Source organism: Ostrea edulis, chromosome 10, assembly GCF_947568905.1.
Source record: "Ostrea edulis chromosome 10, xbOstEdul1.1, whole genome shotgun sequence".
Classification (NCBI taxonomy): domain Eukaryota; kingdom Metazoa; phylum Mollusca; class Bivalvia; order Ostreida; family Ostreidae; genus Ostrea; species Ostrea edulis.
In genome coordinates, this window is record NC_079173.1 from 25,402,978 (window position 1) to 25,475,066 (window position 72,089).

At 36.6% G+C, this 72,089-nt stretch overlaps 2 protein-coding genes and 2 long non-coding RNA genes across 5 annotated transcripts; 1 reads left to right on the top strand and 3 right to left on the bottom strand.

Annotated features, from left to right (window-relative positions):
* Positions 1-1,895: 1,895 nt before the first annotated feature.
* Positions 1,896-5,266, bottom strand: LOC125665310 (uncharacterized). The gene is made up of 2 exons (XM_048897960.2): positions 5,169-5,266; positions 1,896-3,898 (listed from the first exon to the last, which is right to left on the bottom strand). Exon 2 carries the CDS (start codon positions 3,881-3,883, stop codon positions 2,855-2,857), a length of 1,029 nt encoding a protein of 342 aa, XP_048753917.2. The 5' UTR covers positions 3,884-3,898; positions 5,169-5,266; the 3' UTR covers positions 1,896-2,854.
* A 20,605-nt stretch (positions 5,267-25,871) lies between these two features.
* LOC130051060 (uncharacterized) lies at positions 25,872-26,448 on the top strand. The gene is made up of 2 exons (XR_008799467.1): positions 25,872-26,035; positions 26,145-26,448. It is a non-coding gene; the product is annotated as an uncharacterized LOC130051060 (long non-coding RNA).
* A 3,437-nt stretch (positions 26,449-29,885) lies between these two features.
* LOC130051061 (uncharacterized) lies at positions 29,886-35,901 on the bottom strand. Of its 2 annotated transcripts, none has more exons than XR_008799469.1 (3): positions 35,646-35,901; positions 30,296-30,462; positions 29,886-30,186 (listed from the first exon to the last, which is right to left on the bottom strand). It is a non-coding gene; the product is annotated as an uncharacterized LOC130051061 (long non-coding RNA). The 2 variants fall into 2 exon arrangements; XR_008799468.1 differs by lacking the exon at positions 35,646-35,901 and adding an exon at positions 33,070-34,710.
* A 10,157-nt stretch (positions 35,902-46,058) lies between these two features.
* LOC125665311 (macrophage mannose receptor 1-like) lies at positions 46,059-50,184 on the bottom strand. The gene is made up of 3 exons (XM_048897962.2): positions 50,103-50,184; positions 49,822-49,995; positions 46,059-46,297 (listed from the first exon to the last, which is right to left on the bottom strand). The coding sequence occupies exons 1-3, from the start codon at positions 50,182-50,184 to the stop codon at positions 46,059-46,061; spliced, it is 495 nt and encodes a 164-aa protein (XP_048753919.2).
* Between the last annotated feature and the right edge of the window lie 21,905 nt (positions 50,185-72,089).

A 72,089-nucleotide genomic window follows, 5' to 3' on the forward strand; every position in this document is an offset into this window, starting at 1 on the left:
CCCGCATTTGCACCATTACGGAGATCCTAAGGAGTTGTAGCCCTCTCCCTAAAAAAAAAAAAAAAAAAAAAAAAAAAAAAATCAGAGAGGGCTACATTATTGCAGCTAAGATCCACCCAGTGTGATTAAAAGCAAATTTCGCACTTTGCTCGATATACGGACAGCGACTGTCCGTATATCGAGCGAAGTGAGAGGTTTGATTTTAAATCAGACTGAGATCCGCCACAAGGTAAATTAGATCGGGCTCAACATTTTGAGAATTGTCACACAATTGCAGATGATCTCAAAGAAAACGATAATCTGAATAAATACAATTAATTTGTGTATTACTAACCAGCTTATATCCATCTAGAGAGTTTGTAAGGTCTTTACGCAAGAAATTATCGATAAAAATGACAAGTCGCCATTTGCTTTGTTTATTCTTAAAGTTACGATCAGCTTACGTGTACTAGTGTAGCACACGTAGAGTTACGCTTATTTCTGACGTAAATCTACGTCTACGACTGTTCGTGAATACCGTCCCACACGTAAACGTACCCTACGTCTAGATTTACGCTACGTTTACGTCTACGAACTTTAGTAAATATGGGTCCAGGTGCCTAGAAGGAGTAAGCATCCCCTGCTGACCGGTGACACCCGCCTGTGAACCCTATATCTTGAACAGTGTTATCCGTAGTCAAAATCGGTGTGCCAATAGCGGCCTAACAATCGATATGAAACACGTCAAACAGCATTTGACCCAATGGTAGGTTGTATTGGCGAACTAGATCGTTAAAACGACCATAACATTTACGAAATGATGATTTTACATGAGACTGGTGAAACCCCTGCACCATGAACTTGTTTGTCAGTAGCATGCCTCGATTTAAAACTGATCATACGCAGCACAAGCTTCTGCATATCGAATCAGTTGAAACATATACCCACCATATGCAGGTGATAATGGAATATTGCTACATAAATATGGGTAGTTGACGATGGAAAAACTGATAAGCCGATATAAGTGGAAATAGATAGTAGTAGTGGAAGAATACCTTAGATATGTATGATATCTTGGATGCATTTAAAGCTTGCGTTTCATTATGTAACGTACGATTGTGACGTCATAATTACATTTGTGTGTACATAGCAACTGACTCTGATTGTATAGATCTACATACGAGGTTCATTTGCGGTTACGGAAATAGCCGGGTTGTTATGATTGATCCTTTGTTTGTCAGATGAGTTTTGGGGATTTATTCTTGCTCTTGGAAAGTGGTAAGAGTAACGCAGATGCAGTGAAATCGGTGACACGCCTTTGAAAGTACCTAAAAAACATGTTGATTACCAAACAAAACAAATATGTACATTTAATTTCTCCAAATACCTTTGTCGCTTCATCGCTAGCTTTTGTTAGTCCATCTTTAGCCATCTTTCATTTGTCCTGGGGAAGGGGCAGGTCGTCCCGAAAATTTGACAATCCAATGGTTTCGTTGATTATTTTATCCGTGTATTTTGACCCTGTATATCCACATTGTGGATCCTACATGTACAGGCTTAATTGACCCTTTTTGGTACAGGGTCTGGTACCGTTTAACTTGGGAATTTTACGTTATTTTGGAAAAAAGTACTTTGACAAAAAATAATGCATTGTAGGTGGAAAAACAATAAGCAGTCATTTATATATCGTGATTAAAAGTACACATGCTCCAATTTCTATGTTGGATATATGAAAGGTGAAGATAACGAACAGTGATCAATCTCATAACTCCTATAAGCAATACAAAATAGATAGTTGGGCAAACACGGACCCCTGGACACACCAGAGGTGGGATTAGGTGCCTAGGAGGTGTAATCATCCCCTGTATATGCTACAGTAACTTTATTCTGTAAATAATATGCAACAAAAACTATAATAATGTGTTCATATTTTATTTAGATAAGCGAACTTATACAGCGTATTAGACAGTTAATTCCCAAACTGTTGCAGATTTCATGTAACAACACATGCAGATACCACATTTACTACGCCTGTGAGCTGATAATTTGAAGAAAAAAATTAATCAGAATTTGGGAAAAAACAATGGGTCCTTATACAGGACCCGCATGTAAGAATCTTAACCCCTGTTGTCTTGAATGAATCAACAATAGTTACGAATTGACTTTTGATGCCAAGTCACCGTTACATGTACATGTAAATGATTAACGCTTTCAGTCACAAGCGACTCCTCAGGCAGTTTAAAAAAATATCTTTGTTATGAAGCAAACCTTATGTAAATAAATATAGTTATTTTCAGTATTACATATTCCATATGACAAGCAAGATAACTTAAATAGTGCAAATTCATTGAATACGTTTTACATGTAGATACATGCAATATAAATGCACAATTACTTAAAAACGCCACTCAAAACAAAACAGATGATTTTCAGAGCATTACATTTACAATACAGATGTTTCTTCAATATGAATCCGTTCAAGATATGTGAAATAGTTCACATACTAGTGTATGGATGTGTGCATATTAGATATACGCAAAACATTGATGTGATATACAGGGATATTTCACCCTTGTTCTGTTTAAGCTATTTCGCCCTTGTCCTATATGGACGAAATTAAAAGTGGGTGAATATTCATATAGGACAATACAGTAGTCCAGGAGGATGTCTGGGTGAAAATAAAACACGGCGAAAATTTCCCTTTGTACTGTATCACGTGTTATAGTATACAAAACAAATAATATTGTGTAACATCTCTGGATTTCAGTTTCAAAGAGGTTCATAGTACAACCTGCAATACCAATGTGTTGGCTACAGAACTAATGTACTGTGCAACAGCGATAATGTGCAGTCTTGTAGTAAAATACGATACAAATTACAGGAAGTTGCGCAGCAGTAGGCGTGGCAGGGGACGGTCTAAACCTCCTTGCAACAACTGATGGATTTTGTCAACGAATACATATGGCGGTGGGATTACTGGTGGATTCCTTGGAATTATATTAGGGAATGGCATCGGTATGCGGGGAGGCGCATCAACTACAGTTTGTGGTGGGGCAAAAGGCATAAATGGCGAATTTGCAAAAGGCATAAATGGCGAATTTTCTGTCAAGACTGGTCCAGCACCCTTATTCATTTGCCATGGAAATGGACGGTAAGTGGGGTGCCTTGGTAGCATTCGGAATTGTGGTGGTGGAGGGGGAAGAATGATATTATTGAGTTGGAACGGTATTCTTGGAGAACTCTCGGCGAAATCATTGCTTAGAGATGGAGGACCTGCCCATGGTGGAGGAATTGGAAACAGCATTGGTCGTGGAATGTAACCTCGAGGTCCTGGGGTAGGAAAGATCGGCATCGGGCCCCGTGTCAAAAGTGGCCACCTCTCTCCTCTCGGGGTTGGTACTGGCGGGAATTTCAAAGTCATGCGACGAGGAATGAAATCCATATAGGGCGGTGGTGGGAAAGGCAAGGGGATGTAATCTCTAACGATATTTGGTGGAGGACCAAAGGGCATCGGTAAACGCACTTGATGGGTCTGACGCCATCTGAAATTCGGTGGCGGAGGAGAAAATCGTAGAGGTGCTTGTGGAGGTTGGAGATAGTTCTTCCTTAATGTGCCTAACAATGATGGCAGCGGTACAAATGGTTTCCTCGGCACCATGTTTTCATTTAGTGGTGGTAAAGGTAAATTTGTATGTTGAGGCATGCGGATTCTAATCTTCATCGGTGGCGATGGAAAATCCCGAGTTGCTTGTAGAGATGGGCTCCGAAAAGGAGCGAATTCATCGTTTAATCTTTGGTTTGAAGGAATATTCCGATTGCTTGATCTTGGAATATGGTATGACAGCAATGATGATGGGAGTTGGAGGATTGTCAATGCAAACAATGACAGTGACGCCAACGACATGGTTCTTTTTTTTTTCTAAAAATGTAAACATCATTTATACACATTGAGAAAAAAAAAGGAATATGATTAGGCGTATTTATTATTGAATGCTATGGATTATTTAGTGTTATCAGGTGTAACACGACGCACTTCCAGTGTTTCTTATATGCATTGCGTCAGCGCAATTATGACCGCATTAAAGGTGCCAAAGTATAAATAGTAGTACAAACGCGCTAACATTAATTTTGACTGTGAATTAAACAGTTCCAAAGTTTTGGTAAATATGATAATACCGATGGCAGTAATAGTGTCAAAGATAGTACTGATAGCACACCCGAGCCAGGGGGGATTCGTGGGGTTCGTACGAACCCCCCCCCCCCCCCCTGAAAACTACTAAGCACTATTAAAGTCGGCATTTTGTTTGAATTGTGACTATTAAAGTCGGGATATTTTATGAAAACCATGAAAATTCATAGTAAAAAAGGCATGATTCCAAAATTCAAATTAAGTGCCAGGAAATTGCTACATTGCAGGATTTTGCACCAAATACCCCAGACCCCCTGCCGTAGTGGCACCTTGCGGTGCGAGGTGATAGACTCGCGTTGCGAGTCTATGTAACCCCCCCTTGAAAAATCCTGCCAACGGGCCTGGATAGTATGAAGAACGCCAAAAGTAACAGCACTAGTAATACAGATAATAATACTACACTAAATAGGAAAGTTGAAGATAACCAACAGTGATCATCTCATAACTCCTATAAGGAATATAATTTCACCCAATGATAGGTTGTATTGGCAAACTAGATCATTATAACGATAATATAGTATTATACCACTATTATTAGTATCGTTAATAACACAGACTGTCGCATACTGATGAATAAGTGAAGATAACGAACAGAGATCGATCTCATATAAATCCCATAAAGATTTAAAGATACCTATGGAATCTACTTTAAAGTCATAAAGGAAGCTGTAATCGTTTATAGGCCTACTTCAGAGATACGAATTGGAGAATGCCTTTATAATAATGTCTGTAGATTTGATTTAATTGATGTTGTAAATTTTAGAGCCGCAATTGAAATTTGATATTAGCGCATTTTACCGGCAGCGAGTTGTCAATGATGTTGTAAAATCATTAAAAAGTTCATAGCTTTTTCTTTAAAAATATTTAACTATTAAAATGTGAAAAAATAAACATATCTTGTTTTATATGTAAAAGTTATACTTGAGGATAATAAGGAAATAAATATATACACGAGTAATTAAATAGATGATAGGAATTAACGTTTCAAGTAAAATCTTACCTATTAGCAATCGAAATCTACAAGAATTCCAATGCTGCTTGACAATGCAGAGGTTCTTTTATATGAAAGAATCGAATACATTTGCATAATTCTGCATCACTTGATTATGCTTCTAAATTACTATTATACATTTGTCAGATGTTAATTAGATTCATTTCGTTGACGGATAACGCATGATAGTGTCAAGGTGACCAAATGTCTCATTATCATTTGGATATGTCCTTTTAAACAAGAATATGCCTGTTATTTTTTATTTTGTTTTTCCGATTTATTATAATTATTCACCACTATTATATCAAATCAAAGTGTATTATGTGAAAATAGGAATTATCTCCGTCTTTGTGATTAATGCATTAAAAGGTATTAAAAATTCAATGCCTGCAGTTCGTTTAAAGAGGAATGCTACACCAGAGATATTTGATAGCGATGAAAAGTGGAGGACATGTACAGTATTTTGAAATTGAAAAAGTTCAAATTGACTTTATTTAGTCATAAAATGTAGTAGTAGTAGTGTGTGTGAGTGTGATCGCATGCGTGTGTGACTTATTATTGGCCGTCAAGAAACGGGCCATTACATAATTAGTATGGTTTTTGAAATTGAAAGACGACCGTAATTTACTGCGGAATTACATTATAAAATATTAAACCTAAGCTAATTATATACATCCTAAGCCATCGTTATCATTTGATTATTTTTTAAAAATGAAATAGGATACTTTTTTAAACGTTATGATTTCATTTCATGCTTTACATAAATTTCAATAGTTAACAAGGAATGCTTAATCTTAGCACTTAATCCCATCTTTGATATTTGACTACGGATAACTCCGTTTGCTTGATCAAGATATAGGGCTCACGGCGGGTGTGACCGGTCGACAGGGGATGCTTACTCCTCCTAGGCACCTGATCCCACCTCTAGTGTGTACAGGGGTCCGTGTTTGCCCAACCCTCTATTTTGTATTGCTTATAGGAGTTATGAGATTGATTACTGTTCGTTATCTTCACCTTTCATTTCTAAGATTTTTAGTTTGCCCTAATCTCAATTTCGTATTCTTTATAGGATCTATGGGATTGACCACTGTTCGTTATCATCATATCTTCACTTTACATAGTTTTGATGGTTATCAGGTAGGTGCAGTCCAGATCAAAATACCTGCAAAGCTAAATAACAGTCAGATTTAAAAGCAGGATAGGGCAATGCCTGCGACCATAATAAACTCTAGATGATTTAAGCAATATTAGTTCCACTGATTCTGTTTTTAGAACATTTTTTCCCCTGCGGAACAGATGTATTCGGATTTTTCGTAGCACAACTAGCATGCAGTCTGATTGTGACGCCTGCATGGACTGAGCCCAGTTTGAAATAAAGTTATTTCAATTATCAGTGATGGAGATTCGTAGATTAGATTTCATACAAGGAACATACGAGCTATTTATTAATGAGCGCTGTCGCAAACATATTTTTTATAAGCATTCCTATGGTTTCGGTTTTTACTTTAGCGCCATTTAACGGGAAACGTTTTGTTTTACTATAGAAAGCGCCCGGATGTTGGTAGAGAGTTTACACAAACGTCGGGATGATCGAGATTATCTATCAAATTGCCAAAAAGGATGAAACAATTATAAAACTTTTTCTACATTTTGAGTAGTTGTGCTAAACAGAGATCGTGTAAATTAAGGTCATGTTCATGAATAGCGCCATAGTTCAATAAACAAGTAAGCTGCGTATAATGAACTCTCTATTTCATAAAATGTTACTGTACTCTAAAAAAAAATAAATCGATATATCAATTAATTATAAAATCAGTTTAACAACAGTCAAAGGTGCGTATGTACTAAAAATTAAGATTGTTTTCTCCCAGTTTATGAGGGCGTTATATAAACGGGTAGATTTCAACTTCTCCATCGTCAAATTCCCATATTTATGTAGCAATATTCCATTATCACCTGTTTATACCTCTATCAACCGATTTGATACGCAAACAATTTGCGAAATGCTGACTTCAATCGAGACTGTTGAAAACCCTGCACCATCAACTTGTTTATCAGTGGTGCCTCGATTTAAAAACTGATCATATTCTGCGTATGATCAGTTTTTAAATCGAGACACTACTGACAAAACAAGTTGATGGTGCAAGGGTTTCAACAGTCTCGATTGAAGTCAGCATTTCGCAAATTCTATGGTCGTTAAAACGATCTAGTTTGCCAATACAACCTATCATTGGGTCAAATGCTGTCTGACTTATTTCATGTCGATTTGTTAGGCCGTTCTTGAAACACTGATTTTGACTACAGATACCTCCGTTTACCTAATCAAGATATAAGACTCACGGCGGGTGTGACCGGTCGACAGGGGACGCTTACTCCTCCTAGACACCTGATCCCACCTCTGGTATATCATGGGGCCCGTTTTTCCCAACTCTATTTTGTATTGCTTATAGGAGTTATGAGATTGATCACTGTTCGTTGTCTTCACCTGTCATAATAAATTAAGCAACATAGACTTCTTAATCTCATTCCAGACGAAAGGAGTAGGTAAAAAAATAGTTAACTATCTCTCGGACATCTCCGGTCAGCATTATTTGTGTTATCATAATGTATGCATTGCGCGCGTCTATTTTACACGTAGTCAGAAAAACCGATGATTTCAATCATTTTTTACATCGAGTTCAGATTCCGTTCAGAATTAAAGATCTATCGGATTAAATTCATCGGGATGGGTCATGCAGGTATAAAACACTATGTGTACAAATCCAAGAAAATAGCACGTGAAATACTAAAAAGACAGTCACGTGGTCAACACTTAGCTCATTAAGGAAAGAAACATCTCGTAACTGGAAACTCATTTGATTTAAATTTCTACAACCGTATATTTTATGTGTATATTTTTAAAATAGAGATTTTCATTTCAGTTTATTAATGAAAATAAAGTGAAGACAACAAACAGCGATCAATTTCATAAATTCTAAAACGAACACCAAATAGAAAGTTGGGCAAACACAGACTCAGTATACACCAGATGTGGGACCAGGTGCACAGGAGGGGTAAGCATTACCTGTTGATCGGTCGTGAGCCCTATATTCCGATCAGGCAAACCGAGCAATCCGTAGTCAAATTAGTATGTAAAGAACAACCTCACAATTTATTTAAAACACGTCAGGCAGTATTTGACTCATTGACAGGTTGTATTTCCAAATTATATCTTATTATAAACGACCATAGAACTTGTGAAACGCTAAACACAACTGATATTGCAACATCGCCTGTAACCCTAACCCATCTGCCAGGAGCCCGCCTCAATTCAGAAACCAATCATACGTAGAACATGCTCCCACGTACAGAACCAGCCGAGAGACACAAACACCACATGTAGGCGACAATGGAAATACAAAAGAATTGTAGTATTTATATCTCCATTAAAATATAACTTGAATATTGAGCATGTGTACCTTGAAGAAGTGATGGCCATCGTGGATGTTTCGTTGCCCGCGAGGTTGAGAAAATTTGTTGGAAGATCAAAATCGAGTCCACAAAACACGGTTCTTATTTTCCGACAAATTTTAGAGAACAAGGGGGCTATTCTCAAACTCTTCCGACAACGCAGTCTTTATGTCTATTCTGCTACAGAGTGCACAAAAGCACGGATCCTCTTTTGTAGCATACAGCCATTGCACAGGACGTCAAAGTATAAAATCTCAGGCACCCTTTGAAGTAGCACGTAACGTTTTGACGCCAGGGTTTATTGACAGTTTTGACACAGGCTGACCGAGATGGAATAGAGTGCATGTACACGTCATCGACCAGAAAGATTGACTTACGCTGTGCATTTGTTATGTCTAAAGAAATCTCTTATGAAGGAGATACACTAGTGCATATGGACTATTCGAATCTTTCCTAATTTTTCTCTTGATTTGGACATAACCTAAGAAAAGCCATACGGTCGATTTGATTAAATGTCATGGTAATTTTGAGGAATTATTGTGATAGATGATTTTGGTCATTATTTGCTAATTTGGGGTCTCTAACCCCCTTTGTGGGGTACATATTTGTGTCTCACCCCCCTTTTCTCTGATTGATTGATTCTGTATTGTTTAACGTCCCTCTTGAGAATTTTTCACTCATATGGAGGCATCACCATTGCCGGTGAAGGGCTGCAAAATTTAGGGCTATGCTCGGCGCTTACGGCCTTTGAACAAGGAAGGAATCTTTATCGTGTCACACCTGCTATGACACGAGGTTAGCTTTTTGTGGTTTCATCCGAAGGACCGCCCCATTTAGTCGCCTCTTACGACAACAAAGGGGGTATTGGGGACCTATTCTAACCCGGATCTCCCATCTTTGAAAATTTCCTGGATCAGGCCTGGTATATATCTATCTACATTTGTATCCATCTATCTATCTATCTATCTATCTATCTATCCATTCATCTATCTATATATACCACTATAAATCTTTTGTATGAAAGGTGAAGATAATAAACAATGACCAATCTCATAACTCGTAATAAGCAATACAAAATAGAGAGTTGGGCAAACACGGACCCCTGGACACATCAGAGGTGGGATCAGACAGACATGGACCCCTGGACACACCAGAGGTGGGATCAGACAAACACGGACCCCTGGACACACCAGAGGTGGGATCAGACAGACACGGACCCCTGGACACACCAGAGGTGGGATCAGACAAACACGGACCCCTGGACACACCAGAGGTGGGATCAGACAGACACGGACCCCTGGACACACCAGAGGTGGGATCAGACAAACACGGACCCCTGGACACACCAGAGGTGGGATCAGACAAACACGGACCCCTGGACACACCAGAAGTGGGATCAGACAAACACAGATCCCTGGACACACCAGAGGTGGGATCAGGTGCCTTAGTATATAATGTTGTTTTACTACTGGCACATATTAGAAATAAAATATTGTGATGATAGGCAAAGATCAATGTGAACTGTGTTTCGTACCATCCCACGTGATTTCTCACTTGTACATATAATAAATCATACTTGTGTCCTTATATGTGAGTTTTTTAAATCTCAGAATTGAGAGTATTTTTACTTTTCATGAACCGCAATATATGATTAATGAATGGTATTCATAAATGTTATAAAATGCTACTACTAAATTATTAAGAACATTAGGCTCTGCGTATCATATTCATGATAATAAAAAAAAAATAATTATACTCTTCGGCTGAATGATAAGTTGGATATACTAAATGAAACAAGAAAAACTTGACGTTTATGTCTTACCACTGATCTATATGAAAATGTTTATTGGTGTTTGAATACGAATTAATTCCCTTTGACATTTAAAAAAAAATCCATCAAAATAACCGCGCAAAGAAGGAATACATTAACGAACTGCGTTGGTTATTTTTTTTTTTTTTACCTCCCTTTGAGAATCTTTCGGTCACATGTGCCACAATTTGTGATCAATCCTGGATACAAAGGATCATTTGGTATTGAGGTTTCTTGACGTGTCAATGCCTACCTACCTGTATTTTCAACTTGTAAAGCTGAGTTCTTAACTACACTGGTAGGAAAAAATATGATTGTTTGATTTTATATTGTTTAACGCCCCTCTCGAGAATTTTTCACTCATACGGAGACGTCACCATTGCCGATGAAGGGCTGCAAAATTTAGACCTATGCTCGGCGCTCGTATACGGCCTTGGAACATGGAGGGTTCTTTATCGTGCCACATCTGCTGTGACACAGGGCCTCGTGTTTTTGCAGTCTCATTCGAAGAACCGCCCCCATTTAGTCGCCTCATATGACAAGCAATGGGTACGAAGGACCTATTGTAACCCGAGTCCCCACGGGACGGAATATGAGGTAAATATACCGCAAACATTAATTATTTAGTGAAATGCACGTGGAAATGGAGTCCGTATGCAATTATTCCCAATTGAGTATAACAAAAACATTAAACGCACAGGGCAAATGTTATGAACCACCCAATAACGAGGTACCTGTAAAGTGCGAAACGAAACGAAATCTACCGTAACGAAACGAAACAGATTGTATGACCGAACTCGGTAGATTTCGTTTCATTTCGGTAGATTTCGTTTCGCACTTTACAGGTACCCCCCAATAACGGCACTCTTATGTAGAGGAATTGCATCGCCGTGCTCAATATTAATTAAATCAATTTGAAGTTCGATTTTAGGTTGTTCAAAGCCAGTGCTCATTAATTCCGTTTACTGAAATTAACCAAGGTATATGTGTATTTACACATGTAATTCAGTTAGAGCACAGAGGCAATGGATTAAGGATCCTCAATGATACTCATGTGTTTATTGTCTCTTTTCATTTAGTTCTTATCTGTATGTAAATAAACTATGATATTTCCATGTTTTGTGATATATGTTCTCGATCTGTATATACACATGTATGTTATAGACAGGACCACGATGTAAACTAGTTTATATAACTAATTGTGCAATCCTGTATAAATAAAGGATATTATTATTATTATATAGACTGATATAGATACAGGTATGTTATGTGCACGTGACTGAATTTCCCAAAGATCGTGTCATTCAGAGATGACAGATTAATCTGTATATTTTAAGCATGGAGATGCACAGATTTTATCTAATGCTTTCACATCATCAATTCAGCGAAAAGCACATTTTTGAGTTTTTATAAATCTGTCCTCAAACTCTTACGTATTTGTTTTTCATAATGCTTCACATTCTAGGATATTGTAAAATTCATACGCTACTTGTGTTTTGGTTGTTATTTGTCGCACAGATCCGTCGTTAAATGGAGTATATATGTCTGTCCGCCTTCTTACTTCGGCTGAAAGACGGAAATTTGCAGTTTTCAATTTTATCAAAAATATTCAAAATTTGGATAGCAAAGTACTAAACTAATTTTCACATTCATAATTTGAAATCTTGAAGTGTATGCACATGATCTAGCTACATGTATCTATATCAAAACACAGTTTCTGTAGAACTTATTGCTTCTTTTCATTCCATTAGAGTCCGTGAGGATCCAGGTTAGAATAAGTCCTCAGTACCTTGCTTGTCGTATGAGGCGATTAAATGGGGCGGTCCTTCGGATGAGACCGCAAAAACCGAGGCCCCGTGTCATAGCAGGTGTGGCACCGTAAAGATCCCTCCTGGCTCAAAGGCAGTAAGCGCCGAGCATAGGCCTAAATTTTGCAGCCCTTCACCGACATTGCTGACGTCTCCCTATGAGTGAAAAAATATCGAGAGGGACGTTAAACAATATAAAATCAATCAATCGATCATTCCATTCGCTTACATATTCCATAAGAGTGACTGTCCAAACCACGTATTGCTAAATTCTCAGGTGACAAAACAGAACTCGTATTAGAATATGAATATTGTGAGGGAAATTGTTGGAGGCCATATCTAAAGCTATCAGCATCAGAATACAAACTAATTGGTACGAGATCTGACCTTTGTTGATACTGTCCATCATGTCAGAAGAAAGCAATGAAAAGTTCAAAAACAGAAAAAGAAAAATTAAGAAAAATGTAGGAGTATTTTGAGAAATTTGATTTTTTAAAAACAAAACTTGAGGAACAGGTATTCGAAAAACCGAGCAATGAGGGAGATTGAACTATGATTTAACAAAATTGTAACCCTGAGATACCCCTGAAATGCAACCACCTCGTAGAGACCTGACAAGATAAGTTGAAATTATGATTGATTGATTGTATTTTATTTAACGTCCCGAGAATTTTTCACTCATGAGGAGACGTCATCAATACCGGTGAGGGGCTTCAAATTTCGGCCTATGCTCGGCACTTACCGCCATTGAACAGTGTGGATTCTTTAGCCTAAATTTTGCAGCTCTTCACCGACTCCATACGAGTGAACAATTCCTCAATGGTTTGGTTTTGCTCGTGGTGTGCGTCCGTCATCGTGCCTCATTCGTCGTCCGTTAACAATTGAACAATCTTAACTTCTGCCAATTCTTAGATATTTGAATTTGAAAATTCTTTTTCTGGATTAGGGATAGTGAAAATAAGATGATCTAGTTTAGGTCTAAAGATATTAATTGATGATTTGATAATTATTATTCTACCTTACAAGTAGGTTTTCTATACATGTATTTCCATTGAGTTTTCAATCTTATCTTTTTTCATTTTCGTGGATAATTCAAATTAATTATTTCAATTAGTAGATTAATTGAAAACGTAACTCCCAATAGAATGAACAATTTTGTAATTCCAATCTAGTTTACATTCCTTGTAATGAAAATTTCTTTACATAATTTATTACTTCCTACATGTATCCTCTTAGGTCTTGAAAGAAATTATTGCTAAGACCAGAAATCTGCAAAACTCTCTAAGAATCCCATGTACGGTGTATTTATTTAAGCGATCCATCACGTGGAAGAGAGGTGTCGTCTGCTTCTCTTTTTATTTACATCAACAATGTCCCGTTAATCTACGAGTATACTTGGAAGAACGTATTTATTTTTCATGATACGTAATAAAGTTAATTGACAATTAAAGGTTTTTAAATGTTATGAAATGGTAATAGTTAATTGATATTACTCAATATGTTAAAGAACATATTTATATGAATTATGAATTGGACATTGTAAATAAAACATTGGATTTGACATTTTCGTTTTTTGTTTTTCTTAGGAATGTTTTGCTGAAAATGTTTGGTGACATTTGAATGCGGATTAATTTCGGTATAATTACGAGCACTTATCAAATTAACGGCATAATTAGGATAGGATTGATGAGTTGTAAACGTTTATGGTTACACTGAGAATCTTGCACACATTTAGTCGACCAATGCTAGACGATCAGGTCGAATAAACCGTGACTTTCACGATAGGGAAAGTTTTACAAAGCACACACAAGAAATAGAAAATAATTGCTGTAAAATTGTCGTTCCGAATACAATGTATATTGAAACCTGAATAATATCTTAGGTTTAAGCACGTAGTAATTGATTTAAAAGAAGGCTTGATAAAAACAAAAAAACCCTCTTAAAGACTTGAAACACCCTCGTTTATTTTATGAATACCTATGCCCAATGAATCGCTATTCTGACACATGAATTACACTACAGTGTACTTGAATTCCACTGTATACAATCAGATCGATTTATCTGATTTGGAAAAAAATTGTACAGGGTATATACGATGTAGCAGCGGACACGCTTCGATATATAATTAACAAACGGATTTCAATTAAATTGATTGAGGAGAACATGCAACTCCAATACTGTATTGTTTAACAAAAAGACAAAAGTTGATTTTTTTTCTAATTTCTTTTCTACTGTGTGAATACACACTACTGCAGATATTCCAGTTTCAACAGTATTCGTCTTTAAAATGATAGTATCACTTCCCGCTTCCTCCGACTGTAAGTTTGTGTGTATGTAAATAAGAGTATCAACGCACAAAATCTGGGATTATGGGAAGGATCTCCGGTTTGTGGGAACATCGTGTCCTACAAGCCCGGATGTAGATTTCCTGCTCTTCAATTGAAGTCTGTGAATTCATCTGTCTAGATGTGATTTATGACCTAAATTGTCATAAGAAAACAATCAATCAGCAAAATTTAATGAGGTTAATAACAATATTGCTAGCTGGCCAAAACAATTGAATGTTTTTACGCCTGAGACATCGAGCATGTTTTTTGCCATTGATTTATCATATCGGCTGAATTATTCAGGAATCTATTTGATATGATTAATGTACTCTCTCTCTCTCTCTCTCTCTCTCTCTCTCTCTCTCTCTCTCTCAGTATATTGTTTGATAATGGTTAATTCATTCCAACAGTAACGATGTGTGAGTGTTTCAGATTCATAAAGTTATACTACTGCTGTCAAACCAATACGACTCGTGAAAATATAGAACGTAGACCGTGTGTCAAGTATTATGCAAATGATTAAATAGATCTAGCGAAATTCATGGATATTATACAAGGGCGGATCCGGAAAAAAAAATTAAAGGTGGGAGGATGTGACTCACGTTTACACCACTTCCGTCCAGTGGGGGTTGCAGGGTTAAAAAAACTCCCCTCTGGATCCGCCACTTATATAATATTATGAGATATACACATGTACATGTATTGACGCAAATTTTGAACAGCGCATAATCATATACCATAATGTCTTCTTTAGTTCGTAAAAATAATGCATGACGTGGGCATTTAATCCTGTGGCCCGGTGTGTGTATGTGTGTTAGTGTTATGGTATCTATGGGAGTTTCTGATTCTAGGATACACGATGAGCAAAAAATCGAAATTTCACAACAGTTTGTGTACTCTGAACATGGTATGGCTTCCGACAAAAGTAGAGTCAGTTTGTGATACACACACACACACACACACACACACACACACACACTTATACACACACACACATACTTGTGCACGTACGCACATTCACACAGGCCCCATGTTTCATGAAGCAATGTTAACTGAGAATTTCGAAGCACGATTGATAATTTTCTATCATTTTTTTTTTATCATTTGTCATAAAACATATCTAATGAGTGGGTTTTCGTCTCCGTATCATGCATCATCGGTATCTCGTTAATAGGCTGAATCAACCATGATCATTATTCAAAAGTTGTTTGTTGTTTCTTTTCAATGTATACAGAAACTACTCTAAAAAAGTAATTAAAAAACACGTGGTTACACCTTTGATCTCGATGTCGTATTCCAATACGAAAACAAAGGAGATTGATGGATTACGAATACTGATAAAACTGTTCTAAAACAGAATACCTGGTATACACTATACATGTATATATAGATTAGTAACTGCCTAATGTCTCCCATTAGTGGACTTGCACACCTATTAATTACAAAAAAATATAATATACTGCGCTCTTGGACATCTTTATCGCGATACACCCTCTCCATTCTTCTATGTATATTATATATTATGTGCATTAAAATTCAAGATAGATTCCTCATACATGTGCTTTAATCGCCCAGAAGATAGATTAATAATTAGCCCCTTTCCCAATCTTATTTGTTTATTAGTAAAATAAATTTTAGTCACAGTTTCATTTAGATTCATAAATATTCAAAATCCAGAGATCAATCAATCTTGCATTGCAGACGACAATGAGGAATCAGATCAGTCTGATTTAGCAAGCGTATAATAACAATGTACTTTTGTGTGGCAAGATCCATCACTTCCTATTTATATATTTTAAATCAGCAGTTATTACCGGTAAAGCACGCAATCTTCAAAAAAATTTTTTTTCGAAGAAATCTAATTGATGAATGTGCTGAGATCATAACTTATCTGTAAAGTGCAAATGAATTTCCGAAAATAAGAAATATATCGATTAAGGGGGAATAATTCATCGTCATAATGGCTGACTTCCTGTCAGATTTTTCTGGTGTGTTATTCCTCCCCAAGGTCATAGGATATCCAAGATTTTAGACACATCAAATGAAGTAGGAGTTTGCTGTGCTTACATGGCATTTTCTATTATTTGATTAAACAACAATGTAAATCGGTCATTGATATATGAAATGCAACAATAAAGACATTTCAATTTTTCCATAAAGGTATACATGTGAATAATACCAATAAGGTGATTTCAAAGCCGAGCTATGTGGTAAATATGTGTAAACCATACACTAAGAAATGTATGAATTAGTAATATACATTGTATACATTATGTATATATCCCCCACCCACCCCCAGGTCGCGGTAGCTCAGTGGTAGGGTGTTCGCTTTGTAACCGGGAAGTCGTGAGTTTGAGTCTCGTTCGCGCTAAAGCCGCGTCAAACTATAGACGTTAAAATAGGTAGTCATTGCCCCTTCGCCAAACGCTCGGTATTTAGAAAGGTGAAGATAATGAATAGTGATTAATTTCATAACTCTCCTACAAGCAATACAAAATAGATAGTTGAGCAAACACGGACCCCTGGACACACCAGAGGTGGGATCAGGTGCCTATGGGGAGTAAGCACCCCCTGTCGACCGGTCACATCCGTCGTGAGCCCTATATCAGGTAAACGGAGTTATATTGATGTCTGTCATGCAAAGAGTTTACAAGATATTGAACGAACAATATTTTCTGATGTCCAGAGTAGTTTGACTCTTGACCTGACCTTTTAAACCTAACACCCCATTAGAGTCCTCTACTCCTTAGGATGTACCAGTGTACCAAGTTTAATATCTTTCAAACGAATACTTCTCAAGATAATGAGCAAACAATATATTCCTATGTCCAGAGTAGTTTGACCCTTTATCATAGAGTCAAAAAGATCCTTTACTTTAATGGATGTACAACTTTACGAAGTTTTATGTTATTCAAACATAGGTTAGGGTTCCCAAGATGTTGAGCTATCTTCCGATATTCATAGTAGATTAACTCATGACCTTATGACCTCAAAATCAACACGGGCCATCTACTCTTTAGGGGAAACCAGTAAAACAAGTTTGATGTCTGTCAAGCAAAATATTATTTACTTATTAAGATATTGAGCGGACATCAACCCAGTGGAGGATTATGGGGGGGGGGGGGCAAATTTAAGGTAAATCGTGGTATCTTGCTTAGAAAAATGTATTAAACGATATAAGAAGCAACAATTTCTTCCACTCCCGGAGAAATAAATGACAAATTCTTTTAATTTCTTGAATTACTTTGATGGGATAACTTAATTTTTTTCCAAAAAACCTTAACATTTGCGTCATTTGATTAATTTCACCTTATAAAAAATGATAAAAAATAGTACAAATGACTAAATAGTAGACATATTTCAAGCCCTATAAAATCTGTAAAATCCAGGAGCTTCGCCCCCTGGGCCCACATCAGGACTTCGCGCTGGATCCACTGGGGGCCTATAGGCGGGCCCCAGCCTCATAAAGTGGCGCCCCCGTAACCGCAATTCCTGGATCCGCTCCTGCAACCCATCAACAGGTGCAAACCAATATGTCCTCTTTTTTCAAGAGGGACATAAAAATACTTGGGAAACTGTCTCACCCATGTATGTAAAGACATTCTATAGATTTCTATTTTTGAAAATGTAGAACACTTCTATCAAATGTGTTTGAAAATACTTAGACCCTCGATGTCAGATTTTTCTTTTCCTAAACATCAATATCTCAAATTCATAATCTTTTTCGAATGGTATGTACCACATTTTGTACCAGTTATCTATTTTGAACCCCCTTACAATAGATTTAGTTGCACTCTGGTGTCAGTTTTCTAGTTACATTTTCCGTTCAAGTGATGACTTCTAAAGCGCAATATTTCATCTCCCGAAAGTGAAGAGTTCCTATAGTTGTTTATCAAATTAGCGATATACAAACACGTATGTGGAAATACAATGTATCAGTAACTAGATAAAACACACTATAGGAACTCTTTCAATTTCATGAGATAAAATATTGTGTCATGGAAGTTATCATTTGAACAGAATATCTAGTGACTTTTCAATTTGGGATTTTCACACCTAGACTGTAATTAATGCAAAATTAACAGTGATAAGAGATATGTGTAACAGTTAAATCACTTATTTGAAGCGCATAGCAGTGTCACCGAAATGCATATTAATTGCTAGAACCGACCGAAGCTGAAAGTAAATTTCCAGACATGAATTATGAAGGATTGCTCAGAGATTCGGCGGCCTTCGGCCTTCGTCAGTCCAAATATCCAGCTAGCCAAACCGAATCTTAGGCGAGATTATCAAAGCCTCATAAAATTGTTGATATCAAGGACAGAAAATCCACACCCCTCTACACAGAGTGTACCTTCCACGATAAAGAATGATGTGAAATTTCTAACTGCAATGCATTGGACAAACATTTAGAACATAGCATATCTCACATGAAAGGTGAAGATAACGAACAGTGATCAATCTCATAACTCCTATAAGCAATACAAAATAGATAGTTGGGCAAACACGGACCTCTGGACACACCAGAAGTTGGATCAGGTGCCTAGGAGGAGTAAGCATCCCCTGTCGGCCGGTCACACCCGCCGTGAGCCGTATATCCTGATCAGGTAAACGGAGTTTTCCGTAGTCAAAATCAATGTGCCAAGAACTGCCTAACAATCGGTATGAAACACGTCAGGCAGCATATGACCCAATGATAGGTTGTATTGACGAACTAGATCGTTATACCTACCATATAATTTGCGAAATGCTGATGCTGACTTCAATCGAGATTGTTGAAACCCCTGTACCATCAACTTGTGTGTCAGTAGCTTGCCTCGATTTAAAAACTGACTATACGAAGAACAAGCTCTTGCGTATTGAATCAGTTGAGAGATATAAACACCATATGCAGGTGATAATGGAATATCTTACAAATTCGCGATGCTAGATGAGTAGTATAACGCGTCCCGATAGGGAGGTCAACTGAGTGCACTTTTTATGCAAATGAGGTCAAGTAAGGGCGTTTTTGATTGGTCAAGCGGTGTCGGGGTCAACGGAGTGCACTAGGACGGGGTCAACCCCAGCAGGGGTTGTAGGCCGGGTGTCGGGTGAATAGGCTGGCCTATGGCCGCTGGTCTATGATGCGGTACTTTCACTTTGAGTTCCTGGAAAAGGAACCTGGAGGTATTTTTCTGAAAATCGGTATAAAATCCTGTGAAATCCTGTGTATTTCTATGTATTCCTGTGTATTAAATCTAAAGAATAACACAAGGTTTTAAGTTGACATGTTTATTAAATAAACAATTTAATTAATTTAGAGTGTTATTGACGTTGTAGAAAAACCTGCTTTTCTATGACGTCACAATAAGTATATAAACGCAATACACAATTCGCGTTTTCACTTTCATCACCATGTCTGAGCGAATACCTAACGACTTACGGAATAGCAGAAATGGGCTCCCACTAAAGAAGAACAGTGGTTGAAAGTTTACACATTTATTAAATGAACACACATTTATCAAATCAACAATTTATAAAGTCCCTAGAAACACAGCACTTTCGTTTTCATTTCTCGGAAACGCGGCTATTTTCTGAAAATCGCTTTGACTTTGTTTTGTAAACAATGAGCTCAGCAATTCGGTAGTTCTATATAACATGCAAAGAGTTTATGCATATGTTCACTAAATTGTGTGGTTTGAGTCAGATCTTTCTGCATTAGGCCTTTATTTTGTATTGAATCTTATGTGATTGATTGATTTTTTATTGTTGAACTGGAGAATGTTTCACTCATAAGGAGACGTCATTACTGCCCGTGAAGGACTTCAAAATTTAGGCCTATGCTCGGCGCTTACGGCCTTTGAGCAGGGAGGGATCTCTATCGTGTCACACCTGCTGTGACACGGGACCTCGGTTTTTGCGATCTCAACCGAAAGACCGCCCCATTTAGTCGCCTCTTACGACAAGCAAGGGGAAGTGGGGACTTATTCGAACCCGGATCCCATATAGTTTTACGCTAAATATTTAAATATAATTCATTTTTACTCTAGAAGTACTTTGGACCTAAACTCTATTATGGATATAGCAGAACAGTTTTATAGTTATGAAAACAACTATCTGTGCACTTCGCACCCTATGAGATTACAACGAAAAAGTACGTCACGACGTACATCTTACAATTCATGTCTATATGTTGTCGTTATATTGACAGGTGTTATCAAGTGATAAGCCGTATACGTGAAAAAAAAATTCTTGTCAAATAATATATTATTTCAATTTCGTATCAAATCGCTCAACATTTTTATATTTGCGCGAAGGTCATAATTCATATTGTGACCTTGAAATCGCCCCTCTATTTTCTCCCGATCATCACTACGTTATGTAAGGAAATCTAATTTACATAATTATTGCGAGCAGTGTGTAAAGGGGTAACGATATACGGTGTATGGTGGTGTATAAAGTGTATATATTTATATTCCTGTTACCAAAGGAAGGGTTAGGCCAAACTTCTGACACCTAAAGAAACCCCCCTTTCCCCATCTGATTATGTCTAACATACTCTTGAAAATGAAAAAGAGTATCCTGCATTAGATGCATTTTAAACTTCCATTTATCGGAGCACTTGCTCTCTCTATAGATCTGGGTTTTTACTATATCAATTATCTTCTTCTTTTTTTAAATATAGGAAGTCTCATAATTATTCATGAAAAAGTGAAGATAATGAACAATCTTATAATGATTACACAATTGAGAGTAGGGTAAACACGGATCCTTGTTAAAGTAAATATGAGTGGTGGCAACTGCGGTGCCAGTAGTCGTGTTCATGAGAATGTGAGGGGTGGTATGTGGTACATAATTGGTGGTATATGATGTTAACGAAAATTTGAGTGGTGTTATGGTGGTGAAACATGCAAACTAATAACGCTAAATCAATCTCTAATTAATATTATGGAAAGAAATGCAAAATTAAGGACCTACATAGGTGATAGTGTGAGTAGTGTTAAAGAAACCCTAAGTCATGGGAACTGGTGTGGCAATAGTGAGGAGTAGGTGTTATTTACCGTATAAGTGGTAGTGTGTGGTGTACAAGTGGTGGTATGTGGTGTTAATAAAATGTGGGTGTTAGTATGGTGGTGACACACGCAAACTAATAACGGTAGATCGATCTCTTTCATCAATATTGTTATGCAAAGAAATGCATAACTTTGGACCTATATGGGTAGTGATGTGAGTTATGTTAAAGAAGATGTAAGTGATGGTATCTGGTGTGCCAGTAGTGGTGTACAGTTGGTGGTATGGGGTGTATAGGTGGTGTGTAAGTGGTGAATAGGTGGTGGTATGTGGTGTATAGGTGGTGGTATGTGGTGTTAATGGAAATGTGAGTGATAGTATGGTGGTGATATATGCAAACTAAAAACGGTAGATCAATCTGTCATGCTAAGAAATGCAAAACTATATAGGTAGTGTTGTGAGTAATGTTAAAGAAGATGTAAGTGATGGCATCTGGTGTGGCAGTAGTGGTGTACAGGTGGTGGTATGGGGTGTATAGGTGGTGTTTGAGTGGTGTATGGGTGGTGATATGTGGTGTTAATGGAAATGTGAGTGGTAGTATGGTGGTGTTAATGGAAATGTACGTGGTAGTATGATGGTAATACATGCAAACTAACAACGGTATATCTATCTCTTTCGTTGATATTGATATGTAAAACTATCAATTCTCAGACCTGTATAGGTAGTGATGTGAGTAATGTTAAAGAAGATGTAAGTGATGACATCTGATGTGTCAGTAGTGGTGTACAAGTGGTGGTAAGTGGTGGTATGTGGTGTATGAGTGGTGTTAATGGAAATGTGAGTGGTAGTATGGTGGTATTAATGGAAATGTGCGTGGTAGTATGATGGTGATACAATGTACATGCAAACTAATAACGGTAGATCTACCTCTTTCGTTGATATTGATATGTAAAACTATCAATTCTCTGACCTGTATAGGTAGTGGTGTGATTGGTGTAAAAACAAAAACAAAAACAAAAAACCGGTGTTAAAACACATGTGTTAGCATCCGATGTGCCATTAGCTGTGTGTAAATGGTGTTTATGGAAATGTGAATGGTGGTACGTGGTGTATAAATGGTGGTATGTGGTGTTAATGAAAATAAGGGTTGTGGTATGTGGTGTTAACGAACGTGTAGGTAGAGTGTGTGCGATGTTAACGAAAGTATGAATGGTAGTAGTTGGCTGGTTATTTCACAATTTTCACCCTTATTATACACCACTTGTGGATGAAGTACTATGATTAATGGTTATTACCCCCTAGTAGCGAGGGCTCTTTAGCGTGCAAACGCCTACCGCCATAGGGCCTTCCGAAAGACCCGTAAATGCAGTGCATTTGGAGGGCCAATCACTACCAATGTTTACGTCTTAGGTTGGCGATGGCATGAGGAGGATTCGAATTCATGAGCTTCCGGTTAGGAAGCAAACGCTCTACCATTGAGCAATGCGACCGGTAATTGCGTGGTGGTGGTGGTGGTGGAAGTATATAAAGAACCTAAAAGCCAGGAATTATTCGTTTACTTGCATGACAATCTGAGCAGTGTTTATATACTTCCACCTGAAGTGTGTCATAGTCTGTATAATGGAATGATAACGTGTTGTAAAGTTCTAACGAGATACAAATGGAGTTTATCATTTTGGTTCGTGGATTTATCAGAATAAAGAGAATCTTATATTTTCGGTAAGTGCACATCTCCGATACCTGCTGAGTAGACGTCCGTATTTGACACGTTTGTTTTTTTGGTTTTTTTTGGCGAATATGCCATGTGCATTACATATTATGCATATGCACTGGTCGAGTTCACCTAGAAAAATCACTCAGGTGTGACAATCACATTTGGGGTATACACGGGTAGAGTAAATTAGGCTACCTGAGAGAAATATGGCGGATAAGATGAGAAAGGTATACGTATTTATTAGTTCATGTCAACAGAATGAGAGAGTGGCGTAAAGACACGGCCCCTTGGACATACCAGAGGTGGTATCATGTGTCTAAGAGGAGCAAGCATTCCCTGTTGACCCGTTACACCCATCTTCGGCCCTGTAATTTTGATCAGGTAAACAGAGTAATTTGTATTTAAAACCAAATAGCAATTTTAGACAAAGGACTAATACGGAAGTTCCGAGTTCCCCAAGAGTTATTTCCCTTTGTCGAACTCTTCCGTAAATTATGACGTAAAATATGATGACAGTGGGTACATTTGCTAATTACTATCGTTGTATTATTTCTTAAAAGATGTTATCCAGAGTTTCTGAGACCATCCTATCTCAGGGAAAAGGCAACTTTAGTGAGTTTATGAGTATTGGATAACAAAATGGCTCAAACAAATATTGTTAATTGCCATCTTTCTTTGATAAAAGCGTCACTCATGTAGAAGAGGAAACGAATAATGATTTAATAGCCAATTTGATGATCTTATTCAAACAAATTATGCTTGATATGGCCAGAATATGCATACCAGTGATTGATATAAACAAAAGTTACGCTTTTATTACATTAATCGTACGTAATCGTTATGTACAATGCCAGTCTACGATATAATGTATACATTGTGTACCCACCATACGTCATCAAATGCGAAAGAGTTCGCCAAAGGGAAATAACTTTTGGGTAACTCGGAACTTGCGTATTGGTATGAAGCATCTCACTTACTGACCTATGTATGGCTAAGGCTGGTAATGCCTTCCCGGATGCGGATGTTTTGTTCTTAAAAGTTTACCAGAATAACCTTTTACTTTATGAAGGAACAATTATCTCCCGTCTTGAATGCCTTAAAGCTGACATGAATTCTGAAATATATACACATTTGTCATCTTACCCACCATCTTTCGTTCAGATAGCCTATTTTATTCTACCCGTATTTACCCAAATGTGATTGTCACACCTGAGTGATTTTGTAGTTAGACTCGACGAGCAGCAATCGCAATTCAACAAACTGGGCGACACTGACACAGGAGGAGAATACCCTGCAGCATTCCAAAAAAAAAAAAAAAAAAAAAAAAATCACGAAAAAGCAGAACTCGTTTGTTAAATACTTGTAGATCAGAATAGTAGTAGTTCAGTTCCCTTGCAAAGCCGGAAAGTTTAATAAAATTCAGATCAAGCGTTGTTTCTCCTTTGTGTCAACACATCGTTGATGGTCACATGGCTAAAATAAGCAACACTGATTTGTTCCAGACCGAATCTTAGAATAATTTAGAAGTAGTACTTAGAGAACAACATATATAATTGTCGCTGTAAAATAAATTACATGTAGCCATATAGGAATAATTGATCGAAGGAAAATGTATTGTTTCTGTAAAATGAGTAACATACAATTGTACAGAAAACAATCCACAGAAAATATGGCCCTCTAAGTAAAAGAAATCCTATAATATATCATATACTTTGTAACACAAAGGTTACTATTTGTATATAATACGTACATTTACATCTAATATAGGGAAATCTTTAAAACATTTCTTCTCAAAGACAATAGTCAGAAAAGTTCAATCTTACATGAAAGCTTCCTGACTTAGTGCAGATTCAGTTTGTTAGTGGAAACGCGCATCTGGTGCATCAAAATTGGTACCGTATAAGTTTTACATTAAATAGATAGGGATTATGAGATTGATCACTGTTCCTTGCATTAACCGGAACTAGTTATGAATTGTAGTTGTCTTATATTAACCGGAACTCGAAATGAATTGTAGATTCCTTACATTAAACGGAACTAGCAATGCTTTGTAATTTCCTTACATTCGCTGGAACTAGAAATTATTTGAAGTTTCTTTACATACCTTTGCGAATCTTGTTTAGTGCACAACACTATGAAAGGTGAAGATAACGAACAGTGATCAATCTCATAACTCCTACAAGCAATACAAAATAGAGAGTTGGGCAAACACGGACCCCTGGACACACCGGAGGTGGGGTCAGGTGCCTAGGAGAAGTAAGCGTTTGAAATATCAAGGAAATTATTTGACCTCACATTGAAAGCAGCGGGTTAAGTCGAATACTATTTGACCTTTGTCTATGTCACGACAAACGACCTTTTTTTAAACCAAAATGCTTGATTATAAATTGAGAAAAAAAATTAAAAACATTCTATGCATGTTTGAATTATTGAACTGCATTTTTCACAAGGTATATATGAAAACCCTAGGGTAAATTCACAGTGGAAAACTGGCAGAAGAGTTAATTTCCAAATGAAAAAAAACAAACTTGATACATTTCCTTTATTAAAAATGTAGACTTCTCGTCACAACATTTCATTAAATCTAGATAATGATGACTATCAAAATTTTAGGAAGCAATCAACAGTTGTGATCGAGAAGAGAGGAGAAAATTTCAAGTGTGAGATTGTATTTGATGAGACTGATATGACAATGGTACCAGAGCCAACTGTCAAACAGCACTCCAGCCAGCAACATTTTCCTCTTGTATTTTTTGACTTGGAATCAACAGGATTAAGTTTGTTACTTTTTACTACCTGCCCAATATCTAAATTGATTGTTCAGTTGAGAAAAGAAGTTCTTAAATGAATACATGTATTATATTTTGGTGTTAATTCATTTTCCAGCTAGAGATTCTCATATTACACAGCTGTCGTGTGTGGTGAAGAAAAATGTTCCACCTATACCTTTCCAAAAATACCTATCACAGTAAAAGCCTCAGAAATCACAGGAATCGAAATTGTCAATGGAAATATGTTTAACAAAAATATAGAAGTCAAGCCTTTCAGCAGGAATGGATGCTCTGCTTAATTTTGTTTCAAAATTTTAAACTAAAGTAATTCTGCATTTACAATGGCAGTGTATGAATGTCAACAATATACAGAATGTTTATTGTATACTATACCCAATTTAACATTTTCTGTTTATGAGAGAGAGAGAGAGAGAGAGAGAGAGAGAGAGTTGCAAGAATTGGAAAGTAACTGCAAAAATCATGTGCAAATTGCATCAGTATTGATGTGAACGGTGGTGAATTTGTTCTCTGAATTTTGATACATTTAATGTACCAAATGAAATTATCCTAATAAATTTCCATTTCAAATGAAAATGATTAAATTTCCACACAATGTGGGTTTTTTTTTATTCATTAGAATACATCAAAGTAAGTTATAATTAAAAATAAGTTTAAAAAGAACTGTATTTTAGTTTTAAGAAAAAATGATGGAGAAAATTGGAATTAGACTGCTTGAAAACTCTAGTTCACTAGTTCACTAGTTCGCTAGTATGTGATTGTTGCTTTAAGAAAGATTTCAAAGCATCATAGCAAATTATAACTAATATTTTGCTTATAACACTAATAAATTTTGATATTGTAAATATAGTCGCTTTAAATGAATGTAAAATTTGAATTTGAAAAAAAAATCTCATTATTTTAAGTAAAATTACTTTCTTAAGTGGGTGATGACCTGCATTTTTTTCTTTGCAGAATATACTATATTGCATACCTCGTATTGTGCAGATGAGTTGTTCTAGATATCTTTTCTTTGCATCAACAGTGACATACGTCACAAATCGAATGGCACCAGGGATATCGCCGACATCTGTATCTACCAACACTGGAATCAATCTAATTTTCTTATCTCTTAAAAACGCATCTAAAATGCTCAGAAGTTGCAAAGTAAATGTTTTGTCATAAAGGGCTTCTTTGGTCATGATTGCAATCGTCCAGTAACACTGGTCTACGGCGCATTCCATGGTATCAAACTGCCTATGCCCGATCTGTCCATCCTCATAAAACTTTACACCTTCTTCTTCGAGGCGCTTTACAATATCATCTCTTGTTGTCTTGCTTGCGCCAGACGGATGGTAAAACAAAAACACTTCTTTCTCATAATGAGCAGGTTCTTTTGAGCTTAGTCTGTCCAATGGTCTCTCTATCTGATTTGCATAAAACAAACATAAAATCAATATAAATTCATATAATTTACTTGTAAATCAACATGATTTTTATGACAAACTTAAACAATATTACACTAAACAAGATCACGTTAATATCATGGATGACCCGTGGCACTCTAAAGAACCCTCACTGCTTAATGGCCATGGGCGGTGAGCATACGCCTAAATTTGAAGCCCTTCACCGGCCTTTGTGACGTCTCAATATGAGTGAAAAATTCTCGAGCGAGACGTTAAGTAAGATACAATCAAAGTATTCCTTGTGACAAGACCTTTCCGTAGGTACATGTACCAACATTTTTAACCCATCACCTTGGAGTTTGACCTACCTTTTAAAACCTTTAACCTTGCTAATAATTTTTGATCAGTTGACCTTGGAGTTTGACCTTCTTTTAAGAATTTGACATTGGACTAACTTGTAAATATTAAGAACTTTCATATTGCACATGAGCATTTCCTGTGACAAGATCTCTCTACTGGTACCAAGGTATTTGAACTTGTGACCTTGTCCATTATCGGGGGCATTTGTGTTCCATTGATTGATTATTGTTTAACGTCCCTCTCAAGAATATTTCCCTCATATGGAGATGTCACCACTGCCGGTGAAGGGCTGCAAAATTTAGGCCTATGGTCGGCGCTTATGGTCATTGAGCAGGGAGGGACAGCTAAAACCGAGGTCCCGTGTCACAGCAGGTGTGGCACGATAAAGAACCCTCCCTGCTCAATGACCATAAGCGCCGACCATAGGCCTAAATTTTGCAGCCCTTCACCGGCAGTGGTGACATCTCCATATGAGGGAAATATTCTTGAGAGGGACGTTAAACAATAATCAATCAATGGAACACAAATGCCCCCGATAATGGACAAGGTCACAAGTTCAAATACCTTGGTACCAGTAGAGAGATCTTGTCACAGGAAATGCTCATGTGCAATATGAAAGTTCTTAATATTTACAAGTTAGTCCAATGTCAAATTCTTAAAAGAAGGTCAAACTCCAAGGTCAACTGATCAAAAATTATTAGCAAGGTTAAAGGTTTTAAAAGGTAGGTCAAACTCCAAGGTGATGGGTTAAAAATGTTGGTACATGTACCTACGGAAAGGTCTTGTCACAAGGAATACTTTGATTGTATCTTACTTAACGTCTCGCTCGAGAATTTTTCACTCATATTGAGACGTCACAAAGGCCGGTGAAGGGCTTCAAATTTAGGCGTATGCTCACCGCCCATGGCCATTAAGCAGTGAGGGTTCTTTAGAGTGCCACGGGTCATCCATGATATTAACGTGATCTTGTTTAGTGTAATATTGTTTAAGTTTGTCATAAAAATCATGTTGATTTACAAGTAAATTATATGAATTTATATTGATTTTATGTTTGTTTTATGCAAATCAGATAGAGAGACCATTGGACAGACTAAGCTCAAAAGAACCTGCTCATTATGAGAAAGAAGTGTTTTTGTTTTACCATCCGTCTGGCGCAAGCAAGACAACAAGAGATGATATTGTAAAGCGCCTCGAAGAAGAAGGTGTAAAGTTTTATGAGGATGGACAGATCGGGCATAGGCAGTTTGATACCATGGAATGCGCCGTAGACCAGTGTTACTGGACGATTGCAATCATGACCAAAGAAGCCCTTTATGACAAAACATTTACTTTGCAACTTCTGAGCATTTTAGATGCGTTTTTAAGAGATAAGAAAATTAGATTGATTCCAGTGTTGGTAGATACAGATGTCGGCGATATCCCTGGTGCCATTCGATTTGTGACGTATGTCACTGTTGATGCAAAGAAAAGATATCTAGAACAACTCATCTGCACAATACGAGGTATGCAATATAGTTTATTCTGCAAAGAAAAAAATGCAGGTCATCACCCACTTAAGAAAGTAATTTTACTTAAAATAATGAGATTTTTTTTTCAAATTCAAATTTTACATTCATTTAAAGCGACTATATTTACAATATCAAAATTTATTAGTGTTATAAGCAAAATATTAGTTATAATTTGCTATGATGCTTTGAAATCTTTCTTAAAGCAACAATCACATACTAGCGAACTAGTGAACTAGTGAACTAGAGTTTTCAAGCAGTCTAATTCCAATTTTCTCCATCATTTTTTCTTAAAACTAAAATACAGTTCTTTTTAAACTTATTTTTAATTATAACTTACTTTGATGTATTCTAATGAATAAAAAAAAACCCACATTGTGTGGAAATTTAATCATTTTCATTTGAAATGGAAATTTATTAGGATAATTTCATTTGGTACATTAAATGTATCAAAATTCAGAGAACAAATTCACCACCGTTCACATCAATACTGATGCAATTTGCACATGATTTTTGCAGTTACTTTCCAATTCTTGCAACTCTCTCTGTCTCTCTCTCTCTCTCTCTCTCTCTCTCTCTCTCTCTCTCATAAACAGAAAATGTTAAATTGGGTATAGTATACAATAAACATTCTGTATATTGTTGACATTCATACACTGCCATTGTAAATGCAGAATTACTTTAGTTTAAAATTTTGAAACAAAATTAAGCAGAGCATCCATTCCTGCTGAAAGGCTTGACTTCTATATTTTTGTTAAACATATTTCCATTGACAATTTCGATTCCTGTGATTTCTGAGGCTTTTACTGTGATAGGTATTTTTGGAAAGGTATAGGTGGAACATTTTTCTTCACCACACACGACAGCTGTGTAATATGAGAATCTCTAGCTGGAAAATGAATTAACACCAAAATATAATACATGTATTCATTTAAGAACTTCTTTTCTCAACTGAACAATCAATTTAGATATTGGGCAGGTAGTAAAAAGTAACAAACTTAATCCTGTTGATTCCAAGTCAAAAAATACAAGAGGAAAATGTTGCTGGCTGGAGTGCTGTTTGACAGTTGGCTCTGGTACCATTGTCATATCAGTCTCATCAAATACAATCTCACACTTGAAATTTTCTCCTTCTCTCTTCTCGATCACAACTGTTGATTGCTTCCTAAAATTTTGATAGTCATCATTATCTAGATTTAATGAAATGTTGTGACGAGAAGTCTACATTTTTAATAAAGGAAATGTATCAAGTTTGTTTTTTTTCATTTGGAAATTAACTCTTCTGCCAGTTTTCCACTGTGAATTTACCCTAGGGTTTTCATATATACCTTGTGAAAAATGCAGTTCAATAATTCAAACATGCATAGAATGTTTTTAATTTTTTTTCTCAATTTATAATCAAGCATTTTGGTTTAAAAAAAGGTCGTTTGTCGTGACATAGACAAAGGTCAAATAGTATTCGACTTAACCCGCTGCTTTCAATGTGAGGTCAAATAATTTCCTTGATATTTCAAACGCTTACTTCTCCTAGGCACCTGACCCCACCTCCGGTGTGTCCAGGGGTCCGTGTTTGCCCAACTCTCTATTTTGTATTGCTTGTAGGAGTTATGAGATTGATCACTGTTCGTTATCTTCACCTTTCATAGTGTTGTGCACTAAACAAGATTCGCAAAGGTATGTAAAGAAACTTCAAATAATTTCTAGTTCCAGCGAATGTAAGGAAATTACAAAGCATTGCTAGTTCCGTTTAATGTAAGGAATCTACAATTCATTTCGAGTTCCGGTTAATATAAGACAACTACAATTCATAACTAGTTCCGGTTAATGCAAGGAACAGTGATCAATCTCATAATCCCTATCTATTTAATGTAAAACTTATACGGTACCAATTTTGATGCACCAGATGCGCGTTTCCACTAACAAACTGAATCTGCACTAAGTCAGGAAGCTTTCATGTAAGATTGAACTTTTCTGACTATTGTCTTTGAGAAGAAATGTTTTAAAGATTTCCCTATATTAGATGTAAATGTACGTATTATATACAAATAGTAACCTTTGTGTTACAAAGTATATGATATATTATAGGATTTCTTTTACTTAGAGGGCCATATTTTCTGTGGATTGTTTTCTGTACAATTGTATGTTACTCATTTTACAGAAACAATACATTTTCCTTCGATCAATTATTCCTATATGGCTACATGTAATTTATTTTACAGCGACAATTATATATGTTGTTCTCTAAGTACTACTTCTAAATTATTCTAAGATTCGGTCTGGAACAAATCAGTGTTGCTTATTTTAGCCATGTGACCATCAACGATGTGTTGACACAAAGGAGAAACAACGCTTGATCTGAATTTTATTAAACTTTCCGGCTTTGCAAGGGAACTGAACTACTACTATTCTGATCTACAAGTATTTAACAAACGAGTTCTGCTTTTTCGTGATTTTTTTTTTTTTTTTTTTTTTTTGGAATGCTGCAGGGTATTCTCCTCCTGTGTCAGTGTCGCCCAGTTTGTTGAATTGCGATTGCTGCTCGTCGAGTCTAACTACAAAATCACTCAGGTGTGACAATCACATTTGGGTAAATACGGGTAGAATAAAATAGGCTATCTGAACGAAAGATGGTGGGTAAGATGACAAATGTGTATATATTTCAGAATTCATGTCAGCTTTAAGGCATTCAAGACGGGAGATAATTGTTCCTTCATAAAGTAAAAGGTTATTCTGGTAAACTTTTAAGAACAAAACATCCGCATCCGGGAAGGCATTACCAGCCTTAGCCATACATAGGTCAGTAAGTGAGATGCTTCATACCAATACGCAAGTTCCGAGTTACCCAAAAGTTATTTCCCTTTGGCGAACTCTTTCGCATTTGATGACGTATGGTGGGTACACAATGTATACATTATATCGTAGACTGGCATTGTACATAACGATTACGTACGATTAATGTAATAAAAGCGTAACTTTTGTTTATATCAATCACTGGTATGCATATTCTGGCCATATCAAGCATAATTTGTTTGAATAAGATCATCAAATTGGCTATTAAATCATTATTCGTTTCCTCTTCTACATGAGTGACGCTTTTATCAAAGAAAGATGGCAATTAACAATATTTGTTTGAGCCATTTTGTTATCCAATACTCATAAACTCACTAAAGTTGCCTTTTCCCTGAGATAGGATGGTCTCAGAAACTCTGGATAACATCTTTTAAGAAATAATACAACGATAGTAATTAGCAAATGTACCCACTGTCATCATATTTTACGTCATAATTTACGGAAGAGTTCGACAAAGGGAAATAACTCTTGGGGAACTCGGAACTTCCGTATTAGTCCTTTGTCTAAAATTGCTATTTGGTTTTAAATACAAATTACTCTGTTTACCTGATCAAAATTACAGGGCCGAAGATGGGTGTAACGGGTCAACAGGGAATGCTTGCTCCTCTTAGACACATGATACCACCTCTGGTATGTCCAAGGGGCCGTGTCTTTACGCCACTCTCTCATTCTGTTGACATGAACTAATAAATACGTATACCTTTCTCATCTTATCCGCCATATTTCTCTCAGGTAGCCTAATTTACTCTACCCGTGTATACCCCAAATGTGATTGTCACACCTGAGTGATTTTTCTAGGTGAACTCGACCAGTGCATATGCATAATATGTAATGCACATGGCATATTCGCCAAAAAAAACCAAAAAAACAAACGTGTCAAATACGGACGTCTACTCAGCAGGTATCGGAGATGTGCACTTACCGAAAATATAAGATTCTCTTTATTCTGATAAATCCACGAACCAAAATGATAAACTCCATTTGTATCTCGTTAGAACTTTACAACACGTTATCATTCCATTATACAGACTGTGACACACTTCAGGTGGAAGTATATAAACACTGCTCAGATTGTCATGCAAGTAAACGAATAATTCCTGGCTTTTAGGTTCTTTATATACTTCCACCACCACCACCACCACGCAATTACCGGTCGCATTGCTCAATGGTAGAGCGTTTGCTTCCTAACCGGAAGCTCATGAATTCGAATCCTCCTCATGCCATCGCCAACCTAAGACGTAAACATTGGTAGTGATTGGCCCTCCAAATGCACTGCATTTACGGGTCTTTCGGAAGGCCCTATGGCGGTAGGCGTTTGCACGCTAAAGAGCCCTCGCTACTAGGGGGTAATAACCATTAATCATAGTACTTCATCCACAAGTGGTGTATAATAAGGGTGAAAATTGTGAAATAACCAGCCAACTACTACCATTCATACTTTCGTTAACATCGCACACACTCTACCTACACGTTCGTTAACACCACATACCACAACCCTTATTTTCATTAACACCACATACCACCATTTATACACCACGTACCACCATTCACATTTCCATAAACACCATTTACACACAGCTAATGGCACATCGGATGCTAACACATGTGTTTTAACACCGGTTTTTTGTTTTTGTTTTTGTTTTTACACCAATCACACCACTACCTATACAGGTCAGAGAATTGATAGTTTTACATATCAATATCAACGAAAGAGGTAGATCTACCGTTATTAGTTTGCATGTACATTGTATCACCATCATACTACCACGCACATTTCCATTAATACCACCATACTACCACTCACATTTCCATTAACACCACTCATACACCACATACCACCACTTACCACCACTTGTACACCACTACTGACACATCAGATGTCATCACTTACATCTTCTTTAACATTACTCACATCACTACCTATACAGGTCTGAGAATTGATAGTTTTACATATCAATATCAACGAAAGAGATAGATATACCGTTGTTAGTTTGCATGTATTACCATCATACTACCACGTACATTTCCATTAACACCACCATACTACCACTCACATTTCCATTAACACCACATATCACCACCCATACACCACTCAAACACCACCTATACACCCCATACCACCACCTGTACACCACTACTGCCACACCAGATGCCATCACTTACATCTTCTTTAACATTACTCACAACACTACCTATATAGTTTTGCATTTCTTAGCATGACAGATTGATCTACCGTTTTTAGTTTGCATATATCACCACCATACTATCACTCACATTTCCATTAACACCACATACCACCACCTATACACCACATACCACCACCTATTCACCACTTACACACCACCTATACACCCCATACCACCAACTGTACACCACTACTGGCACACCAGATACCATCACTTACATCTTCTTTAACATAACTCACATCACTACCCATATAGGTCCAAAGTTATGCATTTCTTTGCATAACAATATTGATGAAAGAGATCGATCTACCGTTATTAGTTTGCGTGTGTCACCACCATACTAACACCCACATTTTATTAACACCACATACCACCACTTGTACACCACACACTACCACTTATACGGTAAATAACACCTACTCCTCACTATTGCCACACCAGTTCCCATGACTTAGGGTTTCTTTAACACTACTCACACTATCACCTATGTAGGTCCTTAATTTTGCATTTCTTTCCATAATATTAATTAGAGATTGATTTAGCGTTATTAGTTTGCATGTTTCACCACCATAACACCACTCAAATTTTCGTTAACATCATATACCACCAATTATGTACCACATACCACCCCTCACATTCTCATGAACACGACTACTGGCACCGCAGTTGCCACCACTCATATTTACTTTAACAAGGATCCGTGTTTACCCTACTCTCAATTGTGTAATCATTATAAGATTGTTCATTATCTTCACTTTTTCATGAATAATTATGAGACTTCCTATATTTAAAAAAAGAAGAAGATAATTGATATAGTAAAAACCCAGATCTATAGAGAGAGCAAGTGCTCCGATAAATGGAAGTTTAAAATGCATCTAATGCAGGATACTCTTTTTCATTTTCAAGAGTATGTTAGACATAATCAGATGGGGAAAGGGGGGTTTCTTTAGGTGTCAGAAGTTTGGCCTAACCCTTCCTTTGGTAACAGGAATATAAATATATACACTTTATACACCACCATACACCGTATATCGTTACCCCTTTACACACTGCTCGCAATAATTATGTAAATTAGATTTCCTTACATAACGTAGTGATGATCGGGAGAAAATAGAGGGGCGATTTCAAGGTCACAATATGAATTATGACCTTCGCGCAAATATAAAAATGTTGAGCGATTTGATACGAAATTGAAATAATATATTATTTGACAAGAATTTTTTTTTCACGTATACGGCTTATCACTTGATAACACCTGTCAATATAACGACAACATATAGACATGAATTGTAAGATGTACGTCGTGACGTACTTTTTCGTTGTAATCTCATAGGGTGCGAAGTGCACAGATAGTTGTTTTCATAACTATAAAACTGTTCTGCTATATCCATAATAGAGTTTAGGTCCAAAGTACTTCTAGAGTAAAAATGAATTATATTTAAATATTTAGCGTAAAACTATATGGGATCCGGGTTCGAATAAGTCCCCACTTCCCCTTGCTTGTCGTAAGAGGCGACTAAATGGGGCGGTCTTTCGGTTGAGATCGCAAAAACCGAGGTCCCGTGTCACAGCAGGTGTGACACGATAGAGATCCCTCCCTGCTCAAAGGCCGTAAGCGCCGAGCATAGGCCTAAATTTTGAAGTCCTTCACGGGCAGTAATGACGTCTCCTTATGAGTGAAACATTCTCCAGTTCAACAATAAAAAATCAATCAATCACATAAGATTCAATACAAAATAAAGGCCTAATGCAGAAAGATCTGACTCAAACCACACAATTTAGTGAACATATGCATAAACTCTTTGCATGTTATATAGAACTACCGAATTGCTGAGCTCATTGTTTACAAAACAAAGTCAAAGCGATTTTCAGAAAATAGCCGCGTTTCCGAGAAATGAAAACGAAAGTGCTGTGTTTCTAGGGACTTTATAAATTGTTGATTTGATAAATGTGTGTTCATTTAATAAATGTGTAAACTTTCAACCACTGTTCTTCTTTAGTGGGAGCCCATTTCTGCTATTCCGTAAGTCGTTAGGTATTCGCTCAGACATGGTGATGAAAGTGAAAACGCGAATTGTGTATTGCGTTTATATACTTATTGTGACGTCATAGAAAAGCAGGTTTTTCTACAACGTCAATAACACTCTAAATTAATTAAATTGTTTATTTAATAAACATGTCAACTTAAAACCTTGTGTTATTCTTTAGATTTAATACACAGGAATACATAGAAATACACAGGATTTCACAGGATTTTATACCGATTTTCAGAAAAATACCTCCAGGTTCCTTTTCCAGGAACTCAAAGCGAAAGTACCGCATCATAGACCAGCGGCCATAGGCCAGCCTATTCACCCGACACCCGGCCTACAACCCCTGCTGGGGTTGACCCCGTCCTAGTGCACTCCGTTGACCCCGACACCGCTTGACCAATCAAAAACGCCCTTACTTGACCTCATTTGCATAAAAAGTGCACTCAGTTGACCTCCCTATCGGGACGCGTTATACTACTTAGATGGAAGGACAATGAGAGCGAAAACCGCAAATTTGTACGACCTATCCAGACAATTTGTCAGATGTACACAGCGATATGAGACATTAAAAAATATGGCGATCTTTCAGTAGCCTGAAAAATAAACTCGTCAATGAACTTAGAGCTGAAAAACACATTTCGATGCCTTAAAGAAACACTTGGAAAACAGTCCGGACAAAACAAAATGAATCATGCTCTTCGCTCACAAGAAAACTTGCTCGATTCAAATGATATCGCTTTGTTTTTTAAATAAGTCTGATTACAGAATTTAGAAAACTCCCTGGAAAAGTAGAAGGAGAAAATACCATGTTTCAGATCCCAGAAATTTGGAGAAAAAGAACGCCTTAGATGTTTGGAAATTTTCCAAATTTCTGTTATCATATCAACATGAAGACAACACAAATTCCTCAGAAGTGACATCATCTCCTCCAGTAAAACAGCCCCTTCAATAGTCATATAATCAGACCGGGATCTAGATATTTATGTTACGTATATGTAGCCTGTCTGAGTGATGAAGGAATCTGGACAACTGGCAATGACAGAACCATGAACACTTTCAGCATCGACCATGAATATCTATGGAATAATATATTCTTTTATACGGACCAAATCTCTGAAGACTTTTTGGTACTGATTCTTACTTGTCCGTACCTATTAACCGGTCACGGTGGTTCGGAGGTTAAAATGTTTTCTCTGTAACAGGGAGGTTGAGGGTTTGAGTTTCGCAATCGCTCGGCATTCAAAAGTGAGAGTCGTGGGTCCATAAAACCGAGATCCAAGTCTGTAGTCATTTAACTTGTACCATGTAAAGATGAAGATAACGATCAGTGATCATTCTTATAACTCATATAAGGAATACAAAATAAACAGTTGCGCAAACATGGCCTCTTGATATTCCAGAAATGGGATCAGGTGCCCAGGATGAGTAAGCATATTCTATCTACCGGTCACACCAGCCGTGAGCCCTATGTGAGGTCTAAATATGAGTGACCATTTCTAGAAGGGACACAAAGCAAGCAAACTGGTCTATCTATTTATCAATACGCACTTGATATTAATTATTTGTATGAGAATCCCCTCTAACTCAGTGTATAAAGATTGTCCTTTGATTGTCATGCAAGCTTTCAATATGAGTGAAACTTCTCGACGGGACGTAATACAATCATTGAATCGCAAACTTCCATTTATCAATTACATGAAAGGTGAAGATAACGAACAGTGATCAATCTCATAACTCCTACAAGCAATACAAAATAGATAGTTGGGCAAACACGGACCCCTGGACACACCAGAGGTGGGATCAGGTGCCTAGGAGGAGTAAGCATCCCCTGTTGACCGGTCACACCCGCCGTGAGCCGTATATCCTGATCAGGTAAACGGAGTTATCCGCAGTCAAAATCAGTGTGCCAAGAACGGCCTAACAATCGGTATGAAACACGTCAGACAGCATTGGACCCAATGATAGGTTGTATTGGCAAACTAGATCGTTATAACCACCATAGAATTTACGTAATGCTGACTTTTTACGAGGGTGTTGAAACCCCTGTAACATCAACTTGTTTTCCAGCGGCCTGCCTCCATTTAAAAACTGCTTATACGCAGAACAAGCTCTTGCGCATCGAATGAGTTGAAAGACATAAATATCACAAACAAATGATATTGGGATGCTGCTACATATGTATGGGAAGTTAACGATTACATGCATTATAATGATTAAATTATTCTATTCTAAACCTCTGACCCTTTTTCAGGGGTTTCATCAGTTGGTATCCTGCTCTCTTTTTTTGTCGGGAATGGGGTTAATTTCATGATGTCTGAGACTGCAGATAGCACAATCGAGACAAATGATTAAGTTGCACTGAATGCAGTAGTGACGCAATATTTCACTGCTGGGTCAGGAACAGTAACTCTGCATTGACTACAGTAGTAACACACTATGTCACTGCTGTGTCAGGAACAGTAAGTCTGCACTGAATACAGTAGTAACACAATATTCGACTGCTGTGTCAGGAACAGTAACTCTGCATTGAATACAGTAGTAACACAATATTTCACTGCTGTGTCAGGAACAGTAACTCTGCATTGAATACAGTAGTAACACAATATTTCACTGCTGTGTCAGGAACAGTAACTCTGCACTGAATACAGTAGTAACACAAAATTGCACTGCTGTGTCAGGAACAGTAACTCTGCACTGAATACAGTAGTAACACAATATTCGACTGCTGTGTCAGGAACAGTAACTCTGCATTGAATACAGTAGTAACAATATTTCACTGCTGTGTTAGGAACAGTAACTCTGCATTGAATACAGTAGTAACACAATATTTCACTGCTGTGTCAGGAACAGTAACTCTGCATTGAATACAGTAGTAACACAATATTTCACTGCTGTGTTAGGAACAGTAACTCTGCATTGAATACAGTAGTAACACAATATTTCACTGCTGTGTCAGGAACAGTAACTCTGCATTAAAAACAGTAGTAACACAATATTTCACTGCTGTGTCAGGAACAGTAACTCTGCACTGAATACAGTAGTAACAATATTTCACTGCTGCGTCAAGAACAGTAACTCTGCACTGAATACAGTAGTAACACAATATTTCAATGCTGCGTCAGGAACAGTAACTCTGCACTGAATACAGTAGTAACACAATATTCGACTGCTGTGTCAGGAACAGTAACTCTGCACTGAATACAGTAGTAACACAATATCCGATTGCTGTGTCAGGAACAGTAACTCTGCACTGAATACAGTAGTAACAATATTTCACTGCTGTGTCAGGAACAGTAACTCTGCATTGAATACAGTAGTAACACAATATCCGATTGCTGTGTCAGGAACAGTAACTCGGCACTGAATACAGTAGTAACAATATGTCACTGCTGCGTCAGGAACAGTAACTCTGCACTGAATACAGTAGTAACACAATATTCGACTGCTGTGTCAGGAACAGTAACTCTGCATTGAATACAGTAGTAACAATATTTCACTGCTGTGTTAGGAACAGTAACTCTGCATTGAATACAGTAGTAACACAATATTTCACTGCTGTGTCAGGAACAGTAACTCTGCATTGAATACAGTAGTAACACAATATTTCACTGCTGTGTTAGGAACAGTAACTCTGCATTGAATACAGTAGTAACACAATATTTCACTGCTGTGTCAGGAACAGTAACTCTGCATTAAAAACAGTAGTAACACAATATTTCACTGCTGTGTTAGGAACAGTAACTCTGCACTGAATACAGTAGTAACAATATTTCACTGCTGCGTCAAGAACAGTAACTCTGCACTGAATACAGTAGTAACACAATATTTCAATGCTGCGTCAGGAACAGTAACTCTGCACTGAATACAGTAGTAACACAATATTCGACTGCTGTGTCAGGAACAGTAACTCTGCACTGAATACAGTAGTAACACAATATTCGACTGCTGTGTCAGGAACAGTAACTCTGCACTGAATACAGTAGTAACAATATTTCACTGCTGTGTCAGGAACAGTAACTCTGCATTGAATACAGTAGTAACACAATATTTCACTGCTGTGTCAGGAACAGTAACTCTGCACTGAATACAGTAGTAACAATATGTCACTGCTGCGTCAGGAACAGTAACTCTGCACTGAATACAGTAGTAACACAATATTCGACTGCTGTGTCAGGAACAGTAACTCTGCACTGAATACAGTAGTAACACAATATCCGATTGCTGTGTCAGGAACAGTAACTCTGCACTGAATACAGTAGTAACAATATTTCACTGCTGTGTCAGGAACAGTAACTCTGCATTGAATACAGTAGTAACACAATATTTGACTGCTGTGTCAGGAACAGTAACTCGGCACTGAATACAGTAGTAACACAATATTTGACTGCTGTGTCAGGAACAGTAACTCTGCACTGAATACAGTAGTAACGCAATATTTCACTGCTGTGTCAGGAACAGTAACTCTGCACTGAATACAGTAGTAACACAATATTTGACTGCTGTGTCAGGAACAGTAACTCTGCACTGAATACAGTAGTAACGCAATATTTCACTGCTGTGTCAGGAACAGTAACTCTGCACTGAATACAGTAGTAAAAATATTTCGCTGCTGCGTCAGGAACAGTAACTCTGCACTGAATACAGTAGTAACACAATATTCGACTGCTGTGTCAGCTTTATTGATTGATTGATGTTTTCCGCCACACTCAAAAATTTTTCAGTTATCTGGTGGCGCCCAGTTTTTATCGGTGGAAGAGAGAACCCAGATACAATGTACCTGGGAAGAGACTACCGACCTTCCGAAAGTAAACTGGGAAACTTTCTCACTTACCGGCGCGGGCAGGATTCGAACCCGCGCCGGCAGAGGTGAGAAGCCGTGTGATTTCGAGCGCGATGCTCTAACCACTCGGCCACGGAGGCTCCCCTGCTGTGTCAGGAACAGTAACTCTGCACTGAATACAGTAGTAACACAATATTTCACTGCTGTGTCGGGAACAGTAACTCGGCACTTAATACAGTAGTAATACAATATTCCACTGCTGTGTCAGGAGCAGTACATGTAACTCTGCACTGAATAAGTAGTAACACAATATTTCACAGCTGTGTCAGGAGTAGTAAGTCGTCTGCGCAAGTCGTATTTTATTGTCATATTTATGATCCACAAAGTTTTTGTACGTATGGTTTGTATTCTGTTTCTTTTCATTATTTTTTTCCGGCACATTTTTGTCCAGGAGTGTTCTCGGAATCTGTACAAGGCATTAAGATGAAACCTTTTAGGATGGTACAGTATAGTATCTGTAGATGTGCAGAACGAATGTCATTAACTGCTTGTGCATGCACATGCATTGAAGTTTTGGTACATTAAGTTTGGAATCAGTCTAAGCTTTTTTTTTTTCCCAATGAAGTTGAGCAGATTTTTAGTGAATTTTCCTACATGTTTATGTAAAACTTATACGGTACCAATTTTGATGCACCAGATGCGCATTTCGACAAATAATGTCTCTTCAGTGATGCTCAACCGAAATGTTTGAAATCCGAAATAACTATGAAGTTTTAGAGCTAAATATAGCCAAAAACAGCGTGCCAAAAAAGTGGAGCCAAATTCGTCTAAGGATAAGAGCTATGCACGAGGGAGATAATCCTTAATTTTGAAATGAATTTCTAAATTTTATAACAGCAATTAAATATACATCCGTATTTTCAAGCTAGTAACGAAGTACTAAGCTACTGGGCTGTAGAGACCCCCCTTGGGGACTAACAGTCCACCAGCAGAGGCCTCGACCCAGGGGTCATAATGTAAAACTTATACGGTACCAATTTTGATGCACCAGATGCGCATTTCGACAAATAATGTCTCTTCAGTGATGCTCAACCGAAATGTTTGAAATCCGAAATAACTATGAAGTTTTAGAGCTAAATATAGCCAAAAACAGCGTGCCAAAAAAGTGGAGCCAAATTCGTCTAAGGATAAGAGCTATGCACGAGGGAGATAATCCTTAATTTTGAAATGAATTTCTAAATTTTATAACATATACATCCGTATTTTCAAGCTAGTAACGAAGTACTAAGCTACTGGGCTGTAGAGACCCTCGGGGACTGACAGTCCACCAGCAGAGGCCTCGACCCAGGGGGCTATTTCCTTGTACGATTTTGATTTCCTATTGTGGCAATGATATAACTATAATTTCCTATTGTGGCCCTACTCTATCCCCAGGGTCGATGATTTGAACAAATTTGAATCTACACTATTTCGGGGAATTTAAATTTCTCTGAAGAAAATGTTTTAATGACCCCACCCTATTTTTGCCTTTTATTGATTATTTTCTCTTGCGGATGGGGGCCATTGCCATTTAATTCAACCAACTTAAATCCCCTTCACCCAGGGATGCTTTGTGGCAAGTTTGGTGAAAGTTGGATAAGTCGTTCTGTAGAAGTTGCAAAAGTGAAAAGTATTATGCAGGACGGACGACGACAAAAACGGATACCAATAGGTCAACGGAGAAACCCAGGTATGATTTTGACATCATATGCTACAAAAACTACAATGTAACATGATTAATTGTGATGAAACACGCACATGCCGATATTTTACAAGTGTTATGTAACAACAATATCAATCTCATAATGATAAATGAGGAAATAAGAGGGAGTCCAAAATATGAAGTACAAAAACTACTTGTGCATACATGACCATGCGTGAGTTTAAATTACTCACACACAAACCATTTCACGTGCGCTGAAATCTTTTTCTGGGGGATATTTATACTTCTATAATTACAGATTTGTATCTTAATGAATTGGACTGGAAGTTGTGATACATGTAGAAATTGAAGCGGCTCACTTAGTAGCGTCCATTGCCATTGTACATATACGTGCTCTCAATCTTTAATGGATGATAGTTAAAAAAATTTTTTTTTAAAGAATTGCCAAGAAATTTTTATGTATATGCTGTGTATACTTACTGAGACGCTTGATGGATAGACATGGTGAAAGTCTCGGACCAGGAAGTGGATGCACGTTGGATTGATATAGATAGGATAATGCTTTTTTAACTTATACAATAGCTCTCCAAAAAACGAAGAAAATAGGGTGAAGTGTTTACAGTATGTAACGTAGATGTCTATTAAACAATTCAACGGAATTTAGTAAAAACAAATGACACTACATTATTAATAGAGGACGTTTAGGGGGAACATCTGTAACAGTCCCCTTTACAACTAGCACTAGTTTATGTCGATTTGAAATATTTAGGGCACGTGAAATAAGACACTAAATAGTCTTCCACATCTGTTTCATATTTGGATGTTTTACGACTATAGACGCTAATGACAAATTGACAACTCAACTGTATAACAGACTTTGAAAGATTCTCTTTCTTCAACTTTCAAAATTCATGTAACAAAATTTTACTATCACCTGCACAAGCTGTTTATGTCTCCCAACTGATAAGTGAAAATATGTTCTGCATGATATTAACTCTCAAACCGAGGCAGACTACTGAGAAGTAAATTAATATTACAGAAATTTGGACAGTCTCGTTTTAAGTCAGCATTGCGCAAATTCTATGGTCGTTTTAACGAACTAATTTACAAATGCAACCTGTCATTTAAAAAAATGCTGTCTGGCGGGCTTCCTACCAATCGTTCGACTTCTCTTTAAAACTGATTTTGACTACGGATTTCTCCGTTTACCTGATCAAGACATACGACTCACGGTGGTTGTGACCAGTCAAAAGGGGATGCTTACTCCTTCAAGGCACCTGGTCCCACCTCTGGTACACTCAAGGGTCCGTGTGTGCCCTACTTTTAATTGTGCCTTTTCTGTCAAAATTGGTTTAGATCTTGCAACAGTACACTTTGACATCTTTAGCATTTCCACTCATATGTTCAATAATTCATTATGAAATCAAAATGGCATGTCCTAATAAGCAATCGGCGAACATTATATGATATTTGATATTAATTAGTGTTCATTATCTTCACGTCTTTTAATTATATACTTGCTTTTCCTACTTAACGAATTCATAAATGAGAACTCCATCATAATGCAAATTTAAATTTGGGTCAATCACCTATTTCTGTATATTAGAATTTAGCTCAGATACGCAGAATTGGGATATTATTATACATTTCGTAGCCCTTGGAGCTAGTGATACCTTTTATTAATACTGAGGTGACCGAGAAGGCCTGTGGGCGTCTTGTTTTAAAGACTCATCTAAATGCAGTATAACTGTAGGATAATTTTCATATCTCCTTCATCCTCTTTGTTTAGAAGTATGAAATTAGTTGAAGTTTCACTGGAGGATTGGGAATTGCCATTTAAAGGTTTAGGAATGGCATTGATTGATTTTATGGTTTTGCGCCGTTTTGACATTGTTTTATCCATTTTGCGGCGGGAAATGACATTGAAGGGTATAGAATATGCTAGTAAGTGAATAACTTAGTCCTTTTAATGGTAGCTTGTAGGAGATGGGATCCTAGGTATCCCAATCTTGGAATCTGCGATGTCGAATCCGTAACTGATACATATATGTGCACATATAGGACTTGACAAGCTACATGTAGTTCACTCTGTTCAGAAGAGAGCTGGATATTTGAAATACCTCTAGAATTAAAGTAGCTGCAAATAGACAAGCATATATTGATGATTAGATTAGCGCACTTTCACTTTCATTTTTAAGTACTAAAACGCAAAATCAGTCCTATATCCTCTACAAAGAAAATATGAGATTAGATTGTTTAGTTCTAACATTTTGTGAAGTGATGCTTCTTTAAAAGAATTACGGCAAATGACTCATATTGGTCGTGCACAAATTCAAACATTGTGGATGAAATGAAATGTGCTTTATTTGGGTAATCTTGCTCCAGGTTGAATTTCACTGAAAGAACTCTTAATAGAAAACAAATATACATACCAGGTACCCGTCCCGTGTAATTGGCTGCTGATACAATGATATGTGATCATTCTTTGCTAGTCTGACTTGTTCAACGACCATTGATGCTGGTGAAATATTGTCTCTCATATCCATACCGTTATTAGAATTTTCCGGAAAAATTAAAAACCTTTAAAGATAATATTTCACCTTCCGTTATGTTTAAAATTAAACAAAATTCAAAAGTTGTTTGAGTATATTTTAATATGCTCTCGAAGCATCTCATCTACATAAGTACACTGGTAATTGATGCTAGTCACTTTGAATACTAGTAATTGGTCTATCTGAATTGCAACGTTTTTCAGATCAAATTATGGAATTTCGTGCTCTAACTTGAGCATTAAAAATATCAAAAGGGTAGTACACCTAAATGAAGTTTTTCTATCCCTCCCCTTTAAAACGAAACTGTAGAACCCATCATGATACGATGCAAGATTGGTTATTTATAGAATTTCCCAAACAAGAGAGGGTTGAATCCCCAATTTCTCAAAGTATTGCACAGTCACTAAGACATACGAAAGACAACGGTTTTTAAATATAAACTATTAAGAACAATTCTAAGGATGTGTACATATGCATGTAATAAGTGTCTAACTCTTGTGAAAAGAATGGGCCAACTTTGAATTTGGCATGCATCATATAAATTGACAAAGATATATACTTTAACAAACGCAGTGGCATAAGCCAGGGCGCACAAGAGCTCTTTCTTGCGTTAAAGAGGCAAACCACAATGACCACCGATTCTTACGTTCAGTCTGCATTAGACTGCCGGGTCCATTTCACACAAGTACGTGTACAGTTCACCCTGGTATCGATCGTACCAGTTATAACCACTAGTTGCTTTGGCTCTCATCCGGTTCTGTGCAGGTTCACATTTTGGCCCTCCTGTCCCCCATGAGGTGTACGAGTTTGTGGTGTTGTCCTCAAACACCCATGTACATGTACTCGGCAGAAGCTTTCTCTGAATCCAGACATCCGCATTAGGAGCTCCATGTATACCTAGAAAACAAGAGGTGTATGGATCACAGGGTCCACATGGGTCATCTGATTTTTATAGAGATGCTTAGGACCGTAGCTCTTAGGACTCATTTTGGACAGCCTTAAATTTGTCATGTCTGTCTGGTCTGTGTTTAGATTAGAAAATGTCACTTTTAGAAGTAGTGATCCCTGTGATAAAATGTGTTTAAAAAAGTATTCAGCATCTAAGGTTGATCTACTCTGTTATTGAATGTCCTTGTTAGTAGGGGTAGAGGGTTCGTCCCGCATGCGGAAGGTCGGGGTTCAAATCCCGACCGCGACATACCTAAATCGTCAAAACAAGGGGGGGGGGGGGGTCAAAATATACGATTATCTCCAATGCGGACTTTAGACGTGGCTTGAGACAATGATTATGATTTATAATTCGCACTGTTTCCTTTGCGTAAATACTTATGCATTGAAAAAATTGTTCTATTAGAAATAATTATCAGGAGCCTGTTTTTTCTTCTAAATAATGGGTGTAAATAGATGCACGTGTATATGCTAAAACATTGAATAATACTGGCAAGATTAATTTTTGTTACATTTTTCATTGTGTCAGTGTCAAATCTTGTGTAGAACTTGAACATTATTGGTATTAAGAAATGAAACTTATAATTCTTTGTTTGATGCATGTATCAAACGAAACATTGGAGGGGAAACTTCATCAATGCGCGTATCGCATTGATGAAAAAGTTTTCCGTCCAATGTTTCGCTTGATACATGCATCAAACAAAGAATTATAAGTTTCCTTTCTTATCATTTAATTATGTTTTTAAGATAGAAAAACGAATAGTTTCTCCCATCAAAAAGCTTGAATTAACGTTTTTGAAATGGCGCGTAGGAATACATATATGCAAGAATGAAAACAACAACAAAACGGCATGGCTGTGCGTTCAGGTCAGTTACAGTTACTGTGCAGATTTAAATGGATTATACGACATTTTAAAGGTGCAGTGGTTAAAAGCTGAATTAAATATATAGGAAGATAACAAGTGGTGACTGGATTTATGCTGCATTGTTTTGGAGGAGACGTTGAACACTGGTTGTGTCGTTGGAACGGTGGAATGCAACTCGGCTGCATTTCAATATCGAGGAAAAAGTTCAACACCTCTTCATCTAAAACGTACCCGTTGACTGAGCTCCATATAACGCAGTTCAATTTCATTAATATTTACCAAAACAGAAGTAGCCACTTGCTCCGTCATGTTATCGATCTCGTAAAGCAGACGATTCATACCGGGAACTCGTGTAATCTGTCTACTTCTACCAGTAAGTGGTCTACGTCATCAAGTTGACTATTCTGCCACGTCATCGCCTATGTATGGTGTTTCTTTAAATTAATTTGTATTTTATTCATATCTTTAGTTGTGCTTATTTTTTTAAAGCAATGAAAAACAAAAATCAAACGAATGCATTTCGTTATACATGTATATATAATGCTTGTGTAGAAAATCCCGTTCTATAAATAACGCTAAAATTAGAACGGGGAAGACGCATTCCAGAGAAAAGTAGTCCCAAGTGCTTAGTGCAGATGAACTCCGAACGAAATTTTGACACAGAAATCAAACGAATTTTTCAACTAATGAGCATCGTTGTTAAGTCATCACTTTAAAAGTTATTAAATGATAATCTTATCACTTCCTATTATGTTCACATTCGGTTCCATTGTCATGTCTTGGTTTAAAAACCTTTCAAGATCGTTTTATGATATTTCTTATCATATAACTTCTGAATGAATTTTATGCTCTTTTCATTTAATCCAATGTAGTATTATTTAATGCGTGTGTCTTCTCGGAACACAGGTGTAGTGCGCTCGGGGAAAACATAGAGGATATCTATTCTATATTGCATGTTTTGATATTTGGTTTATCCAATGAGTTGATATGGTGTATTCATTCGCGAGGCTTGCCGAACGAATGAATACACCATATCAACTCGTTGGATAAACCAAAATATCAAAATACGCAATTATAGATGTTCTATTTATCTCATACGTTTTTTTCCGCTTAATTTTGAGATGATCCCTAGTATGGTACAAACAGATGATTAAATTTGTTCAGGCGTCGTACTTATTAATCTTCCTTACGCGGGAAAAAACAGTGCGCTTATATCATGTATCTTACATAGGGCATTTTTTATAAAAGAAACCATGGATGAAAATTGTTTTAGAAGGGATTATAGTTTATGATTAATAATGGTTTTACCATTCCAACAAAATAACAACTATTGACCGAGTATTTATTTTTTGACGTAGGCCTGACCTTCTAATGAAAATGAAATTTTAATGCAGCGTTATTAGAACGTTCAACAGTTTACAATGAAAAGTAGAAGTGTTTGTGTATTTGGATTTTATTTACGTGGTTTTTTTTAATCTGAGGGCGAGAGGAAATCCTGAGGCACTTTAGTAAGTAAAGCTGTTGATTGATTGATTGAATATTGTTTTACGTCCCACTCGAGAATATTTCACTCGTATGGAGACGTCAACACTGCCGGTGAAGGGCTGCAAAATTTAGGCCTATGCTCGGCGCTTATGGCCATTGAGCAGGGAGGGATCTTTATTGTACCACACCTGCTGTGACACGGGACCTCAGTTTTTGCGGTCTCATCCGAAGGACCGCCCCATTTAGTCGCCTCTTACGACAAGCATATAAGTGACATATTCTCGAGATGGACGTAAAATAATATGCAATCAATCAATTCACTCGGAGGAATACAAGTTCAGACGCGTAGATGATGCGACTATGCAATGTTAATCGTATTATATGTTAACCCATAGACCTGTACCATACTCGTACCTAATTCCCATACAAGAAGGAGGGAGCCGCTGACCATTAGTTCGGTGTCGGTGTATCTTTGGTAATCGAACTAACATAGACGGTTAAGGAACTTAAAGATTTCAATTAACTGAAAGGGGCCTCCGTGGCCGAGTGGTTAGAGCATCGCGCTCAAAATCACACGGCCTCTCACCTCTGGTCGACGTAGGCAGGAATCCCACTCGCGCCAGTAAGTGAGAAAGTTTCCCAGTTTACTTTCGGAAGGTTGGTGGTCTTTCCCCAGGTATATTGTATCCGGGTTCTCTCTTCCACCAATAAAAACTGGGCGCCACCAGATAACTGAAAAATTGTTGAGTGTGGCGGAAAAACATCAATCATTCAATTAACTGAAAACAAAACATATAATATTATTAAGCCTACCTTGTACACATAAGGCCTGGGAAGAAATGCTTTGTCACACTTGTCATATTTAGCAAGCACACAGGACAAAGTCTTGGAAAATGGCTTTTGCATTATAAATTGATAGACATTAATCGACGTTTTATTGTATAAATGTTTTATTTTGTATATACGTACAATATTGTAAACCCTCCCTGGAATCATTACATGATAAATTTCAACAGAAACCCAGATCCCCTTCCCCCCACGCTCAAGGGATCCGCCGGTGTTGCCGATGGTAATCATATCGAAAAATCTTTATTCATTGAACATTTTCTGGAAGGTACTTACTTATAAATGCTTTGAAAAAATCGTTTTTTGTCTGAGAATCTATTTTCATAAGGTCCCCTCCATCTGATCGACAGTTCCACAGAGCATCAAGATAAGGAAGAGGGTCGATCTCATACCGCAGGCACTCCAACACAGATCCATGGCTGAACAATTCGTAACTCTTAAAGCAAGGCTCTGAAAAATCAATTATTTGACATTTAAAACAAAGAATTAATTAATGTCTGGATATTTTTTGTGCCTTTGTTGTTTCATTTGAGGGCACTGATATGTATTTCTTTTACCTTGGAGTAGAATGTTCGCTTTCGTTTGATCAACACAATATATATTTCCGTAGTCGATCAGTACCAGTCTGACTAACTTCATATCCTCGGTCACGTCTCCATGTGACCAGATTAGAGACAAGGAGGATGATGGTTGACGGATTGGGGGTTTACGCCGTTTTGGCAATATTTCAGCCATTTTACGGCGGTTAACTATTTGAACTTTAACCTGGGCGTTATCTTTTCAACCGAGGTGGATAGGTTTTAATATTTCACAAATATATGCCTTATGCAGAGACCTTTCTTTTTTTTAAATGACTTAGAAAGTGACCTTGGACTTTGACCACATTTTATTAGGTCATCTGAGTAAACTCAGGTGACCTATTGCAATTGGTTTTCGTCCATCGTCAGTTAACAATTGAACATTTTTAGCTTCTTCTAAATAACTACCAGTCCGATTCTTTTCAAATTTGGTATGAAGCATTATTTGGACAAGGGGAACATAAATTTGTAAATTTCAGGACTCCAGCACCCCTGGGGCCCTAGGGGTGGGGTAAAAACTGCCCAAAATTGACCAATTTTCAAAAATCTTCTCAAGAACCACACTCATGTAAGAAAAACTAAATGCATAGTGATGTAGAGCAGGAAGGCCTCTACCAGATTGTAAATTTCATGATACCCGGGGTAGGGGTTCTGACCCCAGGGCGGGGCCAACAGGGGTGGATCCAGGAATTGCGGTTACAGGGGGCGCCACTTTATGAGGCAGTGGGTCCAGGGGGCGAAGGCCCCGGGAGCCCTTGGATTTTACGGGGCTTGAAATATTTTTCCGATTTAGTCATTTGTACTATTTTCTATCATTTTAATAAGGTGAAATTAATAAAATGACACAGATTTTAAGGGCTTTTTGGAAAAAAATTAAGTTCTCCCAATAAAGTTATCAAGAAACCAAAAGATTTTGTCATTTATTTCTCCTGGAGTGGAAGAAATTATTGTTTCTTTTATCGTTTAGTACATTTTCCGAAACAAGATACCGCGATTTACCTTAAATTTGAAAATTTTAGGGGGGAGGGGGCGCGCCGGCTGCGTCCCCTCTAAATCCACCACTGGCCAAACTTGTTAAATAGTGTTTATTTGTAAAACACTTAAATTGCATCTTCTTTAATGCTATTGATACTGAATTGAAAGTAAATAGATATTTAGAAAGAACAAGTAGTCCTTTACCAAATTTGATTATTCCAGGGGTAGGGGTTTTGGTATCAGGGTGGGGCCAAAATGGTCAGTTATTAAATGTGTGAACAATAAACATTTTTAATTTCTTCTTGATAACTATCATTCCAATTCTGTTCAATTTTCGAACAAGGGGAACATAAATTGTAAATTTCATGATTCCTGCACCCTTAGGGGCAGGGCAAAAACTGCCCCCAAATGACCAATTCTCAAACATCTTCTCACGAACCACACATATGTACGAAAAACTAAATGCATAGTGATGTAGAGCAGGAAAGCCTCTACCAAAATTGTAAATTTCATGATCCCCGGGGTAGGGGTTCTGACTCCAGGGCGGGGCCAAACTTCTTATATAGTGTTTATGTGTAAAACACTTAAATAACATTTCCTTTAGTACTATTGATACTAAATGGATAAAGCAGCTAGTCTTTTACCAAAATTGTAAATTTGATTCCCCCCCAGAGTAAGGGTTCTGACCCCAGGGTGGGACCAAATTTAGTGTATATTATTTATGTGCAAGTTTGCTGATACTGTATAAAATCTAAATGCATACTTAGGAATAGCAGAAAAGGATGTGCAAAAAATGGTGAATTTCACAACTCAGAGTTATTTAAAGCCTTTCATCAGTGTATGCACTTTTGAGGGCAGTGAAGTTTTAAGAACACATCTTGTTTTATACTGTTGCTGAACATTAGAATTCAGAACAGAATTTTTTTTGCTAGATTTCATAGCCAATGGAAGTAGTGATACTTTTTCACTAGTATTCAGGTGACCGATAAGGACTGTGGGCCTCTTGTTCTAAAAACTTTAAGTTGGCTTTATATTTCACATTCAGTCTCGTTTAAATGTCGCAAATGCTATGATCTTTATAACAATTTTTATTAATCTAGTTTGCCAATACAACCTATCATTGGGTCAAATGCTGTTTGACTTGTTTCATACCAATTGTTAGGCCGTTCTTAACACACTGATTTTGACTACGGATAACCCCAGGTTTTGTTGCGATTTTGTGGTCTCATCCGAAGGACCTCACCATTTAGTCGCCTTCCACGACAAGCAAGGGGTATTGAGGACCTATTCTAACCCGGATCCTGAGTGAACAAAATAGTTAAAAACGCTGTATATGTCCTTCATGTTTGGATGGCTGGGGTAAGGCATTGTCAGAAAAGAAAGTACAGAAACTGGTATTTGAAATATAAAATACATAACATTATACTGTATGTTTTGATAAATACGAAGGCTGCAACATCAGGCGAAAGGCAGTCATTGGAATTGTCATAAAGTGAGTTACATTGTCATTTCCAGTTTCTGTACTTACTCCTTCTAAAGCAGCATTGGGGATCCGAGTTGCAATAGGTCCTTACTACCCCTTGCTTGTCGAAAGGGGCGAATAAATGGGGCGGTCCTTCGGATGAGACCGCAAAAATCGAGGTCCCGTGTCACAGCAGGTGTGGCACGATAAAGATCCTTCCATGCTCAAAGACCGTAAACGCCGAGCATAGGCCCAAATTTTGCAGCCTTTCACCGGCAATGATGACATCTCCATATGAGTGAAATATTCTCGAGAGGGACGTTAAGCAATATACAATCAATCAATCAATCACTCAAGTTTGATAAAGATTTGCATGAGACCCGAAGAGCTTTGCAGATCGTCTGAAGGTTATCTTGAAAGCAGGAATGAATCAGTGCAAACAAATTAATTTCTCGATCATCCAGTAAGAACATGTTGCAGAAGATAATAGAGAACCCTCATGTTTGTTAGATAAGGCCATGTCTCTGACTATGTTCGTTTTGATGAGTCGAAACATTCAGTGGAAGGGTTCAAGTGAAATAATGAGCGAATCAAGTTGTTTGGACATCTACAACCAACTGTCTGTTCCTGTTAATATTGTCATTTTTTGTTAAGGAGGAATGGTTACATTTGTATTCGTCAAGTGAGAAAAAGCAGGTCTGATGGATATATATTGACAAAATGGGACAGATTCATAGAGTCAGTCCTCATCTCAAAGAATACTACACAATGACTCGGTATGCAGTGGTTCGAAACAAATTGAAAAATTCAAATTCTGTTCTCCCGACTGTAGCCAACATGATGTTCAAAGAACTTTGAATTGATGGATCAGTCACCAAGAACCAAATCACCCAAGAGAAAATCCATAAAGGATCTCAAAAGTCTAAATCCAGGGTGCCTTACCACGACTTACGATCATATTTTAAATTACCAGCTGCTAAGAGAGCGACCATTGAAGTTTAATTTATGACGTCACACCGTAGGTTCCGGTTTATTTCATCAGCAGCAATGTAAACAAGACAAGTCACGAACAGTTAAGTTTGCAGCCATATAGATTTAATCCCGTTCTTTCGCAATAGGGAATCGAAAAAAGAAGACGTTCATTTGATTCACAGACCAGGCAGACGGTACACGTTTCTTCATACAAATGTCTCAACCTCAACTTGTTATTACGCAAATGATGGATCCAAAGTTTACAGTCTTTTCTTTTCAGATGCTTTGATTGTGTCAGGAATCTCGGGGAAAAAAATCACCTTTCCCCTTTGCATTAGTGCAATATTAACAGCTTCACTTGAAGGCATCAACCTATTCGTAAAATCTACCAGATCACATGCATATCTTAGAATCTGATCACAACCGGAACAGACGGTGTGACTTCAAAATGATTGGTTTTTTTGTGGTCTTGAATACAAAAGAGCTCCACATCATGGCAGCCTCTATAGATGGCGGAAGTTTCATTTTTTAACGTTTTGAAGCTTATCTAGGCCGTATATTAACATAATAGTATGCCAAATTTTTATCATAATTAATCGTATCATTTATCATGTTAATTTTGTTTGGGGTTGCTTTCCCCTATAAAGCATTGGGAGAACCATTGTTTGGATTCTGTGGAACCTTTTCAAAGATACCATATGGCTTTTTTCTCTTAAGAGTGTTGATCCTTCCTCAGAGGACGAAATTGATATACATAAGACTTTAACTGTCTTTGACGATTCGGACCTCTGACACTTAGACATCTGGAGCGTACACAAGATGGATGTCACATGTAGGCAATATACCTTTCAGATTAGCAAATGCAATAACACAGCTACACTATCTTCAGAATGCCCTGAATGGATACCGTACATTTACATCGTTTATCCATGTAAATTTATACGAAAAACAGCAACTTCGTATTTTTACTGGAGTCGTGTACTAGTCTGATTTTGGACTATCAGATCATTTTGATGAGGATTTAGGATGATACGAGAGATAGGATTATTAAGCGTTGTCTCTAAGGTTCTACATGCACATGAAAGGTGAAGATAACGAACAGTGATCAATCTCATGTCAATGTGCCAAGAACATGCATTTCCTATATACATGTAAATTATATCTTCCACCGATGAATTAAGGTCATAAACTATCCAAAAACTGCCAAAAAAGGCAAAGACGAAGCAGGTTTTCTCAGACAGGGATGCCAGTAGCAGTTGATGTTGTAAACGAGAATAAGTGTAATGATCCATCACTCTTCATGTCTAATTCAGCAATTCATCATCCCATTGGGGAAAATGCGGTCTGATTTATTTATACTATTTGTAGCTGTTTTTTGCAGACTGATTTTGACTACGGATTACTCCGTTTATCCGATCAAGATATAGGGTCCACGGCGGGTGTTGGCGGTCGGCAAGAGATGTATACTCCTCATAGGCACATAATCCCACCTCTGGTGTGTCCAGGGGTCCGTGTTTGTCATATTCTTAATTTTATATCCTTTATAGGAGTTATAAGACTGATCACTGCTCGTTATCTTCACATTTTCTGTTCATACCAAAATGCGGTGAGGATCCGGGTTAGAATTGTTCCTCACTAACCCTTGCTTGTCGTAAGAGGCGACTGAATTTCTTCGGATGAGACCGCGAAAATCGAGGTCCCGTGTCACAGCAGGTATGGCACGATAGAGATCCCTCCCTACTTAAAGGCCGGAAGCGCTGAATGTAGGCCTAAATTTTGCATCCCTTCACCGGCAATGGTGACGTCTCCGTGTGGGTGAAAAATTCTCGAGAGGGACGTTACACAATATCAAACCAAACCAAATCAACCCGTACTCTGGTAACTTGTATCAAGTGTTCAAAACCACAGGTCACTGTTAAGTGACCGGCAAAAGACTACCCATGCACTTACTTTAAGTGACTCTTATATATTATTGTGGAAGTTCTCTTTTCACCGAATATTTCTTCATATCAAAGTGCTGAATTTCAAAACGTTCATCAAATATACAAACACGTTCCAATATTTTGAAGAAGAGCACATAATTCTTTAGCTTTAAAGGATTTGTTAGAGGTGAGACCTTAAGAGACAAGCAAGCAATGGAGATGTACAAAATTCAAGAAATTCTTAAAGAAATCACAACGAGATGCTACAGCGATAATGAAATCACTGAAAACATGCAAGTTATTGATAACCTCAATCAAACCACGCGTTTAGCAGATGCAAATAAAAGCAAAAAAACCCAGAATATTTTGCTAGTGTCTGTCACCATAATACAACCCTGGAATTAACAAAAATAAAACAAAAGCTTTTTAAAATGAAACATATACCGGCTTTTCCTTCAGAGAGACGAAGATGCTCTTTATGATTTATCTATTATGTCATAAAACCGCCCTAAAATAAAATAATTACAATATGCATGGTAATTGTAAAGTGTATATAGATTCCTGGTGAGGTGGATTTGCATGCAGCTAAAATTTAATCTAGTCATCGATGTTTTTCATTATCAGAGATATGTTATATTTCTCTCCGATATTAATATATTGTAACCTCGCACCGTGGTTGATGGGGACCGTGTATTTTCTTAGTAAAAAAGATCATTTTCGTATTGAAGATTATAAGACCTCTCTTATGAGTATCCATGAAAGATAAGGTGATCCACCCGAGGGTTGCAAAAAAGCTGTGAAACCCGAGGCTTTTACCGCTTTTTTGCAACCCCGAGGGTGGAATCACCTTAATATTTCATGGCAACTCATAAGAGAGTATTTTTCTCTCATATATCTGGAAATTTTCCGTTTTCCTAGTGCCTAGCGACGCCATTTTGAAAATTTTCCAATTAATTAATTTTTCGCTGTACATTAAAAATAACACCAGAATCGAATTCTACGACCTGCATTTTGGCAACTACGTTGCTGACAAAAAATCGACCAACGAGTGTATAAGTGAATTGTATTAGAGTTATTCCTCTTTGACATACGTCATGGACATACAATGAAGCAATAATGAGGGTGATGTGTGACGTCACTCGCCAGTCCATCAGCGCGAAACATTTTAACAGACCTAATCAGAATATGAATCCACAACTGCACGCTTTCTTCTTAAAGGAGCATTGATATTAATGAAGCAGTTATTCCATGACGAGTGTGTGAAGAGATTTCAAGTGGTTTTTGTTGGTGGATATGGGCATGGATCCAAGTCCATAGACTTTCGTTTTCCACACGTGCAAGGACTCGAGTCTCGTGGACATTAGAGGTAATTATTTCACCTGAGACACGGACAGTAGACGTTGACAGAGTGAATGTGGAGGTAGGCCTAAAACTAGTAGACCGTGTGGGCAGGGTTTCTGTGAACTGGCATAATGCACCGGATGACTTAGATGTATCGTCGACTGCACTATTTCGGTGACTGACCAGAATCGTTGACCTTTTGTTTATGTGTGTGCGTTGTCATTTCCGGGTGTAGTTTGCGCCATCAATTTCTCCGTAGTGTTTGCAAACTGAAGAGACATTATTTGTCGAAATGCGCATCTGGTGCATCAAAATTGGTACCGTATAAGTTTTACATATTATAGAGTATGTCTTCAATTTTATTTTTCCGAAAATGAATTACTAGTAGGAGAGTATGCAAAAAATAAGCCCATTTACTTATTACTTTTTCAAGCAAACCTTCAAATTAATATAAAGTATACCAAAAGTCTAGAATTCTACACCATGTTATTTTATTCATTGACGTTTACTTGCACATTCCTCATGCATCAACGTTTTAACAGTTACAAACTTTTGGCAAACTTATATAAACAATGGTCACCGAAATAGGTAATGTCACCGTTTTAGGACCACAAAGTGACATGTTTTTTGTTACAAAAATATATTCAATTAACGTACCAATGAATTTGGAATTTTTGGATGAAAGTAAAGGAATTTAGTTACTTTAAAGGTAGGTGTGTAATTTATTTATTTAATCTAAGTGATTAATGAGAAAATCGCGGTTTATCACTAAGGTCACCGAAACTGGTCAGTCGACGATACTAAACTGGTTCCCTGTGGATCTCGCTTTTCTACGTAGCACCAATCAGCGGGGAACCAGTTTATCGACGATACTCGACATCATTCTCGATATGAGGAATTTGTGACTGTTGTGGAGTGTGCGGTAGTTGTTCAAGGAATGTGTATTTTTGTGTCCGGTCACATACACATGGATTTTAAATATTGTTTAAAACAGTGCGACATTTAACTCTGGACACGACAAAAGTCCGGAGTTTCGCCAACCCTTTTATTAAGGATACAAATAAACCCTTTACAAAAAAAGATGGGATTTTATGTTCACAAGACATGCACCAACATTTACACTTGTACCTATTGTACTTTTTAAGATATTTCACCTGAAATCAAAAAATCCCATGGGATTTTGGAGGGATTTTTAATCCCTCTTGGGGGATTTTCACTCCCACCAAAAATCCTATGGGAGAAAAAATATAATTTCTCCCATAGGATTTTAACTCCCATATTTAAACTTAATATGGGATACAATGTCCCATAGGAGGAAATGTCCCATAATGAACATGAAATGGCAGTAAATATCCTATTTGAGCATGAATGGGAATAGATATCCCAAATAAAACACAGGATGGGATTTTTATTCCATGAATATAACAATAAAACAGAAAATTGTATCTTAAAAAGTGTTGTTTGTCATGATTCTTAAAATGTACTTAAAAGCCAAGGCATGACATTAATTTTTAAATATATATAGTAATTATAAACTCTTATGTGTAGGCCTATGTGTTTGTGAATAAATGTCTAAAAAACATGAGAGATAATATAGGATATTAGAGCTCTGCATTACTAAACTTTTCCCCATGCAATTTTAATTGTATACATATAACCCTTGCACAAAAATATCCATATAAAATTGGACGGGACTATATTTATTGCAACAAGCAGACAAGAATACTATGAAATACTCATTCACACACGGGCACTGTAAGTTAATGTAAATATATAGTATGTGCATGTATAAATATATATACATGCACATACTACATGTATCTATTTACATCAACTTCCATTGCCCGTGCATTCACATGCAGTTGCTCACATTCACTATTCACAACCCTTCATATGTCGTCGGGTGTTAAAATATGTTCACAGGAACCGGTAATTTTGTCAGTGTATTAATAATAGTGTGGGTATATACCATATACCGTACCATTCCCTAATCAGCTGCTATGGGGGGGGGGGGGGGGGGGGGGGGGGGGACCTACAAGGGCTGATACTTCACTCAAAACTTCGTTTCAAAATAGTTCTTAAAATTATCGTCACCCACCATCCTTGTGGTTTTATAAAGGGTAGCAGTATTATTACTACATATTAAATTACCAGTTCCTGTGATATGTTGTTGAATTACGGAATAGGCCTAGCTTACAACTTGTTTACATATTCTAAAATTAGTGTTAAGTGCTTACGGTGAAAGATGAACTCTGCTAGGTGATGCTAAGTTGTTTAGTGAACCGAATCAGACATCTCAAATAAGATTCTCGATTATTTAACAACACAAGAATCGTTTTACAAAATGCATGCTTCGGTCCATCTTTCCCTCCCTTCTACAATCGTATTCATTCTCAAGTCAAAGTACTTTCTCCGATTGCTATCATTACCTTAAGCGTCGAAAAGACTTTGACAGGCGTGTCCGAATAAACGGTTAACAGACGTCTCGACTCTAGGGAAGTTCGGCTGTAAGTGTTCTAAACATCTCGAACGCTTTTATAGTGATAAACTTCTATGATTTTCGACATTTGTGTATCAATGTTTTATGAGTATTGTAGACTTTTTTACTCATAAAGCAAAGCAATGTTATCGCAAATTTTTAGGTCTACTTACAAATGTATTAACCCCGAGATCCGCCACTAATTAGTTACACAAGTTGTGTGGTTACAACAGTCTTCACTTATCATTTTAATTTCATTGGATGATAAAATAGATGACGTTAATATTTTGAATACCTTGTATACGCAAAAGAATTTAACTATACGATGTTTATTTTTCAAATTATAACTTCAGTGGCGAATGGGCGGATCCCCCGTCCCATTCCCATCCCTCACGCATAGTACTAATTATTTCCCCAGCCACTTAATGACCAGATATACACGACTATTGAATGTAAAGCACTGTTCAGTCATTGTGTACTCCCAATTAATTAACAATCTACTCTCGTAAATCATAATCGTTACGCTTCGTTGGACATGAAACCTTAAATCAATCCATTGACACTACTTAGTCAACGATTTTGTATTGTGATACATTTCTATGATTTCGGACATTTATATATCAGGATTATCTGATTTATTTATCAGTGTTCAAAAAGCAAAGTACATGTACCGTTACAATGATTTTATACCTACTTCTTATAATACCCCCCTGGATCCGCCACTAGCTAAATTAATTCTGGTGATGCCTATAACAGCGGTACATGTACTCACCTATCATTCTTATTGAAAGTTAAAATAAATGTAGATATAATGTAAACATTTTGAACATACATTTATATATATATATATATATATATAAAGGCATGCCTTCATCATATGATGTTATGATGTTTATTAACTTTAGTGGTGGATAACCTAGAACGACACCCCACCCCTACTTCGCACAATTCAATTTCTAATATTGACAAGCGGCCCATTTTGACCAGATAGACATTACCCTTGAACGTAAAACACTGGTCAGTCATTGTGTATTTCTAATAAACAAACTTCATCATTGAATACAGACCGTTATGTTGCCACTGACACTACTTAATCGTGAGTTGAATTTGTAAGTGATAAATTCCTATGATCTTTACTCGTATGTTTCATTGCTTATTTGGAGTTTTTATTTGTTTGGTTTTCCCCCCTCCTTCTTCTTTTTCAAGAGCAAAGTATTGATATTGCAGTTTAACCCCCTGGAACCGCCAGTTATTAGGTAGACGTATTGTGTTGATCTACTAATTAGGTAAATGAAGTCAATGGATATCTGCGGTAATATTTAGCGTTATTCACTTAATATTAGCTTCCTAACTATATTGAAAGTTGAAATAAACAACGTTAACATTTCGAATACTTTAAATATCTAGGATACATAATCATACGAGGATTATTTTTTAATATTTTGAAATTAAAAACAACTTTAGAGGCGGAGGAGCGGAAGCACTTTCAAACGGAAAATATTGGTCAGTCATTGTGTACTTCCAATTAAAAAAACTACTCCCATTGTAACTCTACTTAGTCCCTGGTATTCTACAATGTACAATTTGAATATTTCATATCTGTATGGTATAAACAGTCACACGATGTTTAGTTCGGAAATTAAAAAAAAAAATGTAGTGGGGACACTGGTCAGTCATTGTGTATTCCCAATTAACAAACTACCCTTTTAAATCCTACTCGTTACGGTTCGTCAGACATGACAACATATCCGAACTAGTCTTGTATGTATGGATGTACTTGTTTATTGTAATTAAGGTCTGCTTCGCAATGAAAACCTGTTATCATTGACAATTAATTGTTATTCCACTTAGTCATCGATTTTTTATGTGATACATTTCTATGATCACGGACATTTATATATATATCAGGGTTGTCTTGTCAGGGTTTATTTATCATTATTCCAAAAGCAAAGTACTGTTATCACGATTTTATGCCTACTTCTTACCCCTCTGGATCCGCCACTAGCTAGATAATTTTGGTGATGCCTATAACAGCGGTACTCATCTATCATTGTAACATTATTGGAAGTCAAAATACAAGTAGATATAATGTTAAAATTTTGAATACTTTACATATTTACATGTTAAGGAATTCATCATATAATGTTTATTAACTTTAGTGGTGGACATCCCCCTCTCCCTCGCACAATTCAATTTCTAGAATTGACAAGTGGTCCATTTTTACCCTTGAACGTAAAGCACTGGTCAGTCATTGTGTAATTCCAATTAACGAACTTCACCATTGAGTCCTGACCGTTACGCTTCGTCAGACACTAACCCACTAATACTACCTAGATATTGATTTTGTACGTGATAAATTCCTGTGATCTTTACTAGTATGTTTCATTGTTTATTTGGAGTTTCTATCTGTTTGGGTTTTCTATTTTTTTCTTCTTCAAAAGTAAAGTATTCATATTGCAATTTAACCCCCTGGATCCGCCACTTTTTTTAAGTAAACGTATAAATATAATTGTGTTGATCTATACTAATTAGGTAAATGAAGGCAATGGATATCTGCGGTAATATTCAGCGTTATTCACTTAGCTTCCTAACTATATTGAAAGTTGAAATAGACAACGTTAACATTTTGAATAATTTAAATATTTAGAATAGATAATCGTGCGGTGTTTATTTTTGAATATTTTGAGATTTAAAAAAAAAATTTAGCGGCGGAGGAGCAGAAGCCACCCCTCCTCCTGCAGGATTTATGGTCCAAAATTGACAAAAGGCTCGTTTTGACCAGATAGAAATGGCACTTGAACGGAAAATACTGATCAATCACTCTACTTAGTCCCTGATATTCTATGCAATGTACAATTTGAATACTTCATATATGTACAGGAAATAATCACACGATGTTTAGTTCGGATATAAAAAAATATATAGTGGCCCAACTGGTCAGTCATTGTGTATTCCCAATTAACAAACTATCCTTTTAAATCCTAGTCGTTACGCTTCGTCGGACACGACAACATAACACATTGACCCTAACCGAACAAGTCTTGTAATTAAGGTCTTCTGCTCCCAAATGGAAACCTGAATAAGATATCATTAAGGTCTTCCGTTTCCAACGGAAGATTTCGTTGTTCTTGACACTACTTAAATAAAAAAAAAAAAATAGTGGCCCCACTAGTCAGTCATTTTGTATTCCCAATTAACAAACTACCCTATTAAATTCTACACGTTACACTTCGTCAGACACGAGATCATAAGCCATTGACCCTAACCTATCTAGTCTAGTACATGTATATATGGGTTTTTTGTTTACTGTAATTCAGGTCCTCCGCTTCCAGCTGAAGACCTCATTGTTATCTCTGTTATCATTATGGTCTTCCGCTTCCAAAGAAAGATTTCGTTGTTATTTTTGACACTACCTAGAGACATAATCTCGAACATTTATGTATCGATGATTTGTTGTTTGTTGTAATTTTTGGTGGAAGCTTTACTGGAGTTGAAATAGTTACGGTTGATATTGGAAATTGATTTTACAATGAAGAACTAATACTGTCTTCATTACTAGGAAAACTTTAGTAGCGGACTGATCAAAGCACCCACCCTTTCCCCAACCCCTCGACCAGCCATCACGTATAGTTCATTTTCCAAAATATATAGATGCAACACTTGATCGTAAAATAGTGATCAATCAATGCATATTCCTAATCAACAAAATACCTTTAAAAGTGCGACATTTAACTCTGGAGACGATAAAAGTGCGGAGTTTTTTGTCTATGACAACCACTTATTTTCTTCAATAAAAACACAATGAAATTTCACTCTGTCATTAAATGTACGTATACGACGCGATCTAATCAAGCCGGCATAGAGGCGCCCCATGCGAAAATTACCCTTATCAAATGTTACATACTTCGGATTTTTATTGAGCTTAATCCTAAATATTGCACATCTAAATAATTTTCCAAAAATATATGAAACTTTTTACTTGTATCAAAATTCTTTCTGTTTTATATCTTCTAAATTTTATCATAGAGTTAACTAACATTCTCACTTGCGGAATTAAGGGGTGTGGAGATCCCCCCCCCCCCCACCATCATTTCAAAGATTAGAATTTAATGTGCTTGAAATTGCTCTGCTTCAATATTTTCTCCCGTAAGGGAGGGGGACAACCCCTCCCCAACCACCCTAACCGTGATTTGGTTAGTCCTCAATTGCAAAGCCCCTGTAGTCCACTATCCAGTATCCAGTTAATGTAGGGATTTTACATGTAATATGTATATCAGATATGTTTTATCCCGTGGGGATCCGGTGTTGTATCATAGACACCCCCCCCCCCCCGGAAAAACGGGCCCGGAATTGCGCCCCAGCATATAATTTCCCCCTATGTACAAAGTCAGTATAGAGTCTCCCCTTTGGCGGAAAAATCGCCCTGGTATATATAGAACACCCCCCCCCCCCCCTGTTTCCGGATTTCATTTGTTATAATAGTTTAAGGAAATAGATATGCGCTCATTAATATTACGATATTCATAAAACAAACGAATAGTTTTTGTTGTTGACATGATGAAGTTGGATTTACACGCTGAAAACTTTGAAATGCATATTGTAAATACCAAAAGACTTTAACGATGGTCAATATAAGTAGGATTTTTCGTAAGAAATCGACTATACGATGTATAATTAAAATATCTGAAAAGTAAAATAGATGAACTGTATAAATAAAAGTAATTAAATTTTCTCGTTTATTTAAATTAAAAAAATCATTTAAGTTCTTCCCACCTTTACTAATTCAAATGTTAGATACTTGTAAATAACGATAAAGACTTAAGATGTCTGAATGAATTTTGATATACCATTACACGATTTGAGCAATTTCCTTTTTATAAAAAATCATAAGATGATGATTGTTCACGATACACACACACACACAAAAATAATCAGAAGAATTACTGGGTCTAAATAAGCAAGAGAATTCTAGTAATAGAAATGGAAACAGATACATAGCTAAAATGTAAGAATGGGGGTGTACTGTCATTTAGGGGGAATTTCTATACTGGGACGGTTTTTCCTAGGGGGTTGGGTTGGACCCGGGTTAATTCTTCGTAAGGGGAAATTCTATTCCAGGCCCATCTTTCCGGGGGGAAATGTCTATCCCGGGCCCGTTTTTCCGGAGGGAAAGTCTATGCGGGGGAAAATCTTATGCTTTACAACACCGGGTAGAATAGGTCCTCAGTACTCCTTGCCTGTCGTAAGAGACGACCCAATGGGACAGTCCTTCGGATGAGAACGCAAAAACCGAGGCCCACTGTCTCAACTTCTGTGGCACGATAAATTCCCTCCCTGCTCAAAGGCCGTAAGCACCGAGCATAGGCCTATGTTTTCAACCCTTCACCGGCAATGGTGACGTCTTCATATGAGTGAAAAATTCTCGAGAGGAAACTTAAACAATATCCTATCAATCAAATCTGAGTCTGTTTTCATATCCATGTAACGTGTGTCTCTAGTACTTAATACATTCTAAGGAACTAAAGATCATGCACCCAATGTTGGGAATGAACTAAGTAAACTTAATTTGTACACTTTTAATGCGATATAGTTTTAGACTTTTTTTTCATTAATGTATATTAAATATGCGCATGCCAAATATACAGCTTTTAAGAATAAAGATATGCAATCAAAATACTTTAGAGAGTACTGGTGCTAGTTTTTGCAATAAAAAGAAGAGAGAAAAAAGCGTGCATTTTAATAACCAATTTGGACTTCACTTCAGAGTAACACAAACTGGGACTAAAGCATGCAATTCCTAACACTAAAAACTGGTCTGAACCCCCCCCCCCCACTCGCTTATATACCCTACAAAATTTACCTGCAATATTACATAGTATTTATTAATGTCAATTATTATAAGTTCTTTTCATTAAAAACATGGAATTTACAAATGGATGAAAAATACAAATTTCACTACATAGACTTAGGTGTACAAGTGGTTTTCGTCAAGTTTCCGCACTCATTTTTCATCTTGAAAGCTTTCTCCCTGCAAAAACTTGGTGTGTCCTGCTGAAACTTGATATATCTACGTTGTTTTCAAGTAGTTTCCGCAACGAAAATTTGCTGAAAGCTGATCAAGTTTGCGCAAATTTCGGTTTGCAGAAACTGTTCTGTTTTAGTATGCACATTGCTATACTGATAATCTACACTTTTAAAAAGATAACTGAAAAAACTCGGACTAAATGCAAAGACAGCCTGTTACATGTATATTATAATTTGCGGAATGTCAGTGGCGTAGCTTCCATTGAGGCAACCGAGGCAGCTGCCTCGGTAAAAAAAAAAAACCCCACCTTTTACGTTGTTAAAATGTCGATAGCCGAGGCAGACCCCCTGCCTCGGTAATATTCGAACCCAAGCTGCGCCTATGAATGTGTTTTTCCCCTTTCGTTGTTAGTCTCACCCCCTCCCTTTGGAGGGATGGTGGTGGTGGTGGTGATGGTGGTGTCCATTTGTACTAATGAAGTATCACCTATAAGGTGTCAGTATATTCTGGTAGATTATTGCAATATACATCAGTGGCGGATTTAGAGGGGGCGCAGGCGGAGAAATAAATGACAAAATCTTTTAATTTTTTTAATTACTTTATTGGGAGAACTTAATATTTTCCCCCCAAAAAACTTAAAATTTGGGTCATTTTATTAATTTCACCTTATTAAAATGATAGAAAATACATGTAGATCTAGAACAAATGACTAAATAGGAGAAATATTTCAAGCCCCATAAAATTTGTAAAACCCAGGAGTTTCCGGGGGCTTCGCCCCTTGGGCCCCAACCAGGGCTTCGCCATGGACCCACTGCCTCATAAAGTGGCGCCCCGTAACCACAATTCCTGGATCCGCCCCTGTACATGTAGATATGAGGAGATACTGCCTGTATAAGTTGATAGCTCATCAAACGCTCCTCCTGCGATGTGAAAGTGAAAATAGCTGCAATCCTCGCCGGCGGAATTATGGTAAGGTTCAATTTCAGCAACTATTTGCGATAATGTGCTCCACGAAGATTTCCTTAAAGATTACAATCATTCTAAATGAACCCTGTGCTTCCTAATCCCCGTAATGTAGTTCTTGTTCATCAGTGGCGGATCGAGAGGGTTGTAGTCACTCCACTTTACTTCCATAGTTTTAAACAAAACTGGTCATTTTACCAGTTTGCGATATTCACCCATCTTTGGGGCCGGGGCGGAATAGGCACAAACTTGGGTCGCAATCCGCTCATCCTTTAAACAATTCCTGGATGCGCCCTTGCCCACAGACACCTTAAATATGGATATTACTACCACCCCCCACCCCCCCCACACCTTTTTTCATATTTTTTTTGGTGGTAATAATTTCTCTGAAATGTATGAATTCGTAGTCTATTTCATCCCTCTTTCGGTTCATGTAATCGTTTCACGCTTTTTTTGTAAGCTTTAGAGATTGGCCTTCTACCGGTATAATAAAATTCATTTTATTATATACCAGTAGAAGGCCAATCTCTAAATACATGTATCCATACTTCCGGTGCCTGTGCCCTTGCCCGTGGAGAACAGTACGTAAAGTGCACTTGTAAATATATTACCATTTTGTCTGTAATGATATTTACGGGTGTATTCAATACCACCTCCTAATAAAAACACGGGGGTGGGGGGGTGGTGGTGGTATCGTATAGACTCTCATTATTATCATTACAGACAAAATTACCGGTTCCTGTGATTAGACAAATATTGATTTATGTTCACAAAATAAAAATTAAATCAAAATCGGAACCAGGAAAGCTTAATTGATTCCCAACTACATGGAAATGGACATAAGATTTTAATAGTGATATTGTTTAGCTACAGTTCATAATGCATAAGATATAATTGCAAAAGTCTATCTGTTAGTTGGATAATGTCTTGTATACAATATAAGAATTTCATAAGTTAACATCAGGGACCTATATACTAACTAGTATATAGGTTAACATCAACACTGTTCCAAGTATATGATTTAAATCATTACTTCTTTTTACTGGCTAACAATTTATATTTCTATTAATTCGTCTTGAAAATGAAAAATCCATCGTACCACTGGACCTGTTTATAAAATGAAATTGATCCAACTTCGCCCCAAAATCACAGATTAAACAGTGGCGGATCTAGACCTCACTTTGTGTGTGTGTGGAGGGGGGGGGGGGGGGCTTTTTTGGTCAAGCAAAGGAGATATGGTTTTGGTATTAAATGTTAATGAAAATTGAAACATCCATACTTCTTCATTATACTAGCCCGAATATTTAGAAATAATTGTCAAAGTGCACAAATGATCTTACAAAGATTTGGCCCAAAAGCAAAATATGCTTGACCTGGACCATTTAAATTGGCTTTGAAAGTGTTTCAGGTGTTTTCCCCCAAAAAGTCACTAATATGATTTTAACAGATTTGAGATGACCTTATAGAAATTAACAAATTTTGCACTAATCAAAATTTATAATCCATAGTTTTGAAATGTTTGAGTGGAGTATGAATGGTTGGTATGAGTGATTATGTATCAATTGTACATCTTACCTTTAAAAGTATATATTATGACGCACTTAATTTCTATTTGTACAAATAAATAAAAAAAAATTAAGCCTAAAAAAAAACTAATTTAAAAACATTATTATAATCTGAGGATTAATGTGCATTAAATTATACTTTGTTGTACAATATGAAAAAGGTACAAATTAAACAAATATTAGAAAGAGATTACATATCTTAATGGTAGTATAAGTTAACCACATTCACTAGCTGCAAAATTGTAGCTCTCTGAGAAAATATTGGGACAGATCTGTACCAATTAATATTTTCTCAAAGAGCTACAGTTCTGCAGCTATGCATTCACACGATTATGAATTTCACAATATTTCATATGAATTTAAACGTAAAAATTAAAATGTATCCTTTGCCTTTGTATTGGGTGATGTATATTGCAACATAATTTTCAATGTTCATGCTGAGAATTGCTTTGCCATTATTTTCCAAATATCACCATATAAGCCTACAATATTACATATTATGTATCAAATGAATTATTTATAATATTGACTGAAATAGCATGATATGTTGATCATGACATGAAATGCTTATAAAAGTATTAGATGGCAAATTACAACTTCACAAAGTCATTCACCCAGTAATTGTAGATAAGGAACAATGAGAAACAAAGCCAGGGGCTTGCTGAGCTGTAAAGAACATCCAATGTGTATTATACACAAAGGGATTAGTTGGGGTAAAAGTCACAAGACAAAACCTGGGTACAGATATAAAAAAAAATGGACAAAATGACCATGCAAGGACAAAGTCAATATTAGAAGTTTATTAAAGCATAATAACAAAATGTCACAGGACATAATACTGATTTTTATATAAATTCAGGGGGGAAATCTGTTCCTTTTGTAAAGTTTACAAAAATGCATGTGTAAAATATATTTTATATTTTTTATGAGATTGTTTTTCAATTTTAAACTATAGATTTTGATAATTATTATTAAATGCTTATTCCTTTTATCATATCTATTGCAAAATATGAATTTAAATAGGATTTTCTTTTACTGATATAGAATACTAATAGGCTTTGTAATCAATTTTCATTGGGTTTACAAATTGCTACACAACATCTGACATTTTTCACATAGCTTCTGCGTGCATGCATGTCATTTGATTCCATATCAACATATCAATTAATAAGCAAGATTCAAAATGTGAAATTACTTTGAACAAAAAAAAAACAAACAAAAAAACAAAAAACAAAAAAAAAAACAAAAAAAACACAACAAAAAACTTGATGACTGATAATCCATAATATGCATGATAGTTCAAATTTTCTTATGAATATATATGTATATCAAATGATATGTCAGAACAATCAATTTGCTATTATTGTACGTACATGTATATGCTTTCATAATTTTGCTGTTGTGTGATAATGAAATATTGTCAAATAAAAAAAAAAGTGAAATTACAATTTAGTGTCCTTAGGTTTGTAATCAAGAATGAAGGAGTAAATTATAACCCAGTGGTGGATCCAGAGGGGGTGCTGGTTCAGGAAATTTTGCTAAAATAAAGTAAAAATAACACATTTTGAGGGTGGACCCCCCTCCCTTGATAACCAAAATTAATGCTAAAATTCCCCTCTCTCAAAAATTCCTGGATCCATCCCTGTAAGCATTAGACAATCATTAATTTGTCATTCCATTATTCATAATTTCTTCATTGGACACCTGGAGGCCAACTCTCACATGTGTGTATATAGACATAATTCCAATTATTTTGAAAATAAAGAGGTCAAAGTACCAAATTGAATTCAATATAAAATATATAAAGAATATCTTATCATGGATATAAAGATTAAAACATTTCAATCATGTTAATTAATAGATTTTTAGGTCAATTGGTTCTCTCATGTGACCTATTGCTAGTGGTCAGCTTCTGTTGTGACAGTAAACAAAACATCAAGCTTGTAAATATCATGATTCCTAGGGTAGAAATTCTGACTCCAGGAGGAACCAAACTTGATATATAGTGTTTATGTGTAAAACATTTAAATTTAGATAACATCTTCCTTAATGCTATTGATGCTTTTAGGTAAAGAAGGAACAGGTAATTGTAAATTTCATGACCTCGATCAGTGATAATAATAATAAAATTTATATACATGCAGCCTTATATAAAACAGTTTATTACTCTAAGGTGCTTTACACAATCTGATTAAAATAAGATCTTTGATCCGCTCCGTTATTGTTATGTAGTTACAATAAGATCTTTGATCCGCTCCGTTATTGTTATGGAGCGGATCAAAGATCTTATTTATAACAATAACGGAGCGGATCAAAGATCTTATTTTAATCAGATTGTGCTTTACAAGGGCAAGAAGAGGAATGCAACAATAAAATAGAATTAAATGACATTATGACAACTTATACATGTATCTGTAAATTAAATTATCAAAATAAAACACTATGATTAAGATCAATAGCTAAAAGTTGGTTGGTTTTTTGGTTGTTTTTTTTGGTATTTGATAATTAAAAACACAGTTTATATATACATGTTAGAATCTAAAGGTTTTGATACTAGCTTTCAAATAGATGGAACCAAAATGGTCATAGTAATCACATGTCTTTATGATTTAAAAGAATCCTTCTTTAATTTTGTTGACACTAGAATATTATAAATGATGGATGCATTGTCAAGAAAAACAGAAAGAGATGTACAAAAATTGTGACGCTTGCAACTCCAGGGTTCTGATTCAAGGTCAGATCCAAATAGTGTTAAAAGTGTATATCAAGTTTGTAATTGTGAAATGTTTCATCAGTATAGACGCTTTTGGGGGAATGAATTACACCTTATATTATACTTCTACTGAATATTAGAATTTAGCATATAAATGCATGCCTAGAGCAAGAAAAGTTACTGTATTATATAGATTTCATTCATATTGAGGTTAGTAATACTTTTAACTAAATAACTCAGGTGGCTGGTAGGGTCAGTGTCTTGTTGATATTTTTGATGTGTGTATGCATGTACGTGTATGTGTGCGTGTGTGTGTGAAATACAAAAAAAATCCATAAAGATTTGTTTCAGAGTTTTGAGTAGTGATCAGTTTTAGCAATCATCAACAGCTAGGGTATGAATCTGTACACTCATCTTTGTTAATTTCTAAAAAGACTTAAATTGCATTTCAAAAGTAGTCAAGTGTTATGTGAAGGAGATTTGAGGAACATATGTTCCTGCTAAATGTGTGTGATCATACGTTTGGGGTGTCTATGGATGGAAAATCATCTGAAGATCGAAGTTTTGAAGAAATTGAAATACTTTTTTGAATATTAATCAATCTTATTTTCATTCTAAAATCATGTACTCAAAGGAATTTTCTTTCAATTACATATGTAAGTGCATTAAATTGAATTATTTTTCTATTTCTGACTTACATTTAAAACAGTTATGTTTGTCATTTTGTTTCTCAAAGTAGAAAATATTTTCATGTAGATTTTTCTTCCAAGATTATTATTCCTTAGATTTCAATTTAGAACATTCAAGTAAAAAAAAATAAGACTCTAAAAAAGGAGGTCTCCATGTGAATTGAGAGAAAGAAATGGAAATTATAAATTCTGTGGTGACATTAAATTTCATTTCATAATTTTGCCAGCTATAATAAGGTATGATATGAGATTCAGGGTGGTACATTTATGTGCATACATGTACCTTGTATCTCCAATTGAAAATTGATTGCTTTAAATCAATTTCAACATTATGAATATCCTACAAAAGTAAAACATAATGATTTAAAGTTTAAAAAACACATTGTTTCACTCCTGAAACCTTGACCTCACATGGATATATATTGGTATTTAGTGTTGGTAGGTTTTGGTTCTTTTTGGGTGGATTTTGGATAATGTAGTGAATTTCAGTTAGTTGTAGCACAGTAACATGGAGTGAGCTTGCTTGCTTCCTGATATCTTGTCAATCACTTTTTAAGACATACATATTTTTCAAACTCGCATTGCACATATTTGTTTGCATTTTTGGTAGGAGTGTTTTATATGCTCACTATATATGTCATCTTCATATATAGATGTGTAATTGTTTGCAAAAAGAGGAGACATCTAAATTCCTAATAAAAATGATAATTACATTTAAATCATAATTGTGCACTTCATGTACTTTTTACATGCAAAATCATTTCATATAATTATATGGTTTTTGTACTTTCTGTCCATATCTGTAAGTCTGTCTGTCACAAAGTCTTAAATTGAGCATTAAAATGCTTCTCCTCCTGTAT

Bases quoted from the DNA above. Each gene is read 5' to 3' on its own strand.
- LOC125665310 (XM_048897960.2), bottom strand. From the start codon at position 3,883: ATGTCGTTGGCGTCACTGTCATTGTTTGCATTGACAATCCTCCAACTC.
- LOC125665311 (XM_048897962.2), bottom strand. From the start codon at position 50,184: ATGAAGTTAGTCAGACTGGTACTGATCGACTACGGAAATATATATTGT. The intron at 49,996-50,102 runs GTAAAAGAAATA...TTGATTTTTCAG, and splicing joins AGCGAACATTCTACTCCAAG to AGCCTTGCTTTAAGAGTTAC. The intron at 46,298-49,821 runs GTAAGTACCTTC...CTTGTTTTCTAG, and splicing joins TTTTTTCAAAGCATTTATAA to GTATACATGGAGCTCCTAAT.